Source organism: Muscardinus avellanarius (genome assembly GCF_963383645.1).
Source record: "Muscardinus avellanarius genome assembly, chromosome: 9".
Classification (NCBI taxonomy): Eukaryota; Metazoa; Chordata; class Mammalia; order Rodentia; family Gliridae; genus Muscardinus; species Muscardinus avellanarius.
In genome coordinates this window covers 107,783,117-107,854,154 of record NC_137795.1, presented here as the reverse complement: position 1 = coordinate 107,854,154, position 71,038 = coordinate 107,783,117, and the positions used below count along the sequence as shown (strand labels likewise).

The window sequence follows — 71,038 nt, the reverse complement described above, 5'->3', positions numbered from 1 at the left end:
TCTTGCTAGGTTGATGAGAGTCTCCCTGCCTACTAGTTGTCCTTAAATCTATGGTCCTCCTGTCTAGGAGCGGGCCACTACATCTGCCTTTTAAGACCCATCTGATAACCTATAGTGACTCCTGACACTGGTATCTACTCTTTCCTCTCTTGAAATCCTGTAGCTGCCTTAACGCTTTATTAGTCTTTTTTTTTAGTACTGGGGGAAAGTATTGAACCCAGTACCATACACACACACACACACACACACACACACACACACACACACACACGACTGGAGTGTAGCTTGGAGGTAGAATACCCCTGGAATCAGTCCCCAGGGCCAAAATAAAATAAAAATTGTTTTTATTTCAGAAAATTTGCCATCAGTGAAGTACCAAGTAACAGGTTCTGAAAGAAGATATCAGGGATGGATTTGGTCTTGTCCCTGATCTTCATGGTGGTATCAAGCGCCTGTTTGCCCAATCAGAGGTATCCAATCATGGGGGGGGTGTCGGTCGCAGTGACGACTCTTACACGATCTTCCTCAAGCAGTTTTATTACCCCAGGTTCTTGTACAGTTCCCGTAGATCTTCTTCCCCTTTCTCCCCAGAAATCCTCCCCTTATATAGAGCCCAACAGCCAATCAGCAGACCGTTCACATGCACAACTCATGGGCACAGCCAGTCCATTGGCTGTTGCCCTATGGCATGCGGTGTTCCCGTGTATCTCATGCTCTTGTCGTCACTTCCTGAAAGCTGTTTACCACCTAAGCGCTCTGGGGAATTTCCGCTCAGCGCCATCTTAGCTCTCGGACTTACTGGCTGATGGGCGGGGCCCGTCACAGTTCCCCCTTTTTTGTTTTTTCAGACAGGAGAGGACAGAGGACTCAACCCCTGTATGTTTGGAAGGGGCTTCTAGGCCCGCCACCTTTTGCCAGGGACGGGACAAGAATCAGTGGCAACCCGTATGCAGTTGAGCATGCCCTCCTCGGGATGCACCCTCCCGGGGTCCCGAGTGCAGTCCTGGCTGGCATCCTGTCATTAAGACTTTCCCATCGCCGCAAGCCATATTTGAGGGGATTGTCCCAACTCCATGGCTGCAAATGCCTGAGCTATGAGCACTTGATCTGTAGCGCGCTGACGGATTAGTTTTCTAAGACAGTAGAGACATAAGATACACAGTAAGACCAGACAAAGACCAAGAGCACCCAGTCCAGCCCACTCTTTTAAATGACGAGCTGCTTGTTGGATCCAGGACATCAAGGTGCGGGCCATCACCGGGTCAACTCGAGTAGTATTGGTTTTGATGATCTCCAACCGCAACTGTTTTGTCAAATTGTCAAATTTCGATGACCAGTTATCTGTAAGATATGCAGAAAGCTCGCGAGAAAGATTAGCGGCAATAGACGCGTTATCATTAATCATGACAAGGGGAGCTAAATCCGTGCAACTGCCATTTATCCCACAAAGAAGCCACAGATCAAATGGGTTAGAATGAAAGGCCATGGTCGGGCTCTGATAAGTAAAATTATAACCTGCAAAAGTAGAATTTGCTCCTGTGCCAATTTTAGGGGAAAAGGTAAAAGGATTAAGCGGGGAAAAACTTGAGCAGAATGACTCAAAGGCAATGGAAAAGGAAAAGCAGTCAGAAGCCCCCATTGTGGATCACTTCCTATCCTTGGAATTCCACAGTATCATGGTCCCCAGAAGAATCAGTCGATGGCTCATCATCCTTTTGTTTCACCAGACGAGTCAGCCGCTCTGGAACCCAGACAGGATCGGCGCCGTTCTGTGGAAACACACAAACAGAGCCTCTGGCCCATGTGAGCACTGGGTCAGGTCCCCTCCATTGCCCTGTGAGGGCATCCTTCCAACGCACGAAACCCTGGCTCGTACCCGAGGGGGCAAAATGACGATCGGCAGCAGTCTTGCCATTGACATCTAATTGCAAAAAATTCAAAGTAAAAAGGGCTAAGGATAGGCGCTGCTTCGGTTTCATATTGGTTCCAATTCCCTCTTTTTGTTTTATCAAGCATTCTTTAAGAGTACGATGGGCGCGTTCCACAATACCCTGTCCCTGAGGGTTGTACGGAAGGCCATGCTTTAGAGTTATTCCCATCTGTGAACAAAAGGATGTGAATTTTTGGGAAGTATAAGCCGGACCATTATCAGTTTTTATTTCTTTAGGCATATTCCATGCTGCCCAGGCCTCAAGGCAATGATTGACAACGTCATGTGCCTTTTCCCCGGCATGAGCAGACGCATGAATAATTCCAGAGACGGTATCTATGGAAACATGGATATATTTCAATTTTCCAAATTCAGATATGTGAGTTACATCCATTTGCCAGAGATGTAGAGGGAGCAAGCCTCGTGGGCAAATGCCCACATGTGGGGGGTGTAAAAAAGGGGCACAGGCATTACAGGTTTTTACAATTTCCCGAGCCTGATGTCGAGGGATTTTAAATCGCTGTTGTAATGTTTTAGAATTTACATGATATTGACGGTGAAATGCCTGTGCCTGTTGCATTTGAGTAAGAGAAAAAATCATATGTATCTTGGTGAGTTTATCTACTAGATCATTTCCATATGTAATAGGGCCAGGTAATCCAGTATGTGCCCGAACGTGCTGGATAAAGAATGGTGTCTTTCTTAAATGTATATAAATCTGGATTTGGCTAGCCATAGAATGAATAGGAGTATGTAAAGAGAGTTGACCCGCGCATTCAAGCGATCTAACCAGATTAACCACATATTGTGAATCTGATAATAAATTGAAAGGAGAAGAAACTCTCTTAAAAATTTCTAAAACAATATTTAATTCAACCAGTTGTGGAGAGGTATGTGAATATTGGATGACAACAGGATTGCTTCCCTCTATTAGGTAGGCCCCCACACCAGTTTTGGATCCATCAGTAAAAATGTTAATTGCATTAGCTACAGGTTTGTTTTTAGTGACCAATGGGAAAATGAGAGGATGTTCCAGAACAAAATGTAACAATGGATCTTTGGGAAGATGATTGTCTATTTCACCACTGAAAGAGCACATAAGTATAGCCCAATCATCAATAGTGGCTACCAGCGTTTGTACTTGCAGAGCAGTGTACGGTACCACCAACTTATCGGGCGTTCTGCCAAAATGTTGGATGCACTGCTGAATGGCTTTAAGGGCAAGGCTTGCTACACTGGTGGGATAATATTCAACTACCTTTTGAGGGGAGACTTTGGGGTGAATCCAAAGAAGGGGTCCTTGTTGCCAAAGAACACTAGTAGGCTGTTTTTCAGTGGCCAGGATACAAGCCCATAATGGCTGTCCAGGGGTCACGCGACGGAGAGACGCTTTCGTAAGTGCTTGTTCTACTAATTGTAACGCATTGCGGGCCTCATCGGTAAGGACGCGAGGAGAATCTAATTGAGGATTGCCTACGAGTAGATTATATAAAGGTTTCAAGGCATGGTTAGGAATTTGTAAAAAGGGTCGAACCCAATTAATGTCTCCCAACAGTTTTTGGAAATCATTGAGGGTTTTTAATTGATCAGTGCGGATGATTAATTTTTGAGGCAGGACTGCATGGGGGAGAACAATGTTGCCAAGAAAGTGTATATTTTCTCCTCTTTGTACCTTTTCTGAGGCGATGAATAATTGATGAGTTTCCAAAATCTTTACAAGGTGACAATAAGCCTCCTCAAGTATGGAGGGGTTTTTTGTGGTCAACAAAATGTCATCCATATAATGAATACACCGAATTTCTGGAAATTTGGTTTTTACGGGCTCAAGAGCACTATTTACATATAATTGACAGAAGGTAGGGCTATTGGCCATTCCTTGTGGGAGGACCACCCATTCATATCTACTGTCAATTTCCTCTTGATTAATAGAGGGAACAGTAAAAGCAAAACGAGGAGTATCCGCAGGATTTAAAGGGATGGAGAAAAAACAATCTTTTATATCTATGCTGATAAGTGGCCACTCCTTCGGGATAGCAGAGAGGAGTGGAAGCCCTCGTTGAACTGGCCCCATAATCTGCATTTGGCTATTTATGGCTCGGAGGTCGTGTAATAACCTCCATTTTCCAGATTTTTTCTTTATCACAAAAATCGGGGTATTCCAAGGAGAGGTGGATGGCCGGATATGGCCTAACTGTAATTGCTCTTGTACTAATTTCCTTGTTGCTTCAAGCTTTTCACGGGAGAGAGGCCACTGAGGAACCCATACTGGATCTCCCGTCTTCCAGGTAATGGGAATTGCCTCCTCAGTGGCTACTGCACAAAACCCAGTCCCCCGCGATCACTCTTTTCTTTAGTAGGAATTGGGCTTTTACGTCCCTGGAGGTGTTTTCCCAGCCCGTAGGAAGGGTGGTAGCCCTGGCGAAGGAGAATATTATGGGCTTGGGGGAAATAAGATGTATTTTGTAAGGAATATCCCATGTCCACTAATAAATCTCTTCCCCAGAGGGAAACTGGCAGCTCCAGCACATAGGGTTCAAACTGCCCCTTATGTCCCTCCTGATCTTTCCAATGTAAAGCCCTAGCACTGAGGTCAGGGGTTTTAGCATAACCCAAACCTCTAAGTTCTCCGGCAGCCTTTTGAGTGGGCCATGAAGATGACCAGTCTTTACGGGCGATGACACTTTTATCTGCCCCAGTATCTAAAAGTCCTAGGATTTGCTTGCCTTCCACGTCCAAGGTTATCAAGGGACGAGTTCCCATATCAAAGGCAAGAGATATTAACTCATTTCCTGAAGAACCGAACCCACCAATACCGCGTCGTCCCTTTGCTGAAGGAAACATACCATGTAGACTGGGAAGCAAAAGTAACTGTGCCACTCTATCCCCAGGGGAAATGGCAACGATACCCCGGGGCGCTGAAACCATCACTTTGATAATACCAGTATAATCCTCATCTATAACCCCCGGATGGACTACAAGTCCTTTCATGGTAGAGGAAGACCTTCCAAAAAGTAAGCCAACAGAATTAGGTGGCAAAGGACCTTGAAAATCTGTTTCAATAATTTGAACTCCCATTTGTGGCGTTAATACCAGCCTGGAGGTGGCACAGAGGTCCAATCCTGCCGAACCTGGAGTGGCTCGCCGGACTGTCCCGGAGGCTGTAGATTGGGCCACTGAGGTGGCTGTATCTCCATGGCCCCATACACCTGAGGGTTCCCATATTTTTGTGGGCCCTGGGAACGGGGGCCCGCCCTCCCGTTTTTTGTCTGAGTATTTGATGATTGCTTTCCATTATAGGGCAAGGGGTTGCCATCAATATCTTTAACCGAACGGCACTCAGAGGTAGGATGCCTTCCTTTTCTACATCGACGACAATACTCAGGAGGAGAAGGATAAGATTGGGATGCCCTACGCTTAGGACAATCTCGTTTTAAGTGTCCTGTCGCTCCACAGGAAAAACAATTGCCATTTTTGGTACTATTTTTACTTTGTTGTCCGGAGGCCTGTATAATGGCTGCAGCAAGTCCTGAATTGGTTAAGGGTCCTCCGAGTTCCCTGCACACCTTCATCCACACCTCTAGGCCTTTATGTTTGTAAGGAGTAATGGCCTGTCTGCATTCTTTAGTGCATTGCTCATAGACCAATTGTTTAATGAGCGGCATGGCCGCGTCAGAATCCCCAAAAATTCTTCCCGCAGCCTCTACTAGACGGGCAACGAAGTCTGAAAAGGGTTCAGTCAATCCTTGAGTAATCTTTGTAAGGTTACCAGATACCTCTCCTTTGTTAGGGAGGGCCTTCCAGGCCTGGGTAGCGAGTCTGTTGATTTGTTCATATACCTGTTGTGGATACCCAAGCTGTTGATTAGCAAATCGTCCTTGGCCCATCAGCATGTCTATATCCCAGGCTGGATTTCCTGCTGCTCGATTACGTGCAGCTTGTTCAGTGGCATATTCTATATAATAAGCTTTCCAATCCAAGTATTGGCCAGGATTTAAGGTGGCCCTAACTAAATTTTGCCAGTCTCCTGGGGTCATGGCATAGCGATGTAAACTCTCTATTATTGCTATAGTGAAAGCAGCTGATGACCCATATGTGCGAACTGACTCTGCGAGATGCTTAACTGTTTTAAAGTCCAAAGGCTCATGATAACGATTTCCCCCCTCCTGCAGCTGGAAAACTGGGAAAGCTTGATTTGCTAGAAAAATTCCCGCATCTCTCCACATCTGACTACTAAAAGAGACACCTTCTCCTGCTCCGGGCGCAGAAGGGTTATACGGAGGAGGCGAAATTTCCTCTTTAATCAGTTCAAAAGCTTTCACTTGTTTACAAATGGCCTCTAATTCCTCCTCAGAGTCATCCTCCCCCTCTGACTCTGAATCCTCCTCACTGGCCACTTTAGAGGAAGTTGAACGTTCCTCTTTTACACCGTCTAAAGCTGCCTGGCCCTCCTGCACAAATTTTCTAAAGCGCCTTTCTTCCAAACAGGCACGAATCAGCCGACAAAGCGGCCGAGTCCCTCCTGTGACAATACCTTGTTCTTCGGCGCGTTCTACGTCTCTTCCCAATTTATCCCAGCTTGCTAAAGAAAGATTCCCTGATACTGTAAACCATGGCGCTACCCTATCTATTTGTTCGAGAAAATCTTGTATTGTCTTGTCCCTAAGCTTTAGGCCTCTACTTTTCAACAAAGCTTTCAATGCTTTATGCAATGGGTGAGATGGACTATTTCCCATCTTGTCGAATCAGGACCAGCCCGATTCTCTAACTTGCTTACACTAAAAAATATCCTCCTTAATGGAGCCCCCTGTTGATCGAGGAAAATAACCCTCCGTAAACGGAGCCTCCTCCTCCCTTTTCGGAGTCAAAGGAGTACTTACCAGCCAGCTGCCCTGGACTGCCGAGGTTCTGATCAAAGCGAAGGTCCCCGTACGGGCCACCACTTGTCGGTCGCAGTGACGACTCTTACACGATCTTCCTCAAGCAGTTTTATTACCCCAGGTTCTTGTACAGTTCCCGTAGATCTTCTTCCCCTTTCTCCCCAGAAATCCTCCCCTTATATAGAGCCCAACAGCCAATCAGCAGACCGTTCACGTGCACAACTCATGGGCACAGCCAGTCCATTGGCTGTTGCCCTATGGCATGCGGTGTTCCCGTGTATCTCATGCTCTTGTCGTCACTTCCTGAAAGCTGTTTACCACCTAAGCGCTCTGGGAAATTTCCGCTCAGCGCCATCTTAGCTCTCGGACTTACTGGCTGATGGGCGGGGCCCGTCACAGGGGGGGGTACTGGGGATGAACCCAGGGCCATTCTACCTAACCCAACTTTTTTTTTGAAGATTTAAAGAAGTTTACTAAAAAGATAGAAATACAGAAAATAGAAATACAGAAAATAGTTACAGCCCCATGCCAAAATGGCATGAGGGGGAGGGTGGCCCAGGCCAACTCACCACTCCCCCCTAACCCAACTTTTTAAATATATTTTTATTGGTGGATTGCAGTCAAACATCACAATGGAATACAAGACTTGTGAAGATATCCAAGTACACATCATCCTATTAGCTTTTATCAAATCCCCATCCCATTCCCTCCCCCTCCCTCGATCCCATGCTTGATTGAGTGATTGACTTTGATATATTTGTTTAAGTACATCATGTGCTTTAAAGAGCTTCCATCTCCCCCCCCCCTTCCCCTCTGATAGGTCACCTTAATTGCTCCTCCATAGGGCCCTTTCTTCAACTAAATTTCCTCCTATTACCCATTTCTTCCTAGTTTTTGCATATTGGGGGAAGTATCTGATTTTTTATTTTCTGTGATATTTCCCTGTGGATGCCACATTGCAGGCTCCAATCCCACTCTCGAAGGCCCCAGCACTAGCCTCGCCTCACGGCAGGCTCCGATCCCAGCCTCACTGGCCCAGCACCAGCCTCGCCACCTGGCAGGTTCCAATCCCGGCCTCGGAGGCCCCAGCACCGGGCTTGCCTCATGGCAGGCTCTAATCCCGGCCTCACTGTCCCTGGCACCAGCCTCACCAAAAGGCAGGCTCCAGTCCTGGCCTCCCTGGCCCCAGCACCGGCCTCGCCTCATGGCAGGCTCCAATCCCAGCCTCATTGCCCCTGGCACCAGCCTCACTGCATGGCAGGCTCAGATACCAGCCTCGCTGGCCCCGGAACAGGCCTCACCACATGGCAGGCTCTGATACTGGCCTCCCTGTCCCTGGCACCACCCTTGCTGCATGGCAGGCTCTGATTCCAGCCTCACTGGCCCCAGCGCTGGCCTCACCGCACAGCAGGATCCGATCCAGGCCTCGGAGGTCCCAGCACCAGCCTTGCCTTACGGCAGGCTCCAATCCCAGCCTGGCAGGCCCTGGTACTGGCCTCACCACAAGGCAGGCTCCAATCCTGGGCTTGCTGGCTCCAGCACCAGCCTCGCCTCATGGCAGATTCTGATCCCGGCCTCACTGGCCCCAGCACTGGCCTCGCTGCATGGCAGGCTCCAATGATACTGGCCTCCGAGGCTCCAGCACCGGCCTCGCCATATGGCAGGCTCCAATGATCTAGCCCAATTTTTTATATATTCTTTGGAAACAGGGTCTCACTAGGTTGCTGAGAGCTTTGCTAAGTTGCTGAGGCTGGCTTTGAATCTGTGAACCTCCTGTCTTAGCCTCCCAAGTACTGGGATTACAAATGAGCACCACCACACCTGGCTTTGTGTGTGTGTGTGTGTGTGTGTGTGTGTGTGTGTTACTGGGGCTGGAACCCAGAGGCTTTATACCTCTGGGCTATACTCCCAGACTATTTTATACTTTATTTGGAAACAGGTCTCACTAAGTTGCTGAGAGCCTCACTAAGTAGCTGAGGCTGACTTCGAATCTGTGCGATCCTCCTGTCTTAGCCTCCCAAGTGCTGGGATTACAAACATGTGCCACCACACCCAGCTTTTTCCTAGTCTTTTTTATAATCTATAAATATTGGTGAGTGAAAGATGATGTGTGAGCCAGGCATGGTGGCACACACTTGTAATCCCAACATTCAGGAGGCTGAGACAGGAGGATCACAGTTCATGGCCAGCCTCAGGTATTTAGTGAGGCCCTTTGCAATTCAGTGAGACCCTGTTTCAAATAGAGTAAAAAATAAGGCTGAGGGTGTAGCTCAGAGGTAGAATGCCCCTGGGTTCCACCCAAAAATTAAAAAAGAAAGATGATGTGTGACTTGAGTATTATAGATATTAACAATCCAGATTAGATTGGTATAAAAGAACTTGTGATTGCCATGGTCTTGACATCAGGTGAACCATGAGTACTTGATGAATTAAAGCTTAGGAAGTAGCCGGGCGTGGTGGCGCACGCTTGTAATCCCCGCGCTTGGGAGGCAGAGATGGGAGGATCGCACAGGTTCGAAGCCAGCCACGCACGCTGGCTTAGGAGACCCTGTTTCCAAATAAAAATGTAAAAATAGGTCTGGGAGTGTAGCCCTGAGGTAGAAGGGCTTCCAGGAACCCCAGTACCACCAAAAACAAAAAAACAAAACAAAAAAAAAACACTTAGGAAGTTGATGTTGTTTGTGAATTTATAGCTAGTCAACAAATTCTGACATTGTGGACTCAAGAATGGCCAGCCGATGTCAACGAAACACCTTGCTCACAACAACACCCACTGGCAATTTCCTCTGATTCAGGATCCAAACAGGTGCTCAATACCACCATGAAAATCAGGGACAAGACCTAATCCATCCCTGATATCGTCTTTCAGAACCTGTTACCTGGTATTTCACTGATGGCAAATTTTCTGAATCCAAGTTTCAGTTATAAGATTAAAAAAAAAAAAAAACACCAGTTTTTATTTTATGTTGGTCCTGGAGACTGAACCTAGGGGTATTTATTCTACCTCCGAGCTACACTCCAGTCGTTGTGTGTGTGTGTGTGTGTGTGTGTGTGTGTGTGTGTGTGTGGTGCTGGGGATGGAATAAGATTAAAAAAAAAAAAAAACACCAGTTTTTATTTTATGTTGGTCCTGGAGACTGAACCTAGGGGTATTTATTCTACCTCCGAGCTACACTCCAGTCATTGTGTGTGTGTGTGTGTGTGTGTGTGTGTGTGGTGCTGGGGATGGAACCCAAGGGCATTCTACCTCTGAGCTATAACCCCAACCCTATTTTTTATTCTTTATTTTGAAACAGGGTCTCACTGAGTTGCGAAGGGCCTCACTAAGTACCTGAGGCTGTCTGTGAACCGTGATCCTCCTGTCTCAGCCTCCCAAATGCTGGGATTAAAAGTGTGTGCCACCACGCCTGGCTTCCATCCCAGTCTTTTTATTTCTTGTTTTGACACAGGGTCTCCATAGGTTGCTGAGGTTAGCCTCAAACTTGGGTTCCTCTTGTCTCAGCCTCCCAAGTGTAAGGCCATAACACCCAGATGTTATCCCACAGTTACTGGGATTCCCCTCTGTGCCCAAGAAGACAAAATTGTTTAGTAGTTTGGATAACATCCTGCCTACCCTATAGTAAAAGTAGCAAGCTAAGACCAACATCCTGCTCACCCTGTAGTCAACATCCTGGAACACTGAGCCCCATCCCAGACAAAGTTGCAGTCTTGTCATACAATAACAGTGGGCCTCCCCCATTACCCTCAGCCACCTGTGCGTGGCTTTTGCCTTTAAAAACCTCTTGTAAGCCGGGCGTGGTGGCGCACGCTTGTAATCTTGGGAGGTGGAGACAGGAGGATCGCGCTGGTACGGAGCCAGCCTCACTGGCTTAAGAGACCCTGTTTCCAAATATAACATAGGTCTGGGAGTGTAGCCCAGAGATAGAAGGGCTTCCAGGAACCCCAGTACCACCACCACCAAAAAAATAAATAAATAAAAAACCTCTTGTAAGTTCAGCTCTTGGGTGCAGTTCTGACTGAGCGCCAGACTGCGTCCCTAGCCTGCCTAGTCTGTTGTCCCTAGCCTAGCTAGTCTGGTTTTTCCGCAGTTAAATGAACAGATCTTCCAAGTGCAGGTGGTGCTCTCTTTCTCCGTTCCTGTGACATCATCCTGGGCACAACATTTTGGGGGCTCGTCCAGTTTACCTGCTTGGAATCAGTTTACCTGGGAGCGCTCAGTGAGTACCATTCTTTTTTTTGCTCTTGCCATTGGTTTTCTGAGGTCAGGACAATCTGGGGCTCATTAGAGAACAGGCGGATGTGCTATTGGTCTCTGAGCTGGTGGAGTCAGAGCGTCCTCCCAACTCCACCACTGGCCGTTGGGCTGTTCACGTATGGCCCTTTGGATCTGATCAGGATCCTCCAGGAGTCCTTGCATGCAGTGTTCTTTTTCCTTCTCTTTCTGTTCATTGCTTTCTCGGATACTATGGGCAAGTCCCAGTCTCGTCCACCCTCGTCGCCTACGGATTTACTCAGTGTTCATTTTGCAGATTGCCAACAAGCAGCTGCTCTTTACAGAGACACTGAGAGCCTTGAAAACTTTCATCAATACTGTTCTCAGGAATGGCCCACTTTTGGTACAGGTTGGCCTCCTGAGGGCTCATTTGACCCCGTCTCATTTTCAGGATCGACGATGTCATCTTTGGCCTATATCGTGGCTTTGGAACAACTTATTAGTGAGCAGCTCAAGTGGCTCAAGTCCCTTTGCCTCAAGTCTCTCCCAAATCATCTTCCCTGCCTGTCCTCCCTCTGTCTTCAGATGCTTATGACCTCCCCTCTCCCTACCAACCTTCCTGTCCTTCTGCGCCCCCCGACCCAACCTCTTCAGTTATGGATCTTTCTCCACCACCCCCCTGTAGTGACGGCCCTTCCCCCTGTTACCACCTCCCGCAGGGGCGATGACTCTCCCCATCCTACCCTAGCCCTGCCATACTCACTCTGGCCTCCCCTATGCAGCTTTATTTCCTGAGGCCTTTGGGAGCTCTTGCCCTGTAGCACAAGCCCTTCCCCTCCTAGTTATAGGGCCCCTAGATGAAGGAGGTAGAGTTTTTATGGTCAGCCTTTTTTGACTAGTGACTTATATAGCTGGAAACAACAAAACCCTTCTTTTTCTGAAAAGCCCCAAGCTCTCATTTCTCTCCTAGAAACTATATTTGTTACTCATCAGCCCACTTGGGAGGATAATGAGCAGCTCCTCCAAACCCTATTTGCTACAGAGGAGAGGGGCCGCATCAAGAGGGAAGCAAGAAAGTGGGATCTTGGGGACAACGGAAGGTATATGGAGGACCCTCCCCAAATCGAGCAGGCCTTCCCATCCTCCCAGCCCCAGTGGGATTATAACACAACGGAAGGTAAGGAGGCGCTGAAGGTCTATAGCCAGCTTCTACTGGGGGGTCTTCAGGTAGCCGCAAGGCCCCCACAAGTTTGCCTAAGGTTAGTCAGGTTGTGCAGGGTTAAGAATGAATCTCCAGCTGCATTCCTCGAGCACCTCCTAGAGGCTTACAGGACATACACTCCTGTCGATCCAGAGGCAGCCGGAAACCAGCAAGTCATCAATATCACCTTCGTTAATCAGGCGGCTCTAGACATCAGGAAAAAGATCCAGAAGATTGATGGCTTTGAAGATAAAAATCTGTATGAATTGCTAGAAATAGCTTCTAAAGTCTGTAACAACTGGAAGACCCCAGAGGATCATCAGATGGGGCCTGGCCAAGGTATTGGTCACTGCCGGCCTGGGAGACACCCAGAGGAAGGGACATCTTTATAATAAAGGGAACAATAAAAGAGCACAACAAGAGCTCCTGCCCAGTGAGTGTGCCAACTGTAAAGAACTAGATGCCGCAAAGGGGAGCACCCCCAGAGGAAGGATGAGAGCAGGCCTAAAAACACCCTCGAGCTAGGCCCCGCCAACGGGGACAACTGAAGGGGACGGGGCTCGCCACCCCTCCTCGAGCCCTGGGTAACAATTGATGTGGAGGGGCAACCAGATCGGAGTCAGCCGTGAGGCAAGGCTGCTACTGGGGCCTCCAAGGCCGGGATCGAAGCCTGCTGAGGGGTTAGGCCAATGCCGGGGCCAGCGGACAGCATCGGAGCTTGCCATGAGGCAAGGCCGGTGCTGGGGCCTCCGAGGCTGGGATCGGAGCCTGCCAAGGGGTTAGGCCGGGGCCAATGGCTGGCATCGGAGTCTGCCATGAGGCAAGGCCGGAGCTGGGGCCTCCGAGGCTGGGATCGGAGCCTGCCGAGGGGTTAGGCCGGGGCCAATGGCTGGCATCGGAGCCTGCCATGAGGCAAGGCCGGAGCTGGGGCCTCCGAGGCCGGGATTGGAGCCTGCCGAGGGGTTAGGCCGATGGTGGGGCCAGCGAGACCAGAATCAGGGCCTCCCATGAGGCAAGGCCACTGCTTGAGCCAGCGAGGTCTGGATCAGTCCACAGGGTACCCAGGCCACTACTGGGGCCGTCAAGAGTGGAATCGGTACTCGCAACGCGGTATGCATAGAGAAATATCTCAGAAAATTAAAACCAGATGCTTCCCCTAATCAGCAATAACTAGGAGGAAACAGGCAACAGGAAGTGGTCGAGCTATAGAAAGGGCCCTATAGTGAAGCAACTAAGGTGACCAATCAGAGGGTATGGAATAGGAGAGGATGGAGTCTCTTTAAAATGCAGGAGGTACATAAACAAATGTGTCAAAGTTAATCACCAAACAAGCATGGGATCGAGGGAGGGGGAGGGAATGGGATGGGGGCTGGATGAGGGCTAATTGGATGATGTGTGCTTGTATATCCTCTCAAGTCTTGTATTTCAATGTGATATATGATTACAATGCACCAATAAAAATAAATTTAAAAAAATTTAACCTCCAAAAAAAAAAAAAAAATCGCTACTGGTACCTTTCTCCCATCTGCCACCAAGGGCAGTAGCGAGAACAGAGAGGGCTGTGCTTTCCTCTTGAGATAACAGGAGAGGTTGAGGAAAGCCAACAATAAGAATACAGTCTCCTCAGAGACCATGGTGGGAGACTCCCAGCCTAGGGGGAGCTAGGAGGAGATGGGAGAAGTGTACTGGTTGGCTTTGGATTCCTACAGTGAAATACCTGTGGTGACTAACTTAATTAAGATGTCTTTCTTCTCTTTGCTTTTTTCTTTCTTTGCATGTGTGTGTGGTACTGAGGACTGGACCCAGGGGCGTTCTACCTCTGAGCTACACACCCAGCCCTATTTTAATTTTTATTTTGAAACAAGGTCTCACCAAGTTGCTGAGGGTCCTGCTAAATTGGAGAGGCTGTTCCTGAACCTGTGATCCTCCTGTCTCAGCCTCTCACATCCTGGGGTTACAGGCACATGCCACCATAGCCACGTGAGGAATTCCTTCTTCAGCTCACAGTGCGGGGGTTTCGAGTCCAAGATCAGGCAGCCGCCTGGGTTAGGATAGCAATGGTAGGACCACATGTTGGAGCCAGGGGGCTCAACTTGAGCCAAGACGTAGAGAGGCCTGCCAGGGTCCCAGGATCCCCTCCAGGGTTCACCTGCACGGTCTAAGGACCCCCTACAAGGTGACCAGGTGTATCGCCCTGGGGACACCGGGTGTCCTGAAGCCCTGAACACCTGGGCCTCTGCTGGGATGGAAGGCAGGGGTGAGACGAGCCTGGCCAAGCCCTCGAACCCTCAGACAAGAGAGCCCTTTCTCTCTCCCATCACACGTCACGGCACAACCCCATGACCTGCTCAGTGCTGCAGAGAAATAGGCAGAACAGCTCCAAACGCCCTCTCTAAGAGAAAACCGACTGGGAGTGGGGCGGGGCAGGTGGCTCAGAGAACTCTTTGCTCGCTAGCTTTTCTTAGTCTCTTGTGTTGCTATGACAAAATAACTGAGGCCAAGTACATTATAAAGAAAAGAGGTGGCTGGGAGCAGTGGCACAGCCTGTAATCCCAATTCTTGGGAGGCTGAGACAGGAGGATCACAGGTTTGAAGCCAGCCTCAGCAGTTTAGTGAGGCCCTCAACAAATAGTGAGACTGTGATTCAAAATTAAATAAAAATAAAGAGGGCGGGAGGTGTAGCTCGAGGCAGAATGCCCCTGTGTCCAATCCTCAGTACGGGCCAGGAGCAGGGAGAGGTTACGGGGAGGGGGAAGGAGGACGGAGGAGGAAAACGGTTCAAGGATCCTACCGCAGGAGGTACACCATCGCTCTCACTAAGGTGCACGGGGAGGGGAGGGGCTCAGGGAGGGCTGTGAAAGGAAAGCACCCGTGCTGCGTGCATGTGTGGCACATGGAGCCTCGCTCTGGTGCGTGATTGCAATTCGCTCATTAAAAAAATCTTAAAAGGAAAAAGTGGATTATTTGGCTTGTGACCCGGGCAGCTGGAAAGTCCTAACAGCATGGCGTCCAGCCTGTGCGGAGGGCTCCTGGCTGCGCCACAGCGAAGCGGAGATGGGAAGGAGTCGAGCACGGGGCGGCGTGGTGGCGCACACCTGAAATCCCAGTGGAGGGTGAGGCAGGAGAATCGCAGGTCCGAGGGCAACCTCAGCAAGCAGTGAGGCTCCCGTCAAGCTAGTGAGACCGTTCTAAACAAAAATCAAATAGGGCTTGGGGTGTAGCTCGGAGTTAGAGTTCAATCCCCAGTGCCCCCCCCACACACACAAAAGGTATGTCCTGCCTTTATTTTACTAATAAGCTAATGCAAATGACTTTGGACTTCTGGAAAGAATCACAAAAAAAGAAGGGGCCAAGCATGTGTGTGGTCCTCACTTTTAACAACCGGCTCTCTTGGCACCAACCAAGTCCTGAGAGAGCTGCCTGACGCTTTCTTGGTCCCCACGACTATGTTCCATGAGGCCCACCACCTGAACAGCCTCTGCCTTTAACACGGCCACACTGGGACCAGCCTTCCAGCACCCAAACCAGAGGTCAGATCGCGTCTACAGCACAGCCGGGCAGCCAGGGAGCAGGGCGGTTGCCAGCCTGCCAGCCCCACAGGGCATGGAAGACAGGTCCCAAGACTCAAAGGGGCAGAGGAGGCCAGTGGGCACCGGGCAGCAAGAAGCTGCCCTCTGAGAAGCTGCCCTCTGGGGCGGACGGCAGGGAGACGGGCCGGGGGAAGAGTTTGAGAGAACGCAGTGCAGGAGCCAGAGAGGCTTCCCTCCTGGGGACCCTCCAGGCTCAGCCACTCTCCTCCCTCCCACGGGGCACACCTCCAACAGCACTTACTTTATTTTAGTACTGGAGAATTGAACCCAAGGGTATTCTGCCTCTGAGCTACATCCCAGCCCCCCTTTCACAGTACTGGGGATGACTTGTTATTTACTGTGAGGAGTTTTACTCTCTGGCACGTAAAAGAGATTTTAGCAAGGGGGCACCCGGATTTGAACTGGGGACCTCTTTTATTTATTTATTTTTAATTTTTTTGTTTTTTGCGGTACCAGGGATGGCACGCAAAGGCATTATACCTCTGAGCTACAACCCCAGCCCTATTTCTTACTCTTTATTTTTTGAAGCAGGGTCTCACTGAGTTGCAGAGAGCCTAAGTAGCTGAGGCTGTCCTCGAACCGCGATCCTCCTGTCTCAGCCTCCCAAATGCTGGGATTACAAGCGTGCGCCACCACGCCCGGCTCTTCCCCCCACCCCGCCCTTTGATTATTTTATTTTGTGGTACCAGGAATTGAACCCATGGGCATTCTACCTCTGAGCTACACCCCCAGTCCTATTTTTTATTCCTGATTTTGAAAAAGGCTCTCAGTTGCAAAGGGCCTCATTAAATAGCGGAGGCTGTCTCAGCTTCCCAACTGCTGGGATTACAAGCATGCTCCACCATTAATTCTTGATTTTGAAACAGGGTCTAAGTTGTGGAGGGCCTAAGTAGCAGAGGCTGGCTGTGAACCCGAGATCCTCCCGTCTCTGTCTCCCAAGTACTGGGATTATAGGCGTGCGTGCCCCGCCCCGCTTGCAATAGCGTTTATGGGGATTTGGGGTACCTCAAAGACTCAGGAGAGTCCTGATGGGGCTGAGCCCCGTGCCTCGCCCTGGGAGGCACGCCATACTTCCTGTGTTTTCTCTTTCTTAAGGCCACCTCAACCCACCACAATTAGCCACAGCCTCTCTCCAGCCCAAAGGTGTGGTGTTATTAGTTGCAGCTGCTGCTGGGGCCATGGTGGGGGGCAAGCTAGCTGGCAGACTCTGCAGGAGAGGCACGGTTCCTGGGCTGAGTGTCCTGGGCCCAGCCCTGCCTGGATGGACCCTCCAGCTCCAGCCTTGTGTGAGGACCGTCCCCTGCCGGGGAGGTGACTAGCTGGCTCCTCCCGCACCCCTGGACTTCCAGCCTGGGTCAGCACCCATCAGGCACCCTCCTGCCTGACCTGTTTGGGCAGTGCTGCCAGGGTTCCGACGCTCCTGAGGGGTTGTGGGGCACAGGAATGCAGACGGAGCTCCCATCGCCAGGGGAGGGGTCAGCACATCAGAGAGGGCGCGCCCATGGAGAGGCAGGAGCCGAGCAGGACAGTGCTCTGACATTTTTAGGTCATTGTGGTCACCAAGAAAGAAGCTAAGCGGGCGTGGTGGCGCACGCTTGTAATCCCCGCGCTTGGGAGGCTGAGACAGGAGGATCGCACGGGTTCGAAGCCAGCCTCAGCTACTTAGTGAGGATCTCAGCAACTTAGTGAGACCCTGTTTCCAAATAAAATATAAAATAGGTCTGGGAGTATAGCCCAGAGGTAGAAGGCCCCTGAGTTCCAACCCCAGTACCACCAAAAAAAAAATTAATAATAATAATAATAAAGAATGAAAAAACAGGCCTGGGGGCATAGTTCAGAGGTAGAATACCCCTGAGTTCAATCCCCATTACTGCCCCCCCCAAAAAAAAAAGGAAGAAAGAATTTAAAAATAGAGCTGGGTTATAGCTCAGAGGTAGAACGCCCCTGGGTTCAATCCCCAGTGCTGCAAACCAATAAATTAAATTTAATCAATTAATAAAACCACAACATGGCCAGGTGTGGTGGCACACACCTGTAATCGCTGAGACAGGAGGATTGCAGGTTCAAAGCCAGTCTCAGCAACGGGGTGAGGCTGCTGTGGGTTTAATGAGCTAAGCTGTGGACAGCAGAAGCAGATTCGCGGCTGGGTGGTGCTGGCAGTGTTTGGGGACGAGAATTTTACCTAGAGAGGGAGGGCAGAGAGGAGGGGAGAAGGCTTCACCTCTCCCAAAGCTCCAGGAGCCCTCGGGGGCCGCCCATTTACCGCCCTCCACCAGCGGCTGCTGGCGCCAGCATGGAACCTTCGTACCTGAGGGGTGTTAGCAGCTCCTGATGGATTCATCTTATCAGGAAAAAGTGAAGGACGCGGACTTCTTGGACTCCAGCCCGTGAAGTCCGCAGCTCTGAGACCCACACGCACATCCCGGCTGTTGTCCAGCGGCCCTCTCCTTCCCTCGCCCAGCCTCTGAGTGCAGAGGGGCTGGCTGGGCAGCAGGGCCCAGGGGAGAGGCGAGTCCGCAGCCGAGGGGAGGGTCCACTCAGCCCGCCCCCTGGCTTCCCCCTCAACCCTTGCTGGCTCGTCCTGCTGGTGTGTGGCTTCTGTACTGTCTGGAAGGTTCAGTGTTTTTCTTTAAGATCTTTTTCTTTTTTTTGGGGGGGGGGAGTACTAGGGATTGGACCCAGGGACATTCTTCTCTGAACTACACCCCCAGTTCTATTTTTTATTCTTTATCTTTTTTTTTTTTCTTTTTTTGCGGGTCTGAGGATGGAACCCAGGGGCATTCAACCACCGAGCCACACCCCTGCCCTATTTTTTTTAATTCTTTATTTTTATTTTATTTTTATTTATTTATTTTTATTTTGTGGTACTGGGGATGGAACCCAGGGGTCTTCCCTACCTCCGGGCTATACTTCCAGGCCTATTTTATATTTTATTTGGAAACAGGGTCTCTTAAACCAGCTGAGGCTGGCTTCAAATCTGCGCAATCCTCCTGTCTCAGCCTCCCAAGCGTGGGAATTACAAGAGTGCACCAGGCTCTGTTATTTATCTTGAAACAGGGCCTCGTTAAGTTGCAGAGGGCCTTACTAAGTAGTTGAGGCTGGCTGCAGCCTGTGATCCTCCAGTCTCAGCCTCCCAAATACTGGGATTACAAGCCTGCACCACCACACCCAGATTTTTTTTTTTTTTAAATAGTACTGAGGATTGAACCCAGGGAGTTTCTACCTCCGAGCTACACCCTTAACCCTACTTTTTGTTTTTTATTTTGAAACAGGGTCTCACTGAGTTGTAGAGGGCCTCACTAAGTAGCTGAGCCTGGCCGGGAACCACGATCCTCCTGTCTCAGCCTCCTGAATGCTGGGATCACACCAGTAGCCGCTTTTCTTTAAGATCTTATTCCTCAGAGACCTCACAAATCCTAGGTGCCCACCCTGCCCCTGGGCTGCTTCTCTTTTCTTCCTGGGCCAGAATGTAGCTCAGTGATAAGAGTGCTTGCCTGGTGTGTGCCAAGCCACGGGTTCTCTTCCCAGAGCTGCCAAAGGTTGGGGGGGGGGGCTTCCTTCTCAGAACTGGACCTGGAGAAGAGGCTGCCAGGGCACCTCAGGAGAGCTGACGTGAAAGTGTGGGGGCTGCAGGAGGAGCAGGAGGGAGGGATGAGGAGGGCGAGGGCTAGTTCTGCATTCAGTAGACCCCTGTGGAGTCCCTGCCGCTTTCAGTCTCTGTCCCCCGCTGGTTAGCTGTCATCCCGACAACCGAGGGACCCCTGGTCCCCTGCTGTGGCGTACCCGCCAAGGGCAACAGGACCACTGTCCTGGTCAATGGTCTCCAGGTCAGGCTCCTGCACCCGAGGCCAGGGGAGCTTTTGAGCTTCAGCTACAGGACATGCACACCAGCAGAGAGAAATTGCTGTCCTGGTGTACATCTGTGCACCACGGAGAGGGGAAAAGAAGGTGTGGGGGGGGGGCGAGACCTCCAGGACCAGGAGCCGGGCTCAGCGCATCACGCCGCAGCTGCGACACTCCAGGTCCTTTTCAGTTATTTATTTATTTATTTATTTATTTATTTGGTACTAGAGATTGAACTCAAGGGCATTCTACCTCTGAGCTATATCTCAAGTCTGTTTTATTCTATTCTTTCTTTCCTTCTTTCTTTCTTTCTTTCTTTCTTTCTTTCTTTCTTTTTTCCTTTATTTTTATGGTGCTATGGATGGAACTCATGGGGACTCTACCTCCAAGCCACACCCCCCCCAGCCCTATTTTTTTATTTTTTTTATTTTGCAGTACTGGGGATAGAACCCACTTAGTGAGGCCCTTTGCAACTCAGTGAGACCCCTGTTTCAAAATAAAGAATAAAATATAGGGCTGGGGTGTAGCTCAGAGGTACAATGCCCCTGGGTTCCATTCTTATACTGCATAAATAAATAAATAAACAAGAAAGAATAAAAAATAGAATGTCCATGGGTTCCATCCCCAGTACCCCCCCACACACACACACACAGACAAGTGCTAAAGCCAGGTATGGTGATGCATGCTTGTAATTCCAGTACTTGGGAGGCTGAAACCGTAGGATTTCAGGTTTGAAGCTAGCCTCGACAATTTAGTGAGGCCCTCCACAACTTAATGAGACTCTGTTTCCATTCCAAATAAGAAATAAAATCAGGCTGGAGGTTAAGCTAAGAGGTAAAAATGCCTCTGGGTACAATCCCCAGTCTTCTTCCTTTCTCTCTCTCTCTCTCTCTCTCTCTCTCTCTCTCTCTCTCTCTCTCTCTCTCTCACACACACACACACACACACACACACACACACACACACAAGATAAAAAAATAAAGGACAAAGACAAGTGCTAAAGCCAGGCATGGTGGCACACGCTTGTAATTCTAGTACTTGGGAGGTTGAGAGGGGAGCATCGCGGTTTGCAGCCAGCCTCAGCAACTTAGTGAGACCCTGGTTCAAAATAAAGAATAAAACATAGTGCTGAGGCCAGGTGTGGGGGTGCACACTTGTAATCCCAGCATTTGGGAGACTGAAACTGGAGGATCGCGGCTTGCAGACAGCCTCAGGTACTTAGTGAGGCCCTCTGCAACTTAGTGAGACCCTATCTCAAAGAATAAAAAATAGGGCTGGGGGTGTAGCTCAGAGGTAACGTCCCTGGGTTCCATCCCCAGTACCACCAAAAAAAAAAAAAAAAAAAATAGCGCTGGGGGTGTAGTTCCAAGGTAGAATGCCCTAGGGTTCAATCCCCCATACTGCAAAATAAAGAAATAATTTAAAAATTAAAAAATCTAGGGCTGGGCGTGTTACTCAGAGGTAGAACGCCCCGGGTTCCATCCCCAGTACCACATGCTCATAAAACAGAGCAAGTGCTGGAGCACTGAGCTCCCCAGCCCCTTCTTCCTGTCTTGTCCTCTAATCTCCCACACACTGCTAGACTGTGTTGGTCTGATCATTTCATTCCCTCTGGTGGATAGCAATTAATCCTATTTACCCAGCATCCATTTCTCCAGCTTTTTAAGATTCTTCCATGTTCCCCAATTCTCACCAGCTTTTCCCCACACCACCCCTAAATACTGCTGTCAAAAGACAAAGGCTCTACCTCCAAATAGAAAGCAAGGGGGCACCCGGATTTGAACCGGGGACCTCTTGATCTGCAGTCAAATGCTCTACCACTGAGCTATACCCCCTGCTGGTAGGGGGTGCCTTACTAATCTAATTACACCTACACAATCATGTTTTAAGGCTAGATGTGGGAACACATGCTTGTAATGTCAACATTTGGGAGGCTGAGACCAGCAGATTGCAGGTTCGAGGACAGCCTCAGCTACTTAATCTCTGCGATTTAGTGAGACCCTGTTTCAAAATAAAGAATAGCCAGTCGTGGTGGCACACACTTGTAATCCCAGCATTCGGGAGGCTGAGACCAGAGGATCGCAGTTTGCAGACAGCCTCAGCTACTTAGTGAGGCCCTCCACAACTCAGCGAGACCCTGTTTCCAAATAAAATATTAAAAATAGGTCTGGGAGTATAGCTCAGAGGTAGAAAGTCTCTAGGTTCCACCCCCAGTAACACACACACACAAAAAAAAAAAAAGAAAGAAAGAAAGAAAGAAAGAAAAGAAAAGAAGAAAAGGAAAGGAAAGGAATAAAAGAACAGAGCAGAGGGTGTATAAAAATAGGGTAGGGGTGGAGCTCAGAGGTCGAATCGCCCTGGGTTCCATCCCCAGACCCACACACACAAAAAATTAATAAATAAATAAAAAATAGGGCTGGGGGTGTAGCTTGTAGGTAGAAGGCTCCTGGGTTCCATCCCCAGTAGTAAAAGAGAGGGCAGTAGGGTGTAACTCAGAGGTAGAATGCCTTTAGGTTCAATTCCCAGTACCACAAAAATAAAAATAAATAAGATTGGTGGAAGGCAGCCGGGCGTGGTGGCGCACACTTGTAGTCCCCGCACTTGGGAGGCTGAGACAGGAGGACTGCACAGGTTCGAAGCCAGCCTCAGCTACTTAGTGAGGCTCTCAGCAACACAGTGAGGCCTTGTTCCCAAATAAAGTATAAAATAGGTCTGGGAGTGTAGCCCAGAGGTAGAAAGCCCCTGGGTTCCACCCCCAGTACAAAAAAAAAAAATTGGTGGAAGTCCTAATATCTGGACTGCACGAAGATGATCTATCTCACTTGGAAAGTGTTTTCAAGTCAAAATGAGATTTGAGTGGGCGGGCCCTAATCCCAGTATTTTGTAAGAAGAAACAAGGATGCCGCTGGATATGGCGGGCTCACTTGTAATCCCAGCACTTAGGAGGCGGAGACAGGAGGATCCCAGGTTAAAAGCCAAACTTGGCAACTTAGTGTCCAGCAACCTAGTGAGACCCTGTTTCCAAATAAGATATAAAATTGGGCTGGGGATGTAGCTTGGAAGTAGAATGCCTCTATGTTCAATCCTCAGTACCAAAAAACAAAACAAAACAAAACAAAACAAAAAAACAAAAACAAAAACAAAAAACCAGGAGATAAGGACACAAAGGAAGAAGGCCAAGTAAGGATGGAGGAAGAAGCCGGGCGTGGTGGGCACACTTGTCATCCTAGCACTCGGGGGGCTGAGACCGAGGATCGAGGTTCGCAGACAGCCTCAGCTACTTAGTGAGGCCCTCTGCAACTCAGTGAGACCTGGTTTCAAAAGAAGAAAAAAAGATGGAGGTAGACTGGAGAGACCCAGCTATAAGCTGAGGAGCCCCAAGCACTGACTGCGGCCACCAGAAGCTAGCAAGAGGCAAGGAAGGGTTCTACCCACGCTCAGCCGGAGCAGGCCTCTGAGACCTTTAAGACTTCTGTTCTCCACTAGTGTGAGGATAAACTTTTTTTTTTTTTTTTTGGTACTGAAGATGGAACCCAGGGGCCATTCTACCTCCGAGCTACACCCCCAGACCTATTTTTTATTCTTTATTTTGTGTGTGTGTGTGTGTGTGTGTTTGTTTGTTTGTTTTTTGGTGGTACTGGGGTTCCTGGAAGCCCTTCTACCTCAGGGCTACACTCCCAGACCTATTTTTACACTTTTATTTGGAAACAGGGTCTCCTAAGCCAGTGCGCGCGGCTGGCTTCGAACCTGCGTGATCCTCCTGTCTCTGCCTCCCAAGCGCGGGGATTACAAGCATGCGCCACCACGCCCGGCTTATTCTTTATTTTGAAACAGGGTCTCACTGAGTTGCAGAGGGCCTCGCTAAGTAGCTGAGGCTGTCCTCAAACTGCGATCCTCCTGTCTCAGCCTCCCAAGTACTGGGATTACAAGTGTGTGCCACCAGACCCAGCTTGATGAACTTTTGTTGTTTTAAGCCACCCGGTTTATGGCCCTGTGTCAAGGTAGCAGTCCTAGGGAATTAAGACAGCACCCATGCAGGGGGTCACAGGGGACCTAGCCTGCAGAGTGAACCACGAAGCGGCCTCTTTGGGCCTCAGGACCTCCGATCGTTAGGTACCAGCTTTTGCAGCTGTGCTCCTGCTCAGATGTGGGGTCCCTGGGGCTGCTGGGGTCGCAGCCGCTCTGTCCAGGAAAGAGCTTTCCCTGGAGACCTTTATTCAATACCAAGATGGTGGGAGGACTAAGAGAAGGGAAAATAAATTGACCCCCAATCTGGAGAAAACAAAGGGTATCCCTGGCCCGTGACATGCGGCCACCCGCAGTCACTGATGCTACGCACACTAGACAAGCCAGGGCTCCAGGGCCTCTTGGGGCCTGTTCACCCACCTGCCTGCCTGCCTGCCTGGCAGAGGAGGCCCCTGCAGCCAGTGGGAAGGGTGGGCCTTCTAGAAAGACTGCCACAACAGCCCAGCTGGCGATGTGGCCTAAAGTGGCTGCACTATCATCTCTTTAACCTGAGTGAGCCTCTGCTTCAGCATCTGTGAAATGGATACAAAGGCACTGCAACCCCGAGGATTATGAGACCCTTTGGGGCAGGCACGGCAAACTATGGTCCACCTGGTATACAGCTCAGTGAGCTAAGAATGGTGTTGAGCGTTTTTATTTTTATTTTTTTGGTGGTACTGGGGTGGAACCCAGGGGCTTTTCTACCTCTGGGCTACAGTCCCAGACCTATTTTATACTTTATTTGGAAACAGGGTCTAAGTTGCTGAGAGCCTCACGAAGTAGCTGAGGCTGGCTTTGAACCCGTGCGATCCTCCTGTCTCAGCCTCCCAAGCACTGGGATTATAAGTGTGTACCACCATCTTGGATTTAGCGTGTTTTTGTTTTTGTTTTGTTTTGTTTTTGTTGGTACTGGGGTTCCTGGAAACCCTTCTACCTCTGGGCTACACTCCCAGACCTATTTTATACTTTTTATTTGGAAACAGGGTCTCTTAAGCCAGTGAGGCTGGCTTCAAACCTGCAGGATCCTCGTTTCCGCCTCCCAAACACGGGGATGACAAGCGTGCACCACCACGCCTGGCTGCGTTTAGCGTATTTAAATGGCCAAAAATGAAACAGGGCCTCGTAGGACTTTGGAAGAAGAAAATGAGACCATTTGTGTGTGTGTGTGTGTGGTACTGGAACCCAGGGGCATTCTACCTCCGAGCCACACCTCCAGCCCTATTTTTTATTCTTTATTTTGAAACAGGGTCTCACTGAGTTGCAAGGGGCTCAGTAGTGGCTGAGGCTGCAAACTGCGATCCTCCTGTCTCAGCCTCTCGAATGCTGGGATTACAAGCACGCACCACTATGCCCGATTCTTATTTATCTTGAAACAGGGTCTCACTGAGTTGCAAAGGGCCTAAGTAGCTGAGGCTGGCGGCGAGCCTGGACCCTCCTGTCTCAGCCTCCCAAGTACTGGGATTATAAGTGTGCACCACCACACCTGGCTGAGACAACTTTTTTTTAATGGCATAGGGTACGTGTTCAGTACAATCAAATTTTCTCTATAAAAACACTTCATGGCTCATGCAAAGGTGAAATCAGAATGTTAGTGTCTCTACACAGCCTCGCTGGAATGCAGTCACTGTGGACCCTGTTGCCTAAGGCTGCGTTCCTGTTCCCAGGGCAGAGCTCAGTGGCTGTGACAGAGACTGCACGGTAAGACTGAAATATATTCATGTACAGTCTGGCCCTTTCCAGAAAGAAGGTTGTCTCTGCAAAGGAGAGTCCTTGCAATTGTGTCTGACAGGTAGCAAAAGAATCATAAGCAACAGCAAGGTTGAGAGCGGAGCAAGCCCAGCTCACCGGAGTCCAGGGCCCCGGTCCCCAGGCCCCACCCCTGGCCCCCCAGCCCCCCAACCCTCCCCCCAGCCCCCTTCCTCGCCTTCAGCTTCATCAGCGGCTGCGATCCAGCTCCAACTCCACACCAGCCTCATTTTTCAAGACCTCCAGTAAACTCCTTTAAGATGCTAAAACCTACAAAGTCTCATTCCATACTAGGGGGATGTGGGAACAGGTGCAAGTGTTCACAGATGCTGTATTTACCAGTTGACCCAGTCATGCCGCTTCTGGGAATCCGTTTAAAAGAACAAACATCTGGCCGGGTGTGGTGGCGCACGCTTGTAATCCCCATACTTGGGAGGCGGAGACAGGAGGATCGCGCAGGTTCGAAGCCAGCCATGCTGGCTTAAGAGACCCTGTTTTCAAATAAAAATATAAAATAGGTCTGGGAGTGCAGCCCGGAAATAGAAGGGCTTCCAGGAACCCCAGTACCACCAAAAAAACAAAAACAAAAACAAACAAACAAAAAAACAAACAAAAAACCCCCCACAAACATCTAAAAGCCGGGAGTGGTGGTGCACGCTTGTAATCCCAGCATTTGGGAGGCTGAGACTGGAGGATCGCGGTTTGCAGCCAGCCTCAGCTTCTTAGTGAGGCCCTCTGCAACTCAGTGAGACCCGGTTTCAAAATAAAGAATAAAAAATAGGGCAAGGGGTGTAGCTTGGAGGTCGAATGCCCCTGGGTTCCATCCTCAGACCTGCAAAAAAAATTCTTTTAATTAAAAAATAAACATCTAATCTGGGTGCAATGGCGTGAGCCATGGTGCCAGCACTTGGGAGGCAGGATTGCTTGAACTCAGAAGTGATCCCATCCTGGGCAAAATACTGGGAGAAAAGGAGGGAGGGAAGGAAAAACAGCCATGGAAAACAACAAACCAAGTAAGATTATGGTATTACTTGTAATTTACATTAGAAAAAGAAAGGTCCAGTAATAGGATGGTTAACCACCTTCACTCAGTGGGATGCTGGGTAGTTTTGGGTAGAGGCGTCTCAGCACCAGCTGCCGTAACAGAACACCAGAGACAGGTGGCCTAAGCAGTAGAAATTACTTCTCAGTTCTGGAGAACAGAGGCTGGGGTCCGGCTGCCTCCCGGGGCGCGGTGAGGGCTCTCTTCCTGCCCTGTGGGAACACGGTCATGTTCTCACTCTGTCCTCGCAGGGCAGAGCTCCAGCGCAGTCCCATCATGGGGACCCTGATGGTCTTCCGTAGGCCTGATTACCTCTTCCACGGGCCCCTCTCAAATACCACACTGGAAATGAGTTTCAACATGTGCACTTGAGGACACAATTCAGTCGAGAGCAGAATGTTGGAGTACATTTACACAAGGCCAGAAAACCCCCAGCTTTTTTCCTGGAGGCCCAGAGCAACTTCCTGCGACAGGGACGCACTGGCAGCGCAGGGTGACTGTCGTCTGCGGGGCTGACAGAGGAGTCGCTGCCACTGGACTCGGCTCCCTGATGACGGCAGCACCGATGGGCTCCAGACAGCAGAGGCTGGGTCAACTCCAAGTGCGGTCTTGGGTGGGAATTGTCGGTGGCCCGTCTTGATAGAAGACAAGGCTGTTGTTCTTGGTTCACTTTCTGGGATTTTTGTCTAAAAATGAATCTTTTGACCTGGCATGCTGAAGAATAAGTAGCCAACATGTCAGCCACCTAGTTGGCTGCCACTTCTTAAAAGGAAGCCTACTGCAAGTGTTTCTCCCACCTTGGGAACATGTCTGCAGTTGGGATGCACTTAAGATCTTACAGACAACAGAATCATAGTCAGATAGATGCATTTTTCTTGACTAATGAAAGAGAAAAATATAGATGCGTCTTACAATCAATGGATCTTGGGCTCAATGACATGGCTACTGTATAAATATTTCAAAGTGAGAAGCGATTAAAAAATGTTGTTAATAAGCTGGGCGCGGTGGCGCACACTTGTGATTCCAGTATTCGGGAGGCTGAGACTGGAGGATCGTGGTTCGCGGACAGCCTCAGCTACTTAGTGAGGCCCTCTGCAACTCAGGGAGACCCTGTTTCAAAATAAATATAAGACAAGGGGTGTAGCTCGGAGGTCGAATGCCCCTGGGTTCTATCCCCACACCCGCAAAAAATAAAAAAATAAATAAAATAAAATAAGCTAGGCATGTTGGCGAATACTTGTAATGCCAGTACTTGGGAGGCTGAGACAAGAGGATCCCAGGTTCACAGGTTTAAGGACAGTCTTGGCAATTTACTGAGGCTCTTAGCTCTGTTTCCAATTAAGATATAAAATTGGGCTGAGGGTGTAACATGGAGGTAGAAAGCCTCTAGTTTCAATCCCCAAAAAACAAGTGTGAGACTGGACTTCTCGGATGACTGGCACTAACCCTGGGCAGGTGCCGCCTGCAGAAGCATTTCTAGTCCCGCCCTGTGAGTCCAGGGTGCTCCGTCCTCGGGCACAGAGCTGGGTGCCCAGACCCAGCCCTCCAATCCGCTTCTCTGCATCCTATGCACCCTGTCCTGGCCTTCAGTCCACCTGGAACTCTTTTTCAGGATGTCACAATGGAAGTACAGTTGAAAATAATTATAATAATCACCAGCGATTGTCAGAACTTGGAGTCAAAGGCAGTCAGTACTTCACAAGAACAATCTCTAGCAGGGTCAGGATAGGGGCTGGCAACGCCTCATAAATACTTCCTTACCGAGGGGTAAAGTTATGGCAAATTACAGAACTTCCAATAAAAAGCAAATCCAGACACAGGCCCGAAAGCCTGGGGCGGGGGCTAGTGCACGGAACCGCCGCCCTGGACGAGCCAGCCTCTCGGGTTCAACTTGCCTGCCCAGGAGGGAAGCGTCGCTGGGGACATGGGACCAGCTAACAGCCAGGGCTCTGAACTCCCAGGGGCTCTTGGAACCCAGTTTGGGCCGACACCTCCTGTAGCTAAGGAAAAGCTCAGCTGTTCATGATGGCTTCCAGAGAGGGGCCTACCTGAAGCCCCAGCTGCTGGCCTAGGCCCCTGAGATGGTGGAGGCCCCAAGGCTTGAGGCTGATAGCTGCTGGGCCATGCCTTCGATTCACCCCCCCCTTCAGAGCTTCTGAAAGTCTAGTGCAGTGCTACCTGCCCCCCATGGTCCCTCCTTGCCCCAGCTGGCCTTCCCTACCCACCCCGTCTTGGCTTCACAAAGGCCCATTTGGCCACCAGCTCCAGCAACAGCTTAAAGACAAATCTGTTGCCAAAGAAACAGTGCCCTTTGAAGGCCAAGCCGGCTGCCCATGAGCTCTGGGCCACAGACAGCCCAGGCCCTCCTGGGATGGGGGTGGGTGGGGGTGTCGAGTAAAGTTCCAGAAATCTTGTGGTAGCTCTTAGATCCGTGTCTGGGGGGCACGTGGCCTCGGCTTATTAGAGCGAGGCCTGTGGAGCGTGGCTCACACTTGGGGAAGCCAAGGCCTACGGCTAGGAGTGGGTGGCCCACACCCCTTAGAGAGCTGAGTCCTGACCCTTCTAACTGGGAAGCACCTCCCCAAATCACAGCCTGGAAGGATGGAGGTGCCCGCCAGCTGTGCCCTCCACGTGGGCCCCGCCCTGCCTCCAGGCCTCCGGCACAGCCTCCCTACATGCAGGCCCTCCAGAACTCTGCCCATCTCGAAGGCCTTGGGAAACCAGCCCTCCCTTGGGAAGCCCAGGGGCCAGCCCGATACCCTCGGACAGAAACAATCAGTGCCCCTTGGGAAAGGCGGCGTGGATTCAAGGAGCACCATTGACCCCTGGGTCCTCAGAGGCCGCTTTAGGGCGCAGAGCGCTACCCAGCATTTTCCATCTTCACGCGAGAAAGAAAACTGTGCGGAGACTCCCCCAGGCCCCCTCGGTCGTGGGCACGGGGCTGCGCCTTGCGGTTCCGCTCCACCCCGGTGCCCTCGGATCTTGGTGCGACAGAAGGGTCGCTGGGGGGGTCTCCCCACGCTGCCCCCTTGAAGAGGCCCCCAGGAGCCTCGCTCTCGCAAGCTGCACAGGCGGGGGCCGCCCGGCCGGCATGGCTGCCCTGGTGGCGCACGAGCCAGGAGCGGCAGGTGAAGCTCTGGCCGCACTGGCCGCAGGTAAAGCGCTTCTCCTGCGAGTGGCCGCGCAGGTGGCGCAGGAAGCCGGGCTTGTGCGCGAAGCTGGCGCCGCACTGCGCGCACTGGAAGGCGCGCTCGCCCGAGTGCACGCTCTGGTGCAGCGTGAGGTTGGCCAGGCGCGTGAAGCGCTTGTCGCACTGCGCGCACGGGAAGGGCTTCTCGCCGGTGTGCGTGCGCCGGTGCTCCACCAGCGTGGACAGGCGGCCGAAGCGCCGGCCGCACTGCGCGCACGGGAAGGGCCGCTCGCCGGTGTGCGTGCGCCGGTGCTCCAGCAGCGTGGACAGGCGGCCGAAGCGCTTCCCGCACTCGGCGCACTCGTACGGCTTCTCCCCGGTGTGCGTGCGGTAGTGCGTGGTGAGCGTGGACTGGTGCACGAAGCTCTTGCCGCACTGGGTGCAGGTGTGCGCTCGGCGGCCGGCCAGGCTCTGGGGACACTGCTCACAGGCGGCGGGTGGGGGCCGCGGTGCGCGCTGGCGCTGCCTGAGCGCCTCGCAGCTCGGCATCTGGCCTTGCTGGGCACAGGGAAAGAACACCGCGACCCCGGCCTGGGCAGCCTGGCTCTGGGGGCCTGCAGGGAGGGAGCCCAGCTCCGCCTCGCTGGGGGCAGGCGGTGGATCTGCACAGGCGCGCCCCTCCTCCTCCTCCTTCTCCTCCTTGCCAGGCTCTCCGCCAGCTCCCATGGCTGGCTCCAGCCCCTCCGCCTCTCCCTCGGGGCGCCTCTTCTCTTTGCAGGGGGGCCAGGTCTGTGCTGGGAGAGGACACAGCAGGTGAGTCACCTGGCCTGGCCACAGGCTCGGGAACAAGGTGCCCCATGCTCTGGTACTCTGGCACCTGCAGCCCTGGGCTCGCTCACCAGTGTCGCTGAGGCCTGGCCCCGGCTGACTGCTTGATTTCCCTTTGCCTTCTGCCTGGGTGCCTCTGTGCTACCCTACAGAATGTCCCCAGTCCACCTGTTCATCCAGCTGTGCTCGGCTCAAGCGCCCACCCCACCTAGGGCACCTCTGGCCTCCCTGCCCCTCACGGAACTTCGAGGCACTCTTGGGGGTCTCCCGTCCCATGGAGACCCCCAACACCAGCACGGCGACCTCTCCCTGGCAGCTCTCATCTAAACCACACGAAGGCCTTCACCTGTGTCCACGCTGTAGCCATGGCCGCCTTCTTAGGATACTATCTATGACTTCTGTAGGATTCTCCAGGGCTCTCTGGCCCTAGAAACAATTGTCTTCTCTTCTTACTGTGCACTGTTCATCTGCATTAGCCGCCTCGCTCCCCTAACTGTTATCCGGACCTTTATACATCCCTAAGTCTTGTAGTTTCCAGCACCACACTGGCTACAGTTTGTAAAATAAAGCCAAGAAAAACGTTTTCAGGAAAAAAAGAAGAATCTGCTGCATGGTGTGAGGGGACACCCAAACAGACAGACAGAGCTCCAGAAGACACGGCCAGCGCAGCTGCGTCCACCTCGGGGCACGTAGGGGCGGCCACGGAAGCTGCCCTCGGGCCTCACCTGAGCTCACGGCAGCGCTGGCCACGTCCTGCAGGCCTCTCCCACCTGCCTCTTCCTCTTGCTTGATCCAGGGCAGACCTCCGGGGAGAGAGTTCAGTGGGCCGGTTTCTAAGGGAGAGAGGATGAGGCCAAGGGCATTGGGTGTCACAGGGTGTGTTTCATCTTGGTCTCAGCCTGGGACCAGCCACCACAAGGCTGTTTTGTTTTGTTTCAATGTGGAACATATTGAAAATGGCATACATTCAGATTATGCTTGGTACCCTCCCAAAAAGGCTGCTTTATAAAGTCGTGGAAGCTGGGGGTGGTGGCGCACGCTTATAATCCCAGCATTCGGGAGGCTGAGACAGGAGGATGGTGGTTCGAGGACAGCCTCAGCTACTTAGTGAGGTCCTTTGCAACTCAGTGAGACCCTGTTTCAAAATAATGAATAAAAAATAGGGCTGGGGGTATAGAATGCCCCTGGGTTCCATCCTCAGTACCACAAAATAAATAATAAATAAATAAATAATAAATAAGTAGTTGAGACAAACTCGAGCACTCTACCCAAGTTACATCCCTAGCCCTTTTTCTTTTCTTCGTTTCAACACAGGGTCTTGCTAAATTGCCAGCCTCAGCCCCCGAGTTGCTGGAATTACAAGTGTGCACCACCGCGCCCAGCTTCCATGAGGACCTGGATCAGCCGCTTAACCCCACTGCGTTTCACTGCATAAAACCTAAACATGGGAATTAGGGACACCTCCTGCCTGCCTGAAGAAAGAGGACTGACTCCAATGTGCTTCTGGTTTCCAGATCCAAGAGTCTCCGCTGGCTGAATAAAGAATGAACCCAAGGCTGAGCGCTCGGGAGCCTCTTACCCGAGGAGCCTGGCACCTCACGACTTCCCTTGGCGACATGCTTGCAGACCTGCTCCGCCTGCCAGGGGTCCAGGCTGCCCCCCTGCTGCTCCGGGAAACCCTCGGCCACGGCGTCAGCTGTCACGGGCACCTGGAAGCACAGGTCCCCCAGGCCCACTGTGAGTTACGACCACTTCAGAGAACAGCTAGAACCTGCTCTAAATGCAGGGCACTAGCCGGGCGTGGGGGCGCACGCTTGTCATCCCAGCATTCGGGAGCCCGAGACCGGAGGATCGCAGTTCGCGGACAGCCTCAGCTACTTAGCGAGGCCCTCTGCAACTCAGTGAGACCCGGTTTCAAAATAAAAAATAAAAAATAGGGCAGGGGGTGTAGCTCAGAGGTAGAATGCCCCTGGATTCCATCCCCAGACCCGCAAAATAAATAAATAAATAAATAAAATAAAATAAATGCAGGGTACTGCTGGCCAAACAGCTGCTGCAGATAAAGGGCAGAGGCAGTGACGCGGACGCTCAGGGCCTGGGCTCTGGGGGTCTCCTCCCCTCTTCTAGGGAAATACACAGCTTCAGTTCCACACAGGGGCTTCCTGGAGGGGCTTTCTGAAGTCAATCTGGAATAAGATGTAAGTTTTTTTTTTTGGTACTGGGGATGGAACCCAGGAGCATTCTACCTCCAAGCTACACCCTCTGCCCTATTTTTTATTCTTTATTTTGAAACAGGGTCTCACTGAGTTGCAGAGAGCCTCACTAAGTAGCTGAGGGTGTCTGCGAACCGCGATCCTCCTGTCTCAGCCTCTTAAGTGCTGGGGTTACACACGTGTCCACCACGCCCGGCTGACACACAACTCTTGCTGCACAACCACATCCCGCCCAACAACCCCACTCTGCCTGCTAACACAGATGTCTTTCTAGCACACGCTTTCCATCTGATGCTTTCAGGTCCCTTCAAATCTACTGGTAAGCCAGGCGTGGTGGGCACGCTTGTAATCCCAGCATTTGGGAGGCTGGGACAGAAGGGAGGATCACGATTCACGGCCAGCCTCAGCTACTTAGTGAGGCCCTCTGCAACTTAGTGAGACCCTGTTTCAAAATAAAGAATAAAGCTAGGCGTGGTGGCACATGCTTGTAATCTCCTGTTTGGGAGGCTGAGAAAGGAGGATCGCACAGGTTCAAAGCCAGCCTCAGCTACTTAGTGAGGCTCTCAACAACTTAGTGAGACCCTCTTTGTAAATAAAATAAAAAATAGGCCTGGGAGTATATGCCGGAGGTAAAAACAACAACAACAACAACAACAACAAAAAGAACAACCCTGGGTTCTACCCACAGTTAATTTAAAAATCAAAATAATAATAATAATAAAAATAGGGCTGGGGATGTAACTCGGAGGCAGAATGCCCCTGCGTTCCATTCCCAGTACCACAAAAAAAAAAAAAAAAAAAAAAAATTTTACTGGTGACTGCCTTAGGCACCAAGAGGTGAGGCCTCAGCACCCAGGGACCTCCCTCCCCTCTGCCTGCAATGACCTGCTGACTCAGCCCCTATACCTTGGGGGCCTCCCCCTTGCTGCCGGGGGGCAGCCGCAGGACCCAAGTGCTCCTGGTGCGCAGCAGGTTCTCCACATTCTCCAGCCGCCGCTGCAGCAGCCCGTACTCCTGCAGCAGGGTGCCCAGCACGGCCCACTTGCCCTCCAGCTGGTTCCCGAGCTCCACGGCCGTCTTCTCGCAGTCGGCCAGCTTCTTCTCGGCGGTCCCTGTTCGTACTTCCAGGTTTTGAAGGTGGACAGCCTGGGATTCTGTCTTCTTCTCCACGGCCTGAACAGCAGCCAGGATGGCCAGAAGGGAGATCTCTGCAGACTGGATCTGGGCCTCTCGCTGCAGGTCAGTCCCCAAGTGCCAATCCTGTCAGCAGACACAGGGTGAGCAGGAGAGGCCCAGAGCCTGTATCAGATACAGGACAGTCATCTAGGAATCTTCCAGTGCCAAAAGCCCTTACTGGTCGGACCACCAAAGAGACCCTGCCTGAAAGGCAATCAAAGACGGGGGCGCCAGACCCCCGCCAGGGCCTCTGTGGAAAGAATCTTGAACGAAGACCAGGAGCAAAGGAAAAGAAAATAGCGTGAAAGCAAGCATTCCCCAACTAAATGGACGGGAGTGTGATGCCGCTGGAGCCCAGCTCATCTACTTATACTGGTTTAGCCCATTGCTTAACTAACCACTTTTTCTTCCTCTGGGAACAAAGCCCAGCAGCAGGAACCAGGAAGTAACCGAGAAAACTTGCCAGGGGTCCTGGGCCACCCAGGCGGCAACCTCAGCCCTCACCCCTGGAGAGCACCCCCGCGCCCCCGCCCCTGGGCGCGGAGAAGAGCCAGGCCCTTTTGCTCTGGCCTGACAATCTCGAAGGCCTTTCCACCCTGGCACCTACTGATGTCTGATTTCCTGCCCTGCCTGAGATACCGGGTGCATGCGACCCAGGTGCAGTCACCACACTGGGAGGCCAGGTTTAGCCACCAGGAAACAGGGACAAGAGAAAGTTGAAAGATAGCAATAGTCAGAGCAGGGAGATACTCCAAAAACTACTGCAACCATAGGAGGTGCACAATGTATCCTGCATTACTAGAAATAAGAGAGCCCAGCATGCCGAGGTGGGAACAGCTGAGGTATAATGGGATCCCTCCTGAAAGGGAACGCTATGAGAACTTGACCCAACGCCTATCCTGCCAGTTGAATCCTGTACATTCGGAGGTGACGCCACAGCTTCTCTGACACCCTGTGTCCTCACTTATCAGGACATCCGAGCTTCCCTGCTTCTAAGGTAGTGATGCAGGTGAAACATACTAAAGTATGGAAAGGTTCTCCGGGTGTATGGCACTACCGCATACTGTACTATTAAAAACAAATAGAGCCGGGCGTGGTGGCGCACGCTTGTAATCCCCGCGCTTGGGAGGCGGAGACAGGAGGATCACGCAGGTTCGAAACCAGCCGCACGCGCTGGTTTAGGAGACCCTGTTTCCAAATAAAAATGTAAAAATAGGTCTGGGAGTGTAGCCCCGAGGTAGAAGGGCTTCCAGGAACCCCAGTACCACAAAAAAAAATAATAATAATAAAAAAAATAAAAAAAAATAAAAACAAATAGAGCTGGGCGTGGTGGCGCACGCTTGTAATCCCAGCGCTTGGGAAGCTGAGACTAGAGGATCGCAGTTTTGAAGCCAGCCTCAGCTACTGAGTGAGGCTCTCAGCAACTTAGTGAGATCCTGTTTCTAAATAAAGTATAAAAAATAGGATAGGTATGGTATGGGAGTGTAGCCTAGAGGTAGAAAGTCCCTGGGTTCCACCCCCAGTACCACAAAACAAAAAACAAAAACAAAAAAAATAGAAGCTGGATGTGGTGACGCACGCTTATTACTTAGGCTGACAGGAGGATTGCAGGCTTGAGGACAGCCTCTGCAACTTAGTGAGGCCCTGTTTCAAAATAAAAGATAAAATAAGGCAAGGGCTGTAGCTCAGAGGTAGAGTGCATATGGGTCCAATCCCCAGTACCACTAAAAATTAAAATATATAAAGCCGGGTGTGATGGTACACATCAGTAACCCCAGTATTTGGGAGGTTGAGGTTGGATGGTCCCAGGCTTGAGGCCAGCCTCAGCAACTTAGCAAAATGTGTGTTCAATCCTTAACACCACACACATACACACATAAATAATAAATAAATGCCACGGACCAGTGGCCAAATTGTGTTTTGAACTCAAAATTCTGATAAATCCAACTTTGCTCACCTAAGTTCCCCAAGATCTTTCCTTAAAAAGGGCTGGCCAGACAGCAGACGCTTGTCCTTTCCTTTCCAGCAGGATGGCTTGAGGTTAGCCTCTACCCCATACAATGTAATGTGGCTGGGAGAGGATAACAGTCCTCATACAGGCAGGGCAAACCTCCCTGCAGTGCCCTGCCACGCATCTGGCATCCAGGCAGGTCTCCAGAACCTTCACACAGCTCCTGCTACCCAGAGATGCCCTCCACCTCCAGAGACAGGAAATCCTACAGCTCAGTCAACTCTAGCCAGGGAGGACTTCGATCAAGCCCGACCCTGAAACACCCGAAGTCCTCCATTATACAGATTTCTGCCCACTGGACCTCGGGCATCTCATGACTAAATCTGAGCACCTTACTCTATGTGGAAATTGGGGCCAAGAAGGGAAAAGGGACTTTATCGCATGGCCTTGGGCCTCCCTGTCCTTCTCCCCCCGCCCTAGCTGAGCCCTCCCCAACTCCGGGAGGTGGCAAGGTGGAGGCGGGACGTCTTCCTGCGAATTCAGGACTCGGCTCCACGTCCCCGAGAGCCACTTCTTACCGGAGCCGCGGCTGCCTCGGCCATGGCCCTGCGCTGTCTGTCCAGGCCCGGGGGAAGTGGCCGCCGCGCGTGGTCCCACGCTGGCCCCGCCGCAAGGTCCTCTCCGCGGCCGCCCCGGCCCTGCCTTCCCTGCACCGACCCGGCTCGCGCGGCCGTCGGACCTCGGCGGCGCAGAGCCCAAGCAGGGATGGAGAGGTAGAAGCCGGCGGGGCTCTGCGGACCGCAGGACTGCAGTGCCGGCCGCAAGATGACCCCGCCCCCGCCCGGAGCGGGCTCCTCATTGGTCCACCCTGGAGCTCCACCCCCGCCCTGCGCGCGGTGCGCCCCCCGACGCCGGGAGCCAGCTCCTCATTGGCCATCCCGGAAGCCCCGCCCCCGAAGCGTGCGCCGCGGCTTTCTGCGTGCTCCGCAGGTGTCAGCGGCGGGTAGGGGCTGACCCGGGAGCGGCTGGAGCGGAATGGCCGTGCGGCTCGTGGCGCAGCACAGCCGGCGCCGAGCCACGTGCACGCGCTCGTTTAGGCTAAGGTGCTTACTGAGCACCGATTAGAGCTGGAGACTGCCACCTTCGCAGTTCTTAGGGCCTCTCAATGGCGCAGCCCATTTCTTTGTCTTACGAATGAGAACGCTGAGGCCCAGCGGCTGGGAGAGTTCAGGACGCCAGCAGGGCTCCCCCTGCCCAGTGTTGGAGCCCCAGCACCACGTAACCGCCTTTGAGCCCTTTCAACATAGAGCCTTCTTTAAGCACTGCCTACTCTGCCTGAGCAAACTCGAGCCTAGCCCAGAGCTGAGCACACTGAATGCTTTGAGAAAAAAGCAAAGGCCTGAACCTTGAGATGAGAGTGCCTGTATTTACAGAGGGCATTAAGTAGGCCTAGCAAGTGGGCGAAATTCTTTTTTTTTTTTCCTTCGGGGGGGGGGGGTACTGGGGATGGGACCCAGGGACATTACACCTCTGAGCTACACCCCTAGCCTTATTATTATTATTATTATTATTATTATTATTATTATTTGAAATCAGGGTCTCAAGCCGGGCGTGGTGGGGCACTCTTGTAATCTCAGTATTTGGGAGGCTGACACAGGAGGATCACACAGGTTCGAAGCCAGCCTCAGATCCTCAGCTACTGAGTGAGGCTCTCAGCAACTTAATGAGACCCTGTTTCCAAATAAAGTATAAAATAGGTCCGGGACTATAGCCTGGAGGTAAAAAGCCCCTGGTTTCCACCCCCAGTACCACACACATGCACACACACACACACACACACACACACTGAAATCAGGTCTCACTAAGTTGTTGAGAGCCTCGCTAATTTGCTAGGGCTGTCTTTGAAGTTTCGGTCCTCCTGTCTCAGCCTCCCAAGTACTGGAGTTATAAGCATGCACCACCATGCCCGGCATGGGAATTCTTAACTCTGAGCCATTTCCAGGAGAATATCTGAGTCTCGCTTGCAGCCAAGGGTTAAATCTGAGCAGACCCACTACCAGCTCCTGTCTGAGCACTGCTGACAGCCAATCGCTGACTTGTGGGCCCTAGGGGGAGGCAAGCAGGATCCATGGGGCAAAAGGCAGGATCGTAGACTTGTATACTTACCCTCACCCAGCAGTGATGGCAATGTTATCATTTGCTCTGTTCAGCACACTGGGAGAGGGGCGAGGGTCAGGGAGGCAAGAGGAAGCCATTATCCCTCTTGATTTTAGTTATAATAATAATAATAATAATAATAATAATAATAACAACAATTCTTTGGGGGAAGCTGGAAATTGCTTTGAATGGTGATTGCTGTTCTGTAATAATCTGGAAATTGATATGAATATGACTGGAAAATGTCCTAAGATTTGTGCTGGGAATCGTACTAAGGAAAATATGACTACTGGAGAAATCTTCAAAAAGCTACCCAGAAGAGAGCTCTTTGCTCCTCTGCTTACGACACCTAACTCACTTAAGGTTTTAGCCATGAAAGGAAAAGTTAACTTTAGGCAAATTATACCTACTGTGCAAGGCCCTCTGTATGTTGTTTATAAGATAGGGGATCAACTGTGGTACCCCCCTTGGGGGGCTAGTGCTAATCAGAATTCTTTTCCACCTCCAATCAATCCTCCACTTTCCTATCCAGGAGTATATGATAAAAATGGAAAGCATATAGTTAATATTAATGGAAAATGGCTTAATGTCAAGACTTTGCCATTCATACAGAAGGCTGGATAGGCAGGGACCTGCTTGGTGCCTGCTCACTAAAGCACAAAAGAATTCTCTTAGTAAACAACTTAATAGGTATTATAGAAAATTAAGGTGTAGACATTGTATGTTAGATTATGAGAAATAGAGTAAGTTCAGTGTGACTTTGGTGGTTAGGTCAGAATAAGTTAATAGAATACCTAGTGGTTAGAATAGCAGATGAAATTAGTTAATTTTAGAAGTGGAGATAGTAAGTTTAGCACTTAATAGTTAAGATAGAGGATAGGATACGTTCAGTTTAAGTTTATTGTGTGTGATGTAGAGTAGTAGTCTTTTTTTTTTTTTTTGTGGTACTGAGGGTGGAACCCAGGGGCTTTTCTACCTCCACGCTATACCCACAGACCTATTTTATACTTTATTTGGAAACAGGGTCTCACTAAGTTGTTGAGAGCCTCACTAAGTAGCTGAGGCTGGCTTTGAACCTGTGCGATCCTCCTGTCTTTGCCTCCCAAGTGCTGGAATTACAAGTGTGTGCCACCACACCTGGCTAGTAGTTTTATAGGTGACAATAGTTTTATTGTCACCTCATAACAAATTAATAAAAAACAAAAAAAGGAAAAACAGGTGGTTTCGAGGTGTGCCTGCTTCATGGAATGTAGGTTAATGAAAAACAAAGTACGTATGATGTGGCTTGCTGTATTCTGTTATACTTGTGTATAAATGTATAAAGTATATTCAAGGGCACAGGCAGAGAAGCCTTGCCCCTGCTACTAAGCACGGCGTACCTCATTCTTTAATTTTGCTGACCCTACATCTCCTTCAAGGCCCTGGACCGGGCGAGGCTGGACCCCGGCACGGACTCCAATGCAGAGGCATCATGGCGGCAAGATGTGGGGAAGGAAAGTTTCTTAGGGCCGCCAGGAAGCTACAGGGACAGCTGTACTTCTAGTGACCCACCTCCTCCAGCTGTAAGAAATAAAAACCTCCCCCAAGTGGTAAATCACATAGAAATATATTTCTTCCATGTATAATTTTGGCATTGAGCATTCATTTGTAACTACTGTGTAACTTATGTACCATTTTGTTGTGACAGTACCTTAAATTTCTGCAGGAAGCCAGTCAATGCAGAGTATACCCTAAACTGTACTTTTTTTTTTTTTTTTCAGTACTGGGGATGGAGCCCAGGGGCATTTTACCACTGAGTTACACTCCCAGTACTATTTTTTATTCTTTATTTTGAAACAGGGTCTCACTGGGTTGCAAAGGACCTCACTAAGTAGCTGAAGATGGTTGTGAACTGCAGTCCTCCTGTCTCAGCCTCCCGAATGCTGGGAATCCAAGTATGCGCCACCACACCCGGCTTACTCTTTACTTTGAAACAGGATCTCACTTGGCAAGGCAATTTACTTCTGCCGAAGGATGTGCAACCGCCAGAGTTTGGTTAGCAAATACACCTAGCGGGCATCCGCTTGGCTTTCATCCCTGACCCGATCCTGCCCCTCACCCCGATTGGGGGAAGGTTTGGGTTCACAACTCTGTAAAATTGGGTATTCCTTCGTACAGACAGAAACATACTTTCGACAAAAAAGTCTCAAGGCACATCTTGCAGTCATCAGTACACTGCTAGAAGAGACGATATCTCAAGTAGTTGAGCTGGACTTGCAGGCTCCTGTTCCTTCTTTCTAACCCGCCCTCCCTGTGCTCCAGAGTCCACTTCCCGTTTCATCTCCTTCCTGAGCAGGTCCTCGGTGCAGGGCACCTGGACGCAGGCAAGGGGTGAGTTTATCGTGTCACTTCAGACACTGACTGTGTGCGGCCACCTGGAGCTTAAGATCCGATCCTGACTTGGGGCTGGGATGGGTCTGAGCCCGCATTCCCAGCCAGCAACTGGGGAGCCAAGGCTGTGGTGCAGAGAAAACACTTGGGAAAGGGCTTTGCTTCCAACCTTGACTGAGGTGCCGAACTGCAGAAGCAACAGCACCCTTGGCCAAGTGTGTGGCATCTGACACAAGATGGCCTGGGTTTCCTCCGCCACACCACCTGGCTTCCCAGGTCTCCCCCTCGTCTCCTAAGGACAAGTGCCAGATCAGAGCACACAGGGTTTATGAGGAATAGTGTTTATGTAAAGGACTGAAGCAGTGGCTGGCACACAGCACTCCATAAATATACCAGTGTCCAATTGCTTAACATGTAAAGATATCTACCATAGCTGTGTCCCCGCCTCACCCTTCTGGGAGACTCAACTTTGCTGAAGACCCAGGACTGTATCTTGTACTTGGCTATTTCCCCCAGGATGCAATGCAGGAGGCTGGCTGCATAAAACAACTGTGAGGTCAGAGTAATCCAGATAGGTCAGAGCAGGCATCTGTAGTGCGCCTAAGCCAAACTTCCCAGCAGCATCCCCCACTCCCTGGGTACCCACCAAACTTACCTCCCTCTTCCCAACACCACCCAGGCGGTCTTCAGCTCTGCCACCCAAGACGGAGCCCCTGGCTATTCTCGTCTGAGATTGTAAAAGCACAGGTCACTCAGTGCCTTCACACCCGTCACTGCTCTAAGTCAGGCACCTCTTCCTCCTTGGCCCCAGGAAAATGTTCTTAACAAATAGAGGAAAATATCTGACGTGAGCCTTTTCTTTTTAGTAGCAAGTTTTATTCTAGGCAACAGTAATATCCAGGGGACATTCACATGTGACCCAGGAGCTCACTCCACCTCCCCACGCCAGCGGAGCAGGTACTGACGCTCCCAGGAAAGCCTCTGTGTGCTCCCCGCCCTCGGGGTGGGAGCTGGAAGGTGTAATCTGAACAACTTCAAGTGACTGGTGTAAGGGGAACAAACACATAACCACGGGCACCAGCTACAGGACCTCCAGCCTCAAGGAACAGCAGCCTTCCACCCCGGCCGGGAGCGGGAGGCCAGACACCATGTGCCCGCGGCCAGCCATGCTGGGCCTTTCACAGGAGTCTTTATCCTCAGCAGGGGCCACGGGGTTTCCCCTCCCATTTTCTCTTGTGTCCGAGACATTAGCCCCATTTAAAGGGTGCAGAGCACCCACCAGAGAGCCCAGCACCGAGTCCCTGCTCTCTGGCCTCAGTGTGGACAGGCTAAAAGAGCCCATAAACTATTCCCTCCTAGAGGGCAGGCCCAGTCCCCACGTTAGGAACAAATTCTACAACTCTTGAAATCTTAGGCTCTAACTTCAAAAAAGGATCTTCAGAGCAGGGCAAGCGTGTCATTAAATTATTTCTTCTACTTGTTACTGAAAGAGACTACAAAAGAAGAGGAAGTGGAGGGTTCCACTTCCGGAACTCTACCGTGCACCTGCTCACCCGTGGCCCGATTCAACCCTTGGGAAGATGTGCAATGCTGGGGCCCTGGGACCAGCCACTAGATCCTGTGGGGTCAGCACGCCGAGCCAGCCCCAAGTACCTGACGGATTCTAAAACCAGATACCTGAAGGGGCCAGCGCAGCACGGCCCGTGACCCACAGGGTTTTCAGGACAGCCCGTGGGCTTGGTCAAGGGAAGGTAAGCCACAGCCCTTCCCCTCGGGGAGAGGTCAGGCCCTGTCTCCAAACAGCGTCTCTTCAGGGGACCGATGCCACCCCCCTCCGCCCCCGACGGCGAGGGGCCGGCGCCCTCAGAGCAGGCCGTTGGGCCTGGCGGGCTCTGAGGCCAGCCCGCCCCGCTCCCGCTGGTGGATCTTCTGGTGCTGCAGGAGGTGCTGCTTCTGCACGAAGCTCTTCTCACACTCGGGGCAGCTGTAGGGCCGCTCGCCCGTGTGGATGCGCTGGTGCCGCACCAGGTCTGACGGGTGGCTGAAGCTCTTGCCACAGTAGCCACAGATGAGAGAACTCCGGTTTTTCCTCCAAGGGATGTGGCCGGGCAGGGCCACCAGGCTGTTGGGTGAGAACCTCTCCTGGATGCGCGGCCCAGCGCTGGGCCCCTCCGGCAGGTGGCAGCGCTGGTGGGTCACCAGGCTCACCCTGCAGCTGAAGCTCCTCTGGCACACCTCACACTGATGCAGCCTCGCCCTCTTGGCCTGTGGTTTCAGCCGCGGCCGGGGCCGGAGGCTCTCCCCTGGCTCTGTGTCGGGGCAAGATGCCCACCCGGGGTGGCTCCGCAGATGTGCGGCCAGCTGCTGCTTGTAGCGGAAGCTGGTCTCGCATTCAGAGCACTTGTAGGGACCAGAAGTGTCCTTTTTCAGCTTCAGGCCCTGCCCACATTCCTGACCCGGCTGCACCCGCCTACGGGATTTCTGCTTTGGAGAGCAGCCCAGAGTTCTGCCACTGGTAGGGTCTTGACTGCCCTCAGTGGACTCCTTGAGGCTAGAGTCCCCAGGGCCTGACTCCAGGAGAAGAGAACTGTCTTGATCATCCCAGAGCTCAAACTGCTCCGGGCCCAGCAAGGCCTGCTCTTCAACAGCGCCCGAGAATGTATCGGCAAGGCCCGCAGAGCCCTCCTGCTTAAACAGCACCTCCTGGTCAACCTCCGCCCCGTCTGCTGCAAAAGAAGACCAACAACAATCACGTTCAGGCGCCTCTGGCCTCTCCAGAGCCAAACAAGGATTTGAACATTTCAAAAGGGCTGAAATCAAGCCTGATGTGTTGATGCCAGACCGTAATCCCAATACTTGGGAAGCCGGGACAGGAGGATCATAGGTTCAAGAACTTCAACAAGGAGTGAGACTCTCTTCAACCTAGCGAGACCTCCTTTCAAAATAAAATAAGCTGGGTGTGGTGGCGCACGCTTGTCATCCCAGCATTTGGGAGGCTGAGACAGAAGGATCGCGGTTTGCGGACAGCCTCAGCTACTTAGTGAGTCCTTTTGCAACTCAGTGAGTGAGACCCTGTTTCCAAATAAAGAATAAAAAATTAGGGCTGGGGGTGTGTAGCTCCGAGGTAGAATAAATACATTAAAATAAATAAATAAAACCGGGCGTGGTGGCGCACGCTTGTAATCCCCGCACTTGGCAGACAGGAGGATCGCGCAGGTTCGAAGCCAGCCGCACTGGCATAAGAGACCCTGTTTCCAAAAATAAAATAGGTCTGGGAGGGTAGCCCGGAGGTAGAAGGGCTTCCAGGAACCCCAGTACCACCAAAAAAAAATAATAAAATAAATAATAAAATAGTCGCCAGGTGTGGTGGTGCATGCTTGTAATCCTGGTACTTGGGAGGCTGAGACAGGAGGATCACAGGTTCGTGGCCAGCCTCAACTAGTGAGACCTTGTTTCAAAAATAAAGAATAAAAAATAGGGTTAGAGATGTAGCTTGGAAATGGAATGTCCCTGGGTTCAATACCTGATACTGCAAAAAAAAAAAAAAAAAAAAAAAGTGTTAGAGGTGTAGCTCAGAGGTAGAATGTCCCTGGATTCAATCCCCAGAACCACCAAAAAAATAAAAAAAAATTAAAAAAAAAAAAATCCCCAGAAACAAGTTTAGGACAATCTGGACAAGAATGAGACTAACTATTCAAGACTTGTTAAAAACTAAGCCTATATTCATGTATAGACATGTTAACTGAAAATCTGAATATATTACCCTTAGAGAAGAATGTAATTAAAGGTGGTTCTCCAAACTTGCCTTTACCTACAAACTAATATTTAATCCTTATGGGAAAAAATACAAAATATACTGTAATAACCATACAAATTTAGGAGTGTTAATTTGAATGATTAAAGAAAAATATAGTAGGTCAGATGCAGTGGTACACACCTGTAATCCCAGTTACTTGGGAGGCTGAGACAGGAGGATCGAAGGTTCGAAGCCAGCCTAAGCAACAACCTAGAGACCTTGTTTCCAAATAAGAAATAAAATTTGGCTCAGGGTGTATCTTGGAGGTAGAATGCCTCTGGGTTCAATGTCCAGTAAAACACACACACACACACACACACACACACACACACACACACACACACACAAAATCTGCAGCTTAAAAATTTTCTTCATGCCGGGCGTGGTGGCGCACATTTGTAATTCCAGTACTTGGGAGGCTGAGTCAGGAGGATCACAAGTTCATGGACAGCCTCAGCTATTTAGTGAGGCCCTGTGCAACTTAGTGAGACCCTGTTTCAAAATAAAAAATAAAAAATAAGGTTGGAGATGTAGTTTGGAGGTAGAACGCCCGAGTTCAATCCCCAATACCAAAAAAAATTTTTTTCCTTCTTTCCTGACACTATGACCTGCCCCCTCCGCCCCCCTCGCCAGCGCGTTTTGCTAACTAGTCTATCACACTCTTTATTCTGCCAGGCAAGAGGAAGGGTGCCGTGTAGCTGAGAGGACTCCACGGTGTGGGAGGTGGTAAGACACACACGTGGGGGGGAACGAATGATAGTTAGAGAGTCAGAGCCAGAACATATCCGATGATGTTTCTGGGACAGCATTTGCAGCTCAGCAGCAGGAAAGTGCCCCAAAGCTGCAGAGACCTGTGGGGGCAGGGGCAGAACTGAACATTCAAGAGCCACTCACCGGGGTGGGTACCACCAGGGCCTTCCTCCTCCAAGTCTCCCAGCATCTCTGTGCCCAATTCGGCCTCTCCCTCTGGCTGGCCAAGGACCTCTGCGTTGGAAACGGCATGGCATGAGCCCAGGAGAGTAAAAGCTCACCACGCACAGGACAGTTGCTGGACACGCGGTGACCTCCACCGGGGACTGGCACTAAGGCTTCAGGAGACCCAGAGGCTACTGTTATTGCCACTTTCCTGAGCACGCTGGGACAATCAGACAATGCTGCCAACCCTCAGGACCGCAGAGGTGAAGCGGCACCGTGAGGGACAAGACGCAGCCCAGGAGAGCTCCGGGCGCCTCCCTGGCCCTGCTGCTTCCGCCCCCTCCCACTTTGGTCCAGCCACAGTGGCCTCCTGCTTCCCCACATCTTAAAAGATTTTGTTTACCAAACAAAATGCATTTGTTATGTACTTGGTCATAAATTAAGCATATTTATATGCATTAAGCAAAACTTCTAATCTACACAAAATAAATGCTGTGACCAAAATGACTGGCTATGACTCCAGCCAAATTCCAAGAAAAGGGTTCTAGTTAAGCTGCACTATGTCTCATCTGAGGGAACATGGGATTTCTCGTCAAATTGTCTTAAATACTAAAATCCACATGAGTTGAGGTGGTAGCACATGTCTATAATCCCTAGATTTGGGAGGCTGAGACGGGAAGATCAGAGGTTCAAGGCCAACCTCAACTACTTAGCAAGTCCCTCTGCAACTTAATAGGGTGGGGGTCGCTGCTCAGAGGCAGAATGCCCCGGTTCAATCCCCAGTAACACACACAAAAAAGAGGAACCCTAACCATATTATTATGGCAAGAGTAAATATTCTCAAAAGGTGGCTGTGTGAGTACAGAGAAGAAACAACAAAGGCAAAGACTGTGAGCGCCCCGTGGTCTGTAGACGGGAGGCCCCGGAGCCCCTTCCGGCCACCGCAGGCCAAGAGAGGACCAGAGGCACACGTACTGGCCAGGACCTGTAGGTGTCTGAGGAACGCCAGGAGCAAAGCGCTACTCACTCAGAGAGACCAGCGTCTCGTAGTTGCTCTGCATGACGTTTCTGTAGAGCTCCTTCTGCCAGTCCTCCAGGTTCTCCCACTCCTGCTCGGAGAAGCAGACGCCATCGTGCTCAAGGGGCCGGGACACCTGGAGTCACAGAAGACAGCTGAACACCCCAAGTCACAGTGCTAAGGACAAGCCGCAACTGCGGAACCTGGCTACTAAGGGCTGGCTCAGTGGGGCTACCTTGGGGGCCTCCCCCTTGCTGCCGGGGGGCAGCCGCAGGACCCAGGAGCTCCTGGTGCGCAGCAGGTTCTCCACGTTCTCCAGCCGCCGCTGCAGCAGCCCGTACTCCTGCAGCAGGGTGCCCAGCACGGCCCACTTGCCCTCCAGCTGGTTCCCGAGCTCCACGGCCGTCTTCTCGCAGTCGGCCAGCTTCTTCTCGGCAGTGCCCGCGCGTCCCTCCAGGCTTTGCAGCCGGGCGGCCTGGGACTCCATCTTCTTCTCCACAGCCTGAATGGTAGCCATGACGGTCCAGAGTGAGATCTCTGTGGTCTGAAAATATGGGCTTTTTTCTGTTGCTTGGGAAGGAGGTGTGGAAGAAGTGAAAGGTGTGGAGCGCCGTTTTCTCCTGTGCTGAAGGATAAAAGACAGGGTCAGTCAGACAATGCCATTTCAGCTGTACGTGTATACTGCTCAAACTTTGGAGAATACTAGAAAGTAAAAATAATTATGTAAAATACCACCATACAGAATTAGAAGTTGTTAGACTTCCGAATTATAAACTGTTTTCATCCTTTTCTTTTTGGTGGTACTGGGGTTCCTGGAAGCCCTTCTCCCTCCAGGCTACACTCCCAGACCTATTTTATATTTTTATTTGGAAACAGGCTCTCTTAAGCCAGCCCGGCTGGCTTCGAACCTGCGCGATCCTCCCGTCTCCGCCTCCCAAGCGCAGGGATGACAAGCGTGCCCACCATGCCCAGCCATGTTTTCATCTTTTAACTCATTTTTTATTCAACAAAGTCAAAATTATATTGGATGTTTTGCGGCCTGCCCTAACACCCACTACTCCAGAATGTGACCTTATTTGCTAAAAGGGTATTTTTTGTAGTTGTGTTACTGAGCATTCTACCTCCAAGATAAATGCCTAGCCCTTTTTATTTTTTTTGTTTTGAAACAAGGTCTTACTAGGTTGCTGAGAGTCTTGAGAAGTTGCTGAGGCTGTCCTCCAAACTGGGATCCTCCTGTCCCAGCCTCCCAAGTACTGGGATTACAGATTTGTGCCACTATACCAAGCTTGCTAATACGGTCTTTGTAGACATAATCAAGTTACAAGATCATTACCACAGGTCCTAAGCCAATGATCAGCATCTATAAGTTAGGAAATCTGACACACACAGCAGGAAGATGAGGTGAAGACCCAACAAGAGGATGGCCGTGTGAGGACGGAGGAAGCGACTGGAGTTACACCACCACAAGCCCGGAAGATAGCTCAGCTCCCCGAAGCCGAGACAGCATGACTCGGAAGGAGCCAGACCTGCAGACACTTGGTTTCAGCCACCTAGCTTCTGAACTGGGAGACAAAGATTCCAGCGTGTAAGTCTGTGATACAGTACTTTGCTACTGCAGCCCTAGGAAGTTAAGCCACACAGTAGACTAGTACTCAGCAAGGAACAGGAACAACACGTCAAGTGAAAGCAGCAGACGTGAGACTACATACTGTGTGCCACTTAGACACCATTCAGAAAAAGGCAAAACTAACAGGACGGAAAGACCAGTGGTTGTCAGGGCTGGAGGTGGAAAGAGGAAAGTGGAACAAAGAACACAGGGAAACTTCCATAGTGATGAAAATATTCTCTATCTTGGTAATTTGATGATCACACATGTTAAAATTCACTGAACTATATGCATAGAGTGAATCTTATTGTATGTAAATTATATCTCAATAAACAGAACCTAAAATGTCAGTATCTCCAGCCCTATTTTTTATTTTATTCATTTATTTATTTTTTGTGGTACTGGCGATGGAACCTTTTCTACCTCCAGACTCTACTCCCAGACCTATTTTATACTTTATTTGGAAACAGGGTCTCACTAAGTTGCTGAGAGCCTCTAGCTGAGAATGACTTTGAACCTGTGTGATCCTCCTGTCTCAGCCTCCCAAGCACTGGGATTACAAGCATGCGCCACCACGCCCGTCTATTTTTTATTTTGAAACTGGGCCTAAGTTGCAGAGAGCCTTGCTAAGTTGCTGACGCTGGCCATGAAGCTGTGATGATCCTCTTGTCTCAGCCTCTCAAGTACTAGGATTTCAGGCATGAGCCACCTGACTACAGTGCTATCTTGACTGTTTTTGGCCCAAACTTGAAGAGTTTCTCAAAAAGATCTTCAGAGATTTTGTTTGGAACTGGATCAAATTTCACAGATAAATTAGAGAAGTGATATCCTTAGGGATAAAATATTTCAGTCCATACACACATTATGCCACTTCATTGTTAGGGTATTTTTATCCTCCATCAGTCTAATAAATTCCTAGGTACCTACTCCAATCACCCACTGGTACATATTGAACAATCCTTAAAACTCAGTAGCTTAAGAAAACCTATTTTGCTCACAGACCTGCAAATGAAGGGAAGTCTGGCAGGGACACTTTGTCTATGCTCCTCTGTGCATCCAGTGGGTCAAGTCATAGGTAGGCAGGTTAGATTCACTTGACGAATCCCATGGACAGGGTGCATGGATACTCTTTGTTCAACAGTCCCACCTAACTTCCTAGTCTGCAGTTAACATCAACCCAAAGACATAGGAGTTAATACATTCTCATTCCTAATAAGATTTTTTAGGCTTCTCATTTTCAGTCATTATATCCTTACACATCAATATTGTACATGGACAGATGTATAAATAAAAATTGTATCTTCTATATTTGTGCTATCCAAAATACTAGCTACTAGTCATGTGTGCTCATTTAAATTTAAATTAATTAAAATCAAATAAAATTTAAAACTCAGTTCCTTGGTCATACTAGCTCTATTCCAGGTGCTCAGCAGCCACCTGTGACATGTGACGAGTGCCCACTGCACTGAACACCTGAGCATTACACTCTGTAATCCTGGAAAGCGCCACTAGATGCATTATGCCAAGGCTGTATTAAAATGTTCTCGTTATGATGTCGAATTTTCCTTGTAGTTGTCAATTTCTGTTCTATATATTTTGAGGATATCTAATTAGGTGTATCCAAGTTTAGAAAAGTCATATCAAGCTGCTAAATTGAGACTTCTACTATTAAAAAAGGAGTAGCATTCTATCTCCATCAATATTAACATATACTTAAGACAACTTTCCTGACAATCTTTGCCTTTCAACTGGAACATTTAGTTCATTTATATTTATTGTAATTATTGTTTTTTTCCATTTTGTGCTATTTATTTAATCTTTTTCATCTTCTTTACTGTCTCCTTTTCTTTTACTGATTTCTTTAATTCTATTATTCCCCTATAAGTTATTTAGTCAATTTCTAATCTTTTAGCATCATAGGAATTATAGAAAAATACTTAAAAGATCTCTAAATATTTGATTTCTGTTCATTTCTTGCCAACTTCTACATCAATACTGTCCTGTGCTTTCCCTTAGTTTTTAACTTTGTAAGAAACTATTGCTGTTTTAGTCAGTCAATATTTGTTCAGATACACCCATTTTCAGGATCATAGTTTCTTACATTTTCAGATATTCCATTTGGAACAATTTTCCTTTTATCTAAATATATCCTTTAAAATTTCCTTTAATGAGTATATTGGCAGCAAACATTTTTGTACTGGTAACTGAACCCAGGGGCATTCTACCTCCAAGCTATACCTTCAGCCCTTTTTATTTTTTATTGTGAAATAGTATATTGCTAAATTGCTGAGTATCTTCCTAAGTTGTTAAGACTGTGGCATTCCTGTCTCAGTCTCCCAAGAACTGGGATTACAGCTGTGCACCACTAAACCTGGGTCCACCAAGTGGTATTTATATCAATACTAGATAATCATCAGCCATTAGACAGTCAACAAATATGATGCGAGCTGGGTGTGGTGACACACGTTCATAATCCCAGCACTCAGGAGGGTAAGACAGGAGGATCACGGTTCACAGACAGCTCCAGCTACTGAGCAAGGCCCTTCGCAACCCAGTGAGATCCTTTTTCAAAAATAAAAAGACTAAAAAATAGGGCTGAGAGGTGTAGCTCAGAGGTAAGATGCCACCGGGTTCCATCCCTAGTACCAAAAAAAGAGATGAGGGAGGAGGAGAGAGAAAGGGAGGGAGGAGGAGAGAAAGAGGGGAGAGAGTTTTAAAATTCCAATTAGATAAATTAAATTTTTTTTTCTTTTGTAATACTGAGGATGAAATCCAGGGGCATTCCACCTTCTAGCTACACCCCAGCCCTATTTTTTTTGGTGGTACTGGGGGTGGAACCCAGAGGCTTTCTACCTCCGGGCTATACTCCCAGACCTATTTTATATTTTATTTGGAAACAGGGTCTCACTGAACTGCAAAGAGCCTAAGTAGCTGAGGCTGTTTGTGAACCATGATCCTTTGGTCTCAGCCTCCCAGATGGTGGGATTACAAGCGTGTGCCACCATGCCCGGCTTAAATTTTAAATTTTCTCACATCTTCCATCTCTCTTACCTTCTCATGCTTTCATCTCATTTTCTTACGCTATGCTATCTTCTGATTTCCTTACCTCCACCACCCAGCTAACTCTCTTCAACAATCTAATGTGTTAAGTTTTCCACTAACTTGAAACTATCTGAACACCAGGTGTGGTGGTGCACACTTGTAATCACAGGTTAGGAGGCTGACACAGGAGGATCGCACGGGTTCAAAGCCAGCCTCAGCTACTGAGTGAGACCGTTTCCAAACAAAGTATAAAGTAGGTCTGGGAGTGTAGCCCAGAGGTAGAAAAGCCCCTGGGTTCCACCCCCAGTACCATAAAAATAAATATATAAATAAACAAATAAATAAATAAACTATTTGATTCTTATACAAATGTGGTTATTTTTAGTCTTTTAGCCCTTACTTTTATCTTTAAATATATTTAACATATTCTGTGTTATTTCATATTCTGTCTGATAGCCTCAATCTTTGAGGGTTTAATTTACAATTACTTTTACCGGTTTGGCTTTGCTTGTGTAGTAACTTTTTTTATTGTAGACTCATATTTCTTAGAATTTTATCTATGAAAATTAGTTGAAGTCCGAGTTAAATGTAGTTTCCTCCAGAAAGATGTCCTTTCTTTTTCTGATGAACAGTTGGAAGTTCTTTAAACTCTTGGCTTTAGATTTCCTAGATTACTCATATAATAACAAGTCTACAGGAGTCACCATGAATTCTTGAAAGAAATCTCCCCTTTCCTCCCTCCCCTCCCTTCCCCCCTCCCTCCCTCCCTCCCTCCCTCCCTCCCTCCCTCCCTCTCTCTTTTGTGGTATGGGTATGGATGGAACCCAGGAGCATGCTACCTCTGAGCTACACCTGCAGCCCTATCTTTTATTCTTTATTTTGAAACAGGGTCTGAGTTGCAAAGGGCCTCACTAAGCAGCTGAGGCTGTCCCTGAACCACAATCCTGTCTCAGCCTCCCAAATGCTGGGATTACAAGCATACGCCACCACACCCGGCTTACTCTTTTCTTTTTTCTTTTTTTTTCTTTCTTTTTTTTTTTTTTTGGTGGTACTGGGGGTGGAAGCCAGAGGCTTTCTACCTCCGGGCTATACTCCCAGACCTATTTTTTTATATTTTATTTGGAACAGGGTCTCACTAAGTTGCTGAGACTGGCTTCGAACCTGTGCAATCCTCCTGTCTCAGCCTCCCAAGGGCAGGGATTACAAGCTCACCATCATACCTGGCCTTACTTTGTTTTTAAAACAGGGTCTCATTAGGTTGCTGAGAGTCTCACTACATTGCTGAGGCTGTCCTTGAACCTGTGATCCTCCTGCCTCAACCTCCCAAGTACATATATGCCACTATGCTCATTTTATCACCCCCTTCTCTCTCTCTCTCTCTCTCTCTCCCTCTCTCTCCCTCTCCCCTCTCCCTCTCCCTCTCTTTTTTGTGGTAATAGGGATTAAACCCAGGGGCATTCTATCCAAGCTTACATCCCTACATCCCCGGCCCTTGGTTTTATTCATTTTTTTTGGTACTGGGGATAGAACTCAGGGGTATTCTACCTCCAAGCTATACCCCCACCCTATTTTTTATTCTTTATTTTTGAAACAGGGTCTCTCTGAGTTGCAAAGGGCCTCACTAAGTAGCTGAGGCTGTCTGCAAATGGCAATCCTCCTGTCTCAGCCTCCAAATGCTGGGATTACAAGCATGCACCACCATGCCTGGCTTATTCTTTATTTTTAAACAGTGTCAGCCAGGCGTGGTGGTGCACACTTTTAATCCCAGCATTCAGGAGGCTGAGACCAGAGGATTGCAGTTCGCAGACAGCCTCAGCTACTTAGTGAGGCCCTTTGCAACTCAGTGAGACCTGATTTCAAAATAAAGAATAAAAAACAGGGCAGGGGGTGTAGCTCAGAGGTCAAATGCCCCTGGGTTCCATCCCCAGACCCGCAAAAAAATAAAAAATAAAAAAAATTGCCGGGTGTAGTGGCGCACGCTTGTAATCCCCACACTTGGGAGGCTGAAACAGGAGGATCGCATGGGTTCAAAGCCAGCCTCAGCTACTCAGTGAGGCTTCCAGCAACTTAGTGAGACCCGTTTCCAAATAAAATATAAAAAAGGTCTGTGAGTATAGCCCGGAGGTAGAAAGCCTCTGGGTTCCACCCCCAGTACCACCAAAAAAAAAAATTAAAAAAATAAATAAATAAACAGTGTCTCGAGCTGGGCATAATGGCCCAGTGATGTACATTTGTAATCCCAGTACTTGGGAGGCTGAGACAGGAGAATCATGCAGATTCAAAGCCAGCCTCAGCTTCTGAGTAAGGCGTTCAGCAATTTAGCAAGACCCTGTTTCTAAATAAAATATATACAAAAAAGATAGGTCTGGGAGTATAGCCCGGAGGTAGAAGGCCCTGGGTTCCATTCCTAGTACCACAATAAATAAATAAATAAATAAATAAATAAATAAATACACACACACACAAACAGGGTCTCACTAAGTTGCAGAGGGTCTCATTAAGAAGCTGAGGCCGAGCCGGGCGTGGTGGCGCACGCTTGTAATCCTCATGCTTGGGAGGCAGAGATAGGAGGATCACGCAGGTTCAAAGTCAGCCACGCTGGTGTAAGAGACCCTGTTTCAAAAATATAAAATAGGTCTAGGAGTGTAGCCCGGAGGTAGAAGGGCTTCCAGGAACCCCAGTACCGCCAAAAAAATTGAAAAAGCTGAGGCCAGCTTTGAACTTTGAATTCTCCTATCTCAACCTCCCAAGTGTGTGCCACAATGCCCAGCTTATGTGTGTGTGTGTGTGTGTGTGTGTGTGTGTGTGTGTGTGTGTGTGTTTACTAGAGATTGAATTCAGGGCATTCTAATGCTGAGCTACAACCCCAGCCTTATTTATTTATTTATTTATTTCTAAACAGGGTCTCCCTATATGCTGAGGCTGTCCTTGAACTTAAGACCTTCTGGTCTCAGCCTCCCAAATCTCTTGGTACACTTATTTTGCAATTACCTAGGGAAAAGAAATTATTCAGTTTCCACTTAGTGTGTTGCTCCCCTCCCTTTTTACTACTGAGGCTTGAACCCGGCAGGAAGGGTCTGCCTTTAAGCTACACTCAGCATTTTACTTTACAAGAGTCTGAGCCCCTAAGGCTGCTCTCCGATCTTGGCTGTCCTCTAGTCTCAGCCTCTCAAGGTTTCAGGCATACACCACCAGAACGCTGCCCTTTCAAGTCGCAGCTTTGTGGTATGGGGAGAGGGGTTTTCTGACTCTCCATCTTAGGCTCTGTATTTTGTCATCTATCTTCTAGGGCCATTGAGGGCGTAACATCAAAAATGAATATCCTTCAAATGCTGTCAAAATTGGTCTCAGAATTCTTACCTCTCAAAAGTTTCCTCCTGCAGGGCATAGTGGTGCACGCCTGTAATCCCAGTACTTGGGAAGCTGAGACAGGAGGATCACAGATTCAAGGTCAGCCTCAGCTACTTAGTGAGGCCCTCCACAACTTAGTGAGATCCTGTTGCAAAATAAAGAATAAATATAGGGCTGAGAATGTAGCTCGGAGGTAGAATGCCCCTGGGTTCCACTCCCAGTGTCACACACAAAAAAGTTTCTTTCTTCATTTAGTTCTTAGGCTCCAAGTATTCTTTACTATACATTTCAAATTTATTTATGCATTTTTTTTATTCAGCATTTTGTTTTAATCAGGCCAACTACTAGACCTGGAGATGCAGAATCCTCACCTGAAATGAGCATGGTGACATGTGCCTCTAATTCCAGTACTTGGGAGGCTGAGACAGGAGAACCAGAGGTTCAAGGCCAGCCACAGCAACTTAGCAAGACCTTCAGTAATTCAATGAAATTCTGTCTCAAAATAAAAAATTAAAAGCGCTGGGGGTATAGCTTGTATGTGGACTGTCCCTGGTTCAATCCCCATTATCACATCAGCAGCAGCATTCTCATCTGAAAAGATCTTTCCGAGGATAGAAATATGCTCAAGAACTTACATAAATTCTATAATGACAAACTCATTTAAAGTATCATTTGGCATTTGGATAGCTTGTTAAGGCTTCCCCTTTTTATTTTATTTATTTACTTATTTATTTGGTGGTACTGGGGATGGAACCCAGGGGCTTTCTCCTCCGGGCTATACTCCCAGACCTATTTTTATATTTTATTTGGAAACAGGGTCTCACTAAGCTACTTACAGCCTCAATAAGTAGCTGAGGTTGGCTTCGAACCTGTGCGATCCTCCTGTCTCAGCCTCCCAACCGCGCCCAGCTTATGGCTTCCTCTTAACAAGGTCTATTGATTACAGATATGGACTGGCTTGTCTGCCTCATTTAAACGTTAAGTACTTAAGTCAGGCATGGTGGAGCACACTTGCAATGCCAGACCCTGGGAGGCTGAGACAGGAGGATCTCAGGTTCTAGGCCAGCCTTGGCTACTTGGTGAGACCCTGGGTTCCATCCCCAGTACCACAAAAAAAGAAAGAATAAAAATAGGGCTGGGGTGTAGCTTGGAGTAGAATGCCCCTCTCTGGATTCAATCCTGTCTTGGTTCCTGCCCACTTCTTACAAGAATCAAATATAGCCCAACCTGTTCATGGTAAAATATTCACCGGAGGAGCTTCTTGGACGCTCATTCTCACAAAAGACGCCACATCACTCTAGAAGTGTTTTTGGAATCCCCAAAAGATGCATGAAACCCCACTCCAGCTCCACCCGCCCTTTCTCGGCACACCCTACAGTGTTACTAGGTTAACATTACTTTGAGTGTTTTGAGAATGTCGGAGCTGTTAGGAACCTTGGAGACCACCTAACAACTAAGCCAGCATTTCCAATTCACAATGAGACCGGAGGCCCAGAGGCGCGAACAGTTGTCCACGATCACCTCACTGGACAGCCCGACAGCTGCAACGCCGGGTCTCCGCGCCCGGCGTGTCCCTCGCATCCCGCTCCGGCCAGCTCCGGGGTCTGGACAGCCCCTGCGTGGGGGTCGTGCGGGAGGCAGACGGGGGAGCGCTCCGATCTAGCCACTCTCCTGTAAGGAACGCTGCGCCCAAGGAAAGGCGGCGGAGCCCCCGCCCAGCACCCGCGCTCGGCCGCGAGGGGAGCCCGGCGGGGGCGGCTCGGGCTCGCCGGGGCCGGGGCTCCCTCGGGCACAAAGGAGAAGCCGCGCGGGCGCCGGCGCAGGCCCGGGACGCCAGACGGGCGTGGCGAAGTTTCGGCGAAGTCGCGCCGCCGGGAGCCGGGAGCGCGGAGGACGAGGCCGGGCGGTGGGGTCGCGGCCCGCCCGAGCCCGGAGACCGCCGGCCCCGCCCGCAGCGGCCCCGCCATCGCGGCCCGCGAGCGCCGCGCCTCTCACCCGAGCAGGCGCCGACTCCGCCATGGCTTCCGCTCCCAGGCCGCCCGATCGCCGCCGCCGGGCTCCCGCACCTCGGCCGCCGCCGCCGCCGCCGCCGCCGCCGTGTTGACACCAGGTGCATGCCGGGAGCGGCGCCCTCGGCCCGGCGGCCCGCGCGGGGCCCACAGCGCCCCCTGCGGCGGGAGGGCGCGCGGCAGCCGCCCCTGCACGGCCCAGCCTCGGGCGCCGCGGGCCCCAGGCGCACCCTCCCGCCTTTGTTGGGTCTTCTTTGTGCCCCGCACTCTGATAAATGCTTTGAACGATTAAAAGATTATCAACTGTCTTTTTAGTTTTTAAAATTACTTTGCTCTGAAATAAGCTTTCACAGGCAAATAAAGGGAAAAATACATTGGGGAAAATAAAAAAAGATGTGTAAAACTCAGACTTTAGCCGGGCGTGGTGGCGCATGCCTGGCATCTCAGGTCTTAGGACGCTGACACAGGAAGATTGCACATTCAAGGCCAGCCTCAGCAACTTAGTGAGACCCTGTTTCAAAAAAATTTTTAAATAATAAGCAGGGCGTGGTGGCGAACATTTGTAATCCCAGCATTCGGAGACTGAGACAAGAGACTCAGGTTTCGTGGACAGACTCAACTACTTAGTGAGGCCCTTTGCAACTCAGTGAGACCCTGTTTCAAAATAAAGAATTAAAAATAAGGCTGGGGGTGTAGCTCAGAATTAGAAAGCCCCTGGATCCTATCCCCAGTACCGCAAAAAGAAAAATAAAAAAACAAAATAAAAAGTTAACGGTTGTGGGTAGAGCTCCTAGGCGGCATGCCCTTGGGTTCGATCCCCAATATCAAAATAAATAGCCTGGCGTGGTGGCGCACGCTTGTAATCCCCGCACTTGGGAGGCGGAGACAGGAGGATCGCGCAGGTTCGAAGCCAGCCTCGCTGGCTTAAGAGACCCTGTTTCCAAATGAAAATATAAAAATAGGTCTGGGAGTGTAGCCCGGAGGTAGAAGGGTTTCCAGGAACCCCGATACCACAAATGAATAAATAAATAAATAAATAAATAAATAATAAAACCGGTCATGATGGCGCATGCTTGTAGTCCCAGAATTTGAGAAGCTATGACAAGAGGATTGGAGGTTCAAAGCCAGCCTCAGCAATTTAATGAGGCTGTCAGCAATTTAGCAAGACCCTGTTTCCAAATATTTCTTATTTTTTAAAATAGGACTAGGAGTGTAGCCCAGAGGTAGAAGGCCCTGGGTTCCAGCCCCAGTATCATCATCATCATCATCATCATCATCATCATCATCATCATTTAATTACTTTAATTTAAATTCTTTAAATGTTTAAAAGGGATGAGGTATAGCTCATAGGTATAATGCCCCTGGGTTCAATTCCCCATAGCTAAATTAATTACTTAATTAATTTAGTTAAATAGATCTGGGGTTGGGGCTCAGAGGTAGAAGCTCCTGGATTCAATCACCAGTAATGAGGAGGTAGAAAGGAAGTAGGCAGATAGGGAAGAGGCCTCGGTAGAAAAACTTAATTTCCTGAGGGGCAACGAATGCTAATTAACTTCCAAGGTGTAAAGTGGGGGCAGGGCCGAGAGCTAGGAGGTGGAGCCTGCGATTCCGGGGACCAGACCTCCCGCCCCGGAAGAGGGAGTTCAGAGCAGAGTTCGGAGAGGGAAGGAGGTATTCTCCCGCCGGCCACCGGCCCCCGCGCCCCCGCGGGGGCTGGGGGTTGACTCCCCACGAATAAAGCCTCTCGTAATTTATTATGGATCTCGGCGTGTCTCTATGTTAATGGGGCACCCCCGCATTTTTCTACAATCTTACATTTTGGTGCTGAAACCCGCATCGGACTTTTGGGACCTGACTTGAATCTGCGCTTACTGGACTCGGACTTTCCATCCCCTCTCTGCGCGCCCGCCCGCCCGGCCCGCGGACTTCTACAAACTGCTGAAAAAAGGTACCCGGCGCCGCCTCCACCGGGATGGGCTGCGGCGCCCGCCCGCCCGCGGCACGCCGCGGCTTGAGCCGCTTCTGAGCCGCGCCCCGGCTGCACCCCGGCTGCGCCCGGGTCCGAGCCGCGCGGCGAGCACGCCCGCGGCCCCGAGCGTCCGCGGACCCCACCGGACTGTGCCACTTGGCGCGACTGTGCTTTCTCTGGGCCTGAGCTGCCGGCGCGCCCGGCTCCTATCACCGGGATAGGTCCGCGGCCCCGCGGACTGCTGCGCCCGCCCCATGACCCCGCCGCGCCAGGCTGTGCTGCTCAGCGCAGACACTCTGCTAAACGGCGCCACTCTCCACCGGCCCGCCAAGTCCAGCCTGTGCCCTACATGCCTTCTCTGCGCCTGGCGTGCTTAGAACCGCCCGCCCCTGCCGGCCAAATGGCGCAGGCCCCTGCGCCTGCTCTCTGCTGATCTCCCGCGCTCCTTCCGATTCCTTCACCCTGTACCTGGACCCGGCCATTTCGGTAAGCACCCACAGGGCATCACTGTGGGGGGGAGGCCCGCCATCTTTGGCCCACGTGTAATCACTGAGGAGCTGCCATGTTTCTTTAACCCCTCCCCCCTCACGGCCTCGCTGGAGGTTCGCCATGTTTCTTTAACCCCTCCCCCCTCATGGCCTCACTGGAGGCCCCGCCATATTTGACCCCTCCCATCTCATGGCCTCGCTGGAGGCCCCGCCATCTTTATTCCCGCCCACTTTCCATTCCTAACCAATCCTAGGAGTCGGCGGCCATTTTTAAAAAAACTTTTCGCAGCCATCTTCAGGCCAGACCTCCACAGCAGCCTCTCAGCGGTGAGCTTCCTCTTAAGGGAATAAGTGGGTTCTGCCTAACTCGGAGGGTTCTGACTGACTGACTGCTATAAAACCGGTATACTGGTGTCCTCCAGTTCTCCGACCGTCCAGGACGGTTGCGAGGTGTGAAAGAGACAAAGAGACGTCTTTTCTCGGTCACACCTACTCTGCACCGAACTAGGCAGGGCCCTGGGACGCTGGAGTTTCCTGCCTTTGTTCTCGCTCGCCCACTTACAACTCATGGGGGGAAGTCAGCCATCTAAGATTGAGATCGATTCTCAATCCGCGCTGGGCCGTGTGTTATCTAATCTGCAGGCTCTGGGATTCTCAGGGGAACTGTCCCCAGAGAGACTTATTTCTCTTTGTACTAAGATCTGGCCGACATATACTTTAGCCAATGACATTCGATGGCCTGCCATGGGCACGCTAGACTCTAGGACGCTGATGGCTCTCAGTGAATATTGCACCCGGTCAGCAAAATGGTGTGACCTCGAATATTTACAGCCCTTCTGGCGGCTGCATTTTCTGTTTTCTCCCTCTACCGGCTCTACTGCTGCCCAGGGCATGCTGGCTGGAGCATCCCGCCAGCCACAGCCGCCATCTTGGACACCACGTGGCAACTCACAGGCGCCACCTGGTGGCCATTCTGGGTCACAGGCTTACAATTCTGCGGACCCACAGCAGCCATCATGCGATAAAACATGGGGGCCGGGGTCTGACCCAGCTGGGTTACAAGCCCCATCTTCCTCTCTCCTGGCCCCACTTCGCGAAGTGGCTGGGGCTGAAGGGATGATTCGGGTCCATGTTCCTTTTTCCCTTCCTGACCTCACTCAACTAGAAAAGAGATTGGGGTCCTTTTCTTCCAATCCTTCTGGTTTTATCAAGGAATTCCAGCACATTGTGCAGGCATACGATCTAACGTGGCGGGATTTGCATGTCATTCTAACCTCTTCTCTAACTCCAGACGAACGTGATCGGATCCTGAAGGCAGCCAGAGAGAGGGCTGACCAGAGTCATTTAACAGATCCAGGGCTTCCTATTGGTATGGCTGCAATTCCATCTGAGGAGCCCCACTGGAATTATAATGTAAAGGAGGGAATAGAAATGAGAAATTATATGATACAATGTCTTCTTGATGGTATGCGAGATGCTTCCCATAAGGCGGTTAATTATGATAAGTTCAGGGAAATCACCCAGGGTCCAAATGAAAACCCAGCAGTTTTTCTTAATCGGTTGCAAGAGGCCCTTACGCGCTATACCCGTCTAGATCCATCCTCTGAGGCAGGCTCGATCATATTGGCCACCCATTTCATTGGGCAAGCGGCTCCTGATATAAGAAAAAAGCTAAAAAAAGTTGAGGATGGCCCACAGACTCCTATTCGAGACTTGATGAACATGGCATTTAAAGTCTTTAATTCCAGAGAGGAACAGGCCGAAGCAGAGCGTACTCTCCATCTTCGTCAGATGGCAGACTTACAGTCCCAGGCCCTGATTGCAGCCCTGAGGCCGGAGGAGGAAGGTCAGCCCTCCAGGTGGCAAGCGCCACCCAGGAGAGGACGACAGTAAAGACAACCACCTCCAGGAGCCTGCTTCAGGTGTGGAGTATATGGCCATTGAAAGGCGAATGTCCTTTAAAAAGCGGTGGACCTCAGGTACCTCACTACAGGGGGTCTACCCTTCTGGACAAGGACCCGCCGCTGGCCCTATCTGGTCTGACCAAGGACTGACAGCTCCTGGAATTCCTCGTCCTCCTTCCTCCATCTTCCTTGCTGGCCCAGGGTAACTGCAGGTACAGGGTAAGCCAGTTTCCTCTTTGGTGGCCTGCTCGATCTTTCAGGCCTTAGTTTCCTTCTCAAGTCTCGGTTCAGGATGATGAGGCAAGCCCTCCAGCCTCTGCCCACAGCTTAGGCCATATCTAAAAGGGCTCTGTTACAACAGCTCCAGGACAAATTCTCTTGCACGGTGTTGGGACCCTCTAAACTTTGTTTCTCTCGACATAACTCTCTTTGATGTTTATATTTTAGCAGGTCCACTTGTTTACATACTATGGTGCTCTCCCTCCTCGGATGCCAAATTGCCTAAGTACCAAACTTCTAAAATGGGTAACTGATGCTCCCAAGGCAGTGGCAGGTGTTTAACCAGACATATCCATACTCACTCAATGCTAAAAAGAGTGGTGTGGGTCTGCTTCGGGAGTTGCTGCTATTAATAACTCTGATCTAATAAAAAACTGCTAAAGGGGCGATAGACGTTCTCCTCAGGAAAATGTTGCTATTTAAGTTAGTAGATCTAGTGACTGCCTTGTGTCTAAAAGGGCTTCTGCCCAGCCTGGGTTCCGTTCTCACAATTTTCTTTTTCTTTAATAGCACCTTGCCTGTTAGTCTCCTCAAAGCAAACCGGCCACCGAGCTCTCCAGGGTAACCTCCAACTCCAACAGCCACCTGCTCCCTTCCGGCGGCTCAAATTCCGACTTCTCCCGACCTAGGGTCTTTGACTGGGGCCCTTGATTGACGTCGCCCAGTATCAGCATGAAGCCGCTAGATGAGCAAAACCACGCCCTTCTGCACCCCCTTAGTCAAAGCCCTTCTGCACCCCTGAGTCAAAGAGGTCGGAATGTAAAGTGGGGGCAGGGCCGAGAGCTAGGAGGTGGAGCCTGCGATTCCGGGGACCAGACCTCCCGCCCCGGAAGAGGGAGTTCAGAGCAGAGTTCGGAGAGGGAAGGAGGTATTCTCCCGCCGGCCACCGGCCCCCGCGCCCCCGCGGGGGCTGGGGGTTGACTCCCCACGAATAAAGCCTCTCGTAATTTATTATGGATCTCGGCGTGTCTCTATGTTAATGGGGCACCCCCGCATTTTTCTACAATCTTACACAAGGCTCCACCAGCCCTTCCAAGGTTCAGAGATAAGAATGACCAAAGCTTCACAAAACCATCTGTTTACTAATCATCAAACCCAGGAGACATCACTGGAGCAAGTCTGACACCTCTACTGAAAGGAGACCCTCAAAGGACATGCAAATACCCTATGCACATTTTAAGAACTGCCTCCCAGACTCCAAGTAACAGAGGACTTGCTGAGATATATAAACCCCTAGACCACTCACCAGGACGGTTACCCACTCTGGGAACCCCTCCCTGTTGGGGAGCTTCTCTCTCTTCTCTCTCTCTCTCTCTCTCTCTCTCTCTCTCTCTCTCTCTCTCTTTCTCTCTTTCTCTCTTTCTCTCGCAGGTCACGTTAGCTTTGAGAGAAGGTGGGGTGCAATTGAAGGCACTTTGCCCGGGATACACTCAGGTAGTGACCTGAAGGCCTCTGCTGGACATCAAGGCCGATCAGGGCCCCTAGGGGTGACCTGCACTTCTTTTCTGGCAGGTTGCATGGACTTTGGGAGAAAGCAGCTTGCAACTGAAGACATTTGGCTTGGGCTACCCTCAAGTATTGTCCTGAAGGCAGCTGCTGGGCACCAGAGTCCTGACAGCCCTTAGGGGTGTTCGGCCACTTTTCCCTATTCCCTGCTGTTTCCAATAAACTTCTTGCTCCCCTTCCTGCCGTCTGCGGGTGTCATTCTTCACTCGCTGCAAACAAGAATCTGGCAAGGAAACGCCGGGTTTCTTCTCAAGAAACCCTGTTTCAGTAACAGAACAAAAATATAACTTCAGGCCGGGTGTGGTGGCACATGATTGTAATCCCAGCGCTTGGGAGGGTGAGACAGGAGGATCGCACGGGTTCGAAGCCAGCCTCAGCTACTTAGTGAGGCTCTCAGCAACTTAGTGAGACCCTATTTCCAATAAAACATAAAATAGGTCTGGGAGTATAGCCCAGAGGTAGAAGGCCCCTGGGTTCCATCTCCAACACCACAAAAAAGTATGTGTGTGTGTGTATGTGTGTAATCCACAAAAGGTCGAATTCTCCAAAACGCTGAGTATGACCATTGTCCTTCTGGAATTTGCCCTCTAAGGCCCACCTACAAAGCCAGGGGGCTGATCTTAAAAACAAGACCTGTAATCATGGGGCTATCACAAGACCTGTGACGTCAGAGGCCTTCCTTTTGTTTATGATTGGTGATTTGCTTGTCTTTCACTTAATGCCTCACTATTGTTCTTTGGTGTTTACACTTTTCTACTAGGAATTTCACTGGTATAGGGCATAAAATCTTGTTTTTTTAGGAATAAGGGTGGTCAGTTGCTCATCAGGCGATTGTCCGTGCGTTCATTTCAGGGTAGTTGCTCATCAGGCGATTACATTTCAGTACGGCTGCTCATCAGGTAGCTGTTGCTTTCATTTCAGGAGAGTTGGTCATCAGCCAACTGTCCGGTGCTCAGGGCAGCTGCCCATCAGGAAGCTGTTCGATTTCCCCTCTCGGGTCTCTCCCTCCCAAGTCCCGGAGAAAAATCTCCACACCTTGTCTTGCTAGAGACAGTGAATGAGTGAACTGATCTTCTCTCGCAGGGCATGAAGTGTTTCTGCTGAGAATTAAATTCTTTTTTTTTTTTTTTTTCAGTACTGGGGATTGAACCCACGGGCATTCTACCTCCGAGTGACACCCTATTTTTTTATTCTTTATTTTGAAACAGAGTCTCACTGAGTTGCAAAGGTCCTTACTAAGTAACTGACGCTGTCCTGGAGCCACCATCCTCCTATCTCAGCCTCCTGAATGCTGGGATTACAAGCGTGTACCACCATGCCTGGCTAAGAATAAAATTCTTAAGATCAACAGAAAATTCCTTTTGATGGCTCCATTTTCACACGTAGGGCTCAGCTCAGATTCCGCCTTTGTGGTGCCTGGCTTAACCTTGGGAGGCGGCCAGGGGAGCTCCAGGAGCCCCGAGGATGAATGCTGTGGCCGCAGACCCCAACGACCCCCACCTGCCCTGCTGCAACCCCAAGGCTGCGTCCTGATCCCAAGCCCACAATCAAAATAACAGAGCCCGACGTGTCCTTGAAGGCCAGTCAGGACTCGGGAGAGGACCAAGGCCTCCGAGTCACCTAACCATCTGTGACCACCAATCTGATGTCACCCCCACCCCAGGCCCTGCCCACCCTCCTGAAAGTCTCCCAAATGCGTCTCTCACTCTGGGGACGACCGCCTTCTCCCTCAGGGTGTACTTCTTACTTCCCTGAATAAACCTGTCTGTAGCTCTACTCGCTGGCTGTCTTGGGAATCCTTTCCCACCCTGAGTCCCTGCCATGACAGCTTCCTCAAAGAGGGGTTCCCTTTCTGCCTTTCAACAGCCAACCCCGTTCTTCATTCCAACATTCAGTCTCATTACCTTGCTGGAAATTTCTCTCAACAACCACTGATGTCTGAGATAATCTCATTATTTTCATCCATTTACATATTTTATTTTATTTTATTTTGCGGTACTGGGGATGGGATCCAGGGGCTTTCTAATTCTGAGCTACACCCCCAGCCCTATTTTTAATTCTTTATTTTGAAACAGGGTCTCACTGAGTTGCAAAGGGCCTCACTAAGTAGTGGCTGAGATTGTCTGCCAACCGCGATTCTCCTGTCTCAGCTGCCCGAATGCTGGGACTACGAACATATGCCACCATGCCTGGCCCGTTTACATGTTAAGTGTGTGTGTGTGCCTTTTTTGTGTGCGTGGTACTGAGGATTGAACTCAGGGGTGTTTTACCTCCAGTTACGATCCCAGCCCTATTTTTATGTTTTATTTTGAAACAGGGTCTCACTGAGTTGCAGAGGGCCTCACAAGATTGCTGAGGCTGGCTGTGAACCTGCGATCCTCTTGTCTCATCCTCCCAAGTACTTGGACTACAAGTGTGCACATCACACACAGCTAATTATGGCTGTCTCTTCCACTAAAATGTTTTTTTCAAGCCAGTCATGATGGCACATGCTTGTAATCCCAGTACTTGGGAGGCCGAGACAAAAGGACCACTGGTTTACAGCCAACCTCGGCTACTTATGAGGTCCTCTGCGACTTGGCAAAACCCTGTTTCAAAAATAAAGAATAGCCGGGCGTGGTGGCGCACGCTTGTAATCCCCGCGCTTGGGAGGCGGAGACAGGAGGATCGCGCAGGTTCGAAGCCAGCCGCGCTGGTGTAAGAGACCCTATTTCAGAAATATAAAATAGGTCTGGGAGTGTAGCCCGGAGGTAGAAGGGCTTCCAGGAACCCCAGTACCACCAAAAATAAATAAATAAATAAATAAATAAATAAATAAATAAATAAATATAAAAATAAAAAATAAAGAATAGGCCGGAAGCCGGGCATGGTGGCGCACGCTTGTAGTCCCCGCACTTGGGAGGCTGAAACAGGAGGATCGCACGGGTTCGAAGCCAGCCTCAGCGACTTAGTGAGGCTCTCAGTAACTTAGTGAGACCCTGTTTCCAAATAAAATATAAAAAAAGGTCTGGGAGTATAGCCCGGAGGTAGAAAGCCTCTGGGTTCCACCCCCCAGTTCCACCAAAAATAAAGAATAGGCCGGGCGTGGTGGCGCACACTTGTAATCCCCGCGCTTGGGAGGCGGAGACGGGAGGATCGCGCAGGTTCGAAGCCAGACCGCTTGCTTAAGAGACCCTGTTTCCAAATAAAAATGTAAAATAGGTCTGGAAGTGTAGCCCAGAGGTAGAAGGGCTTCCAGGAACAATAAAAAATAGGGCTGGGTTTAATTCCCAGTACCACACAAAAAAGAGTTTTCCACTGTATCCACCATTTATTCTCCTCAAAAGTGCTCACAGGTACTTGAACGATTCGGTAGTGACATGAAAAGCCATCTCAAAGAGAAAGCCTGACTTCTGAGCCAACCACACTGGCAGCGGTTTGATTGAATCATTAACAATTTTTAAGAAAGAATGGACCAGCTCAAAGGGGCTAGTTTTCCCCTACAGATACTGCCAGGGTCTGACCTACTCCTTCAGGCTAACAAATAATTGCTGTCAGATACAGAAAGACACTGATCTCGATCGTGGAAACAGACGCATTAGGACTTAGGGCACTGAGGCTATTACACAGTTCAGGAATAGAGCTCATCCTTTTATTCTATATTTTTCTGCTCCCCAGGCTGCCGGCAGACTGAGGAGGCAGGTTCCCCGGCTGCTGGGAGACAACACGTACTTAGAATAGCATCTGTCACAGAGCAAGAGTGCAAGGAATCCTCAGTCATGGAACAAGGACTTGGTGTCTGTTTGCTCAAAGCCCTGACTCCTCACTAGGGCCTGCGGGTGTCTGATGGGTAACTAAAGGCAGGAGAAACACTTGCTGCCTCTGCCTCCATTTTCCCTCTGTCTGCTTTGAGCTATTCTCTCCTGCAGTCAATCAATCAGGTTGATCAATAAGGTCTTGTGATAAGTTCAAATTGCCCCCAGGGCCTAGCCTGACCAATCCTAAGATAATGGTCAACCCAACTTGACCAAACTTGATCGACTCTGCATGCCTCTGGTCCCCTGTACAGTGGCTCAGATCAGTATCCAATGGCCCGGGCTGTAAATGTCCCCTGGTCTTCCTGGCAGAGCTAAATGGATTAAAGATCCTTCCCTGATTTCACCATTTTTCTGGGGTTTTTGAAAGCCTAATAAAACTTTAAAATACAGTTTACAAGTCAAGCATGGTGGCGCATGCTTGTGATCCCAGTACTTGGGAGGCTGAGGCAGGAGAATTGCAGGTTAACAGAAGCAGCTCAGCAATTAGTGAGATCTTGTTTCAAAATGAAGAATAAAATAGGGCTAGAAGTATATCTCAGAGGTAGAATGCCCCTGGGTTCAATCCCGAGTAACACACACACACACACACACACACACACACACACACGTATATAGTATAGCCTGGGGTGCTGGCACAAGCCTGTAATCCAGTACTTGGGAGGCTAAGATAGGAAAGTCACAGGTTAGCAGCCAGCCTCAGCAACTTAGTGAGACCTTGTTTCAAACTAAAAAATAAAATAGGCAGGGAGTGTAACTCAATCCCCACTGCCACACACACAGTACAGCTTAGAATTATTTTCTTGTAAACAAAAATAAAACAAAACTGCTCTCCATAAAAAAATTAGACTCTGGGAGTTCCTGCATATCCTGGGAACGGGCGAGGGGACCTCAGACTCAAGGAGCAGGACTCCTCTTTAGAGAGTCAGGAGAGATAAAAGACAAGAAGAGGGAGATGGCAAACTCTACGAAATTCCCGATGGTAAGAATCGTTACCAAGAATGGTTACTAAGGTCTTTTAAGAGCAGATGGATCCCAGCTTGGCGGCACACACTTGTAACTCCTGTATTTGGAAGACTGAGACAGGAGGATTGCTGGTTGGCGGCCAGCCTCAGCTACTTAGTGAGGTCCTCTGCAACTTAGTGAGACCCTGCTCCAAAATAAAAAAATAAAAAATAGGTCAGGGGTATAGCTCAAAGGTTGAATGCCCCTGGGTTCCATCCCCAGCCCCGCAAAAAAAAAAAAAAAAAAAAGAAAAAAAAAGAAAAAAAAAAAGAACTGAGATGGCAACTGGGCTCAGTGGCTCATGCCTGTAATCCCAGTACTTAGGAGGATTGCAGGTTTGAGGACAGCACTCAGCAAATTAGTGAGGCCCTCTGCAACCTAGCAAGACCATTTCAAAATGAAAATAAAAAGGCCTGGGGGTGTAGCTTGGAGATAAAATGCTTCTTGGCAGATCTCCAGTACAAAAAACAAAAAAATTGAAGCCGGGTGTGGTGGTACACACTTGTAATCCCAGCATTCGGGAGGGGATCCTCCTGAGACAGGAGGATCTGAGTTTGCAGCCAGCCTCAGCCACTTTGTGAGGCCCTCTGCAACTTAGTGAGACCCTGTTTCAAAATAAAGAATAAAAGCCGGGAAGCCAGGCGTGGTGGTAATCCCTGCGCTTGGGAGGCTGAGACAGGAGGATCGCACAGGTTCGAAGCCAGCCTCAGCTACTTAGTGAGGCTCTCAGCAACTTAGTGAGACCCTGTTTCCAAATAGTATATATATATATATATATATATATATGTGTGTGTGTGTGTGTGTGTGTGTGTGTGTGTGTGTGTGTGTGTGTGTGTCTGGGAGTATAGCCCGGAGGTAGAAAGCCTCTAGGTTCCACCCCTAGTACCACCAAGAAAAAAAAAAAAAAAAAGGAAAAGGAAAAAGCCGGGTGTGGTGGCGCACGCTTGTAATCCCCACACTTGCGAGGCTGAGACAGGAGGATCGCACAGGTTCGAAGCCAGCCTCAGCTACTTAGTGAGGCTCTTAGCAACTTAGTGAGACTCTGTTTCCAAATAAAGTATAAAATAAGTCTGGGAGTATAGCCTGGAGGTAGAAAAGCCTCTGGGTTCCACCCCCAGTACCACAAAAATAATAATAATAAAGAATAAAAAATAGGGTTGGGGGTGTAGCTTGAAAGTAGAATGCCTCTGGGTTCCATTCCCAGTACCAAAAACTATGATGGCTGGCTACTGTTTTAGGTCTAATTTGGGGTCACTTACTGTGCTATGACACCCTTTCTCTGACTTCCAAAGTCTACAGTCTACTACACATAAATGTCTAATGGGGGAAAACAAAGAAAACTCATGAGCACTACCTGCATCTGGTTAATGTAGAGCCAAGATAAGGGAGCTGCTCTCGGCTCATAGTTTTTTCTGCTGCATACTTTTATTTTTATTTATTTATTTATTTGGTGGTCCTGGGGATGGAACCAGAAGCTTTCTACCTCTGGGTTATACTCCCAGACCTTTTTTATATTTTATTTGGAAACAGGGTCTCACTAAGTGGCTGAGAGCCTCTCTAAGTAGCTGAGGCTGGCTTCGAACCCGTGCGATCCTCCTGTCTCAGCCTCCCAAGTGCGGGGATCACAAGCGTGCGCCACCACGCCCGGCTCTGCTGCATGTTTTTATAAAGCGACAATCAGCAATGGGCTGGAGCAATACTGTACATGTACAGGCACAGGCTTTGGCCTGGTGCGGCGTTTTCTACTTTCCCCCTTCTTGCTGCCAATAGCCAATACCCAGGTGTCAGGTAGTTAGAGTGGGGCAAGTGGGCTGGATTGTGGACATGAAGCAGGGATATCAGAAAGCTAAACCCACCTGTGGGGCCTCACTTAGCCCTCCACCCTGTAGGAAGGGGTACAGGCAATGTAGACTCACTGAGGGGTGTGTGTGTGTTTGCACGCGCACACACGTGTGTTGGGAGGAGGCAAGTGAGGCCCTCCAAATTAAATGTGCATGAGGAAGAAAGTGTCCAGAGGGAATATACGCTCACCACTTGAGTGCTCCATGCCGTTTTTAACCCCAGAAAGTGCCCACTCCTTTTTCTCTGAAACATAATAACCCCCCACACGTGGCTTCCTTTACATGGTGCCTTCACTTCCCTAAATATGCCTCTTACATTCCCCTCTTGTGTTCTCCACGAGAATTTTATTTTTTGACTTGGAGAAGCAAAGACTGAGGCAGAATTATTTCCCAGTAATATCAGGACCTGATCTCAGAAAGCCAGCCATGTGGCCAAATCGGTGATTAGAAGATAACTTCCAGGTATGTTGGCTCACACCTGTAATCCCAGCACTTGGGAGACTGAGATAGAAGGATACCAGGTTTAAGACCATCCTCAGCAATTTAGACAGACCCTGCTTCAAAATAAAAAATAAATAGGACTGGAGGTGTGGCTCAGAGGTAGAATATTCTTAGGTTCAATCCCTAGTGCCAAAAAGAAAAAAAAACCCTTTGTTTACCTGTGATTTTCTCATTTTCGGTAGTATCTAGTTTACATCTGTCTTCTTGGGACTTCTATTGCATTCTCGCTAACCTCCTTTGAGAGCTGTGCATGCTCTGCTTCTAAGGAGTTCTACAGGGACTGTGGCACAGAGGACGCTTGGCCGCAGCCTATCTGTGAAACAGTCTAGGCATTCAAGGTCCTCCACAGCCTCCTCTCGCCATCTGACTACATCACCTCTGGTTTCACACCCTCACTGTGGTTTCGATCTCCAGCTGGCCTCCTCACCGTGTTTTGTCCTCACCCACCCACACACCTCTGCCTAATTTTTTATTCTTTATTTTGAAACAGGGTCTCACTAAGTTGAGGAAGGCCTCACTGAGTTGCGGAGGGCCTCCCTAAGTAGCTGAGGCTGTTGGGAACCGCGATCCTCCGGTCTCAGCCTCAGAATCCTGGGATTACGAGCGTGCACCACCACGCCCGGTTTACCTTTAATTTCTCATCCTGACTTATTTTCCCAAGTTTTGCCTTAGAAGAGCAGAATGAAGAGGGGGGGAAAAAAAAACAAATTCCGGTGAACTGGATTCCCGTTCATTGAGGCTTTACTGTAGGATGCCGGGCAGAAGCACCCCAGCTTTGTGAACATGCGGTCTGCAGTCTGGATACCTTTTATTTAATTTCAGGAGTTCCCTTTGCACGGCAAAACGGGGTCTGAGGAAAGCAGAGCGGCGCAGATGAGCAGAAGCAGAGCGCTCACAAGGCGGCGGGCGAGGTGCTGGCCGCCCACCACGCTTGCGAGGCCGGGAGGGAAGCAGGGTCCAGGGGAGGAGCGGGAGAAGCCATTTTTGACACAAACAAGGGTCCTGGGGCATGCCACCCCAGCCCAGTGCCTGGCCATGCAAGACGCTGAAATGGAGACTGTGGCCCTCCGGGTCGCGGCGCCCGGAGCCACCGAGCGATGCACCAACATGAAAGGGAGTCCTTTGCGCGCTTCCCGAGGCGCCTGCAGGGTCGGAACGGAGAAGGGTTTGCGTCCATGTCCACGAGCATGGTCAGTTAACAGCACCAATTGGGAGGCCCAGGGCAGGAGACCGAGGCTCAGACTCTAGCACCCACGTGTGCAGCCCTCCTGGGCAGACGCTGGTGCCTCGGGGGCCCCTCTGCCCTGGGGAACTGGAGTGAACGCCGGCCGGCAGGTGTGGCCGGAGCACCGCTGCTGCTCGAGGGCCGGGCCCTGCGGAGCAGTGAACAGCTGCTGCGCCCTTGAGGGCTGGAGGTGGGCAGGCCGGTCTGCCCGCTCCTGGTACCCCGGGACTTGGCCCCGGATGCTTCTGTCGGGGGTGGGAGGGCTGGCAAGGTCGAGGCCGGCCCGCGCGGTCTCAGGCCACGGAGGTAGGCTACGCGCCGCCCTGATCTTGGGTAAAGATCTCACCCGTCTCACTTCCCGTTACGCCAGGAAAATCCTACCCGAGTTATCAAGGGATAGGCTAAGGGTGAAAATAGATAACGGATAGAAAACACTTTAAAAAAGTATAAAGCGCCGTTCAAAGGCGAGGCAGTGTCGTCTTCGCGGGGACGCCACCCTCAGCTCACCCCTCGGTGC

The 71,038-nt window shown here is 50.2% G+C and overlaps 2 protein-coding genes across 2 annotated transcripts; both read right to left on the bottom strand.

The window, feature by feature from the left end:
* Positions 1 to 29,307: 29,307 nt before the first annotated feature.
* On the bottom strand, positions 29,308 to 36,347 carry LOC308266902 (uncharacterized protein; the record flags this gene model as incomplete). Its single annotated transcript, XM_080701282.1, has 6 exons — positions 29,308 to 30,371; positions 30,645 to 30,728; positions 31,131 to 31,238; positions 31,985 to 32,114; positions 33,525 to 33,878; positions 36,324 to 36,347. 6 exons carry the CDS (start codon positions 36,345 to 36,347, stop codon positions 29,308 to 29,310), a joined length of 1,764 nt encoding a protein of 587 aa, XP_080557408.1.
* Positions 36,348 to 42,135: 5,788 nt separating this feature from the next.
* On the bottom strand, positions 42,136 to 56,019 carry ZNF212 (zinc finger protein 212; the record flags this gene model as incomplete). The annotated part of the gene is made up of 5 exons (XM_080701514.1): positions 42,136 to 42,998; positions 44,963 to 45,052; positions 46,011 to 46,137; positions 46,237 to 46,626; positions 55,996 to 56,019. The coding sequence occupies 5 exons, from the start codon at positions 56,017 to 56,019 to the stop codon at positions 42,136 to 42,138; spliced, it is 1,494 nt and encodes a 497-aa protein (XP_080557640.1).
* Positions 56,020 to 71,038: the final 15,019 nt, after the last annotated feature.